A 71,889-nucleotide genomic window follows, 5' to 3' on the forward strand; every position below is an offset into this window, starting at 1 on the left:
TGGTTCTAAATTTAAATTAGAAGGATCTTCTATTTCCTCCCCGTCCCAGATCAAAACTTTTTAATAAGAATACATGTTGCAACTTTATGAACTTTAATTTGGGGGGAGGGGATGTTTGACTCTAAAATAATATTCTCATAATCATTGGCATCCTAATGCTCGTCATCATAGTGTACCAGGAATTACTGAAGGGTTTTTTAGACTGTCAATTAAATGATAAAAGATAATGCAGAATAGGTCCTAAAGGTCCTAAAACTGCAAGTATGAGATTTTAAGTGTCTTTAAGAATGAAACCCAGTGAACTGGCAAAATGTTGGGGGGCTCTGACTTCATGTATCACAACTAACAAGGCTCTAGTAGCAAGAGATGTGAGGTTTGCTGTAAAATACACATTTAGGTAACTACTTAAAATTGGAATAGCCAAATACAAGATGCCCAATTTAGCTAATCCTCTAATTCAGTGGTTCCCAACCCCCCCCCCTTTTTTTTTAACCAGGGACCACGTTGACCAGGGACCACTTTGACCAGGGACCATTTTGACCAGGGACTACTTCTCCAACATTAGTACCGAAATGATTACGAATCAGTTTTTGATCAACTTCAGATTTGGTTTGGTTATTTGGGGTGCTGATTCAGAAAATTGCATTGGCTAGACCACATCAGCTCTAGTTTCTGATACAGAACTTTTGCCATTCCAGTAGTCGCCATCTTCTCGCCCACAGAAAACCATATTTACTAAGCCTCGGCACTATAAGAGAGTTTTGCAAGACCAGTTGCTCTCGTTGCAATTGTGTAATAATGATGAGACCATGGATCATATTTTAGTTCTTGCGGAGCACTGGTGGTCCACGGACCAAAGGTTGGGAACCACTGCTCTAATTCCTGGACCTTTTCTGTATCACTTATTGAGCTTTTTAGACATTCAACCCTTTGGCTCCATAACGATTCCCCCTCTCTCTAATAACTAGAACTTGAATGTGCCTCGAATTCATTCATTCATTCAATTTATTCACCTTTCTCCCAGTGCAGAACCCTGACAATTTATAACATATTGAAACAAAGTAGAGCTTGAAAAGTCTATTAATTCAAAAGTTTTTATGAAGAGTTAAACAAAGCTACCCATTAAAACACATACGGTACTTAAAAGAACTGAACACACATTTGAACCATCATTTAGGAAAGCACATTCCAATAAAGCCCATTCTTACATATGAATAGTTTCTAACATCTACAGAGATACTCGCAGAAACACCTCAGCAAGCAAGAGTCCAAAAGTGGCAGGCTAAAACCCAAACTTTAAGCCATGGCTGATACCAGATGAGAGACTCCTTCCTGGGTACACAAAAGACTGGGCGACTTGAAAAGACTGGCACCACGAGATGCAGAGCCAACCTTAAGAAATGGGGCCACAAAGTGGAGTCGACAACATGCGAGTGTGGTGAGGAGCAAACCATAGACCACCTACTGCAATGCAACCTGAGCCCTGCCACATGCACAATGGACACCCTTCTTATAGCAACACCAGAGGCACTCCAAGTGGCCAGCTACATGTAGCATAGTGCCAAGTTTCTTTAACTTTGTTTGTGTTTTTAAACACATTACAACTGTACCCTCGGTTTGTTTCTGACACGATAAATAAATAAATAACTTCTGAATTAAGCATCGAAGTCCAGGCTATCTAAAAATGGTCTTTGACCACCATCAACACTGCTTTAAGAGTATAGATTTGGCCTTTGACAGCTCGGAGAAAGCAAACAGAGAGGGGACCAAGTGTGCAACCTATTGGAAGGATTTCCACTATTTGAGTGCAATAGCCAAGAAAGAATGTAACCGGATCTAGCAAGAGAAGAGAAGGAAGAGACCTTCTTAAGCATCACACACTGTTTTGGAATCCAACATACAAAGGACATAACTTTCTCCAAGGGCGAGGCTCCTTGTCTTGTAGCAGCTGAAGGTGGAGTTTCCGGAATATGGCCCAGAAAGCTGGAGCTGGAATGAGTTTCATCCTGAACCGACCGGTTACATAGGAGGGAAACCCACAGGTGAAGCAACAGGGTGTAACAGCTGCCATATAAATAATGCCTTGGGTACGGATTGGAGGGTGGAGGCCACCGGACCGGTGACTCCAACTCTATAGGGAGTGGTGCTCTCTGTATCTGACTTTCTCCACCCTCATCTTGTCTCGCTCTTTAAAAGATCAAGTGGACACTTTCTCTGATTCCAAAGGACTTGTTCAGGCACGGTTTTACGTGGGTGCAGTCCATGGTCCAGTCTCCAAGGGGAAAAAAATCAGCAGGATCTCAAAAAAAGTTATCAGTTGTGCAATGGGGGTGTGTGTATGTCCAAAATCCAAACCACTTGAAGCCACCTGGAAGTGTACAAAGAGCATGAGGCACTAGTCGGGAATTTAGGATGCCCAGAACTGAGCTACTTGGCATCAGAAACAGTGAGGCTGGACTTTCTGTTCTTCTTTGGGCCACAGTTTGGAAAAACTGCTTGTTTGAACTATGAATCCCACAGAATTCTTGCCACTCAGACGTACACAAATATGCTGGTTTACTGCTGAAAAGGGTGTTCAGGTGCTGCTAATATACTTCTAATTATTGTTATTATTAGATATTTTCAGTCGAACTATGGCTTTTATAGAGTTTTCTTGGTATGATTTATTCAAAGAAATGTATTGTCGAAGGCTTTCATGGCTGGAATCACTGGGTTGTTGTAGGTTTTTTGGGCTATATGGCCATGCTCTAGAAGCATTCTCTCCTGATGTTTCGCCTGCATCTATGGCAAGCATCCTCAGAGGTTGCTTGCCATAGTTTGTCACTACCTTCCTCTTAGGTGTCCAGGATCACCCAGGATCTACACTGCCATATAATCCAGTTTCTGAATCCATATTATCTGCTTTGGCCTGGATTATATGATTCTACACTGCCACATAATCCAGTTCAAAGCAGATAATCTGGATTCAGAAACTGGATTATATGGCAATGTAGATGGGACCTTAGTGGGTTTCAGTGACTCGGAGTACTATACTGTAGAATTAATGCAGTTTGGCACTATTGGAGCCATTGGAGTTGTGGTTTTACAAGGTCTGTAACCTTTTCTGCCAAAAAGTGCTTCCAAACTACAGATCTCAAGATTCCATAGCATTGAATCATGGCTGTTAAAGTGCTGTCAAACTATATTAATTCTATAGTGCAAATAATAATAATAATAATAATAATAATAATAATAATAATAATAATTTATTTATATTCCACCCTTCTAACCCCAAAGGGGACTCAGGGAGGATCACAGTACACATACATGGCAAACATTCAATGCCACCTTGTATAGACAATACACAGACAGACAGACAACAGAAGGAGGTGGTTTGTTTCAAAAGAGTGTCCAGCTGTTTTTGGTGCAATGGAAGGTCAGGCTTGAGTCCAGGGGGTACTGTTGCTCTATCCTCTATGATGAAGAGCCACCAGGACTTCCTCCTTCCTTTTGGTCGCCCAGAATTTTCTGATTTTTTTTCTTCATGGCGTCGTAAAACATCGCCCCCGCTTTTAGCGGTACCTAATTTCTCTAATCATAGCTAAAACTGTTTTCGAATGGCTTAGGTAAACAATGAGCTAGGCTGACAGTTGGCAGCTCACGCCAACCTGGGGCTTCAAATTTGCAACCTTTTGGTTGATAGATTTTATAATTGCTGATGATTTACCAGCTGAGCTAAACCCCCGTGGGAATTAAACTCTGGTTTACTTTCTTTTCCTTTGCTTTTATGTTATGCCTATTTTGGTTTAATCAAATTGTATTATTATTGCATTTTGAAGGGTTAAAACATTGGATATCAATTAAATAAAAGTGCATATACACATATTGGCAAGTTCATATACTCCTCTATATTAGAGAAGAACTGGTCTATATCACATCATTACAGTCTGGTACTTGCACTTCCCGTTTTCCACAGTATTTTTTATTTGAATATTGTAAAAATACATTAAAATATTATGGTCTTATAAAGGAGGAAAAATTAGATACAAATCGGGGAAAAGAAAAAAATACTAGAGACAATATACAAAAAATAAGTTTAGAGAATCATAGAATCATAGAATCAAAGAGTTAGAAGAGACCTCATGGGCCATCCAGTCCAACCCCCTGCCAAGAAGCAGGAATATTGCATTCAAATCACCCCTTTTTGTAATTGTACAAAATGCATAAGGTTGTGGGTGAACTACAACTCATATCAACAGAAAAAGCAGTCCAATACATGGCAATGTTATGTATTAATTACTGTATTTATGAATTTAGCACCAAAACATTGCAATGTATTGAAACAGCTGTGGATCTGGGCAGGAGGCAGATTGCGTTGGTTATTCAGAACGTTGGATGAGCAAAGGTTGGAAAAGCGAGATTCTTCTGTATTCCTCAAAGCCCACACATCATATAGTCATATTCTTCTTCTTCCTTTCCCTCCTTTTGTTCTCCAAGAGTTTCATATTCTTTAAAATATCACTCGTTACCATCTCTCATCCTAGTAATCATTTTAACAATTGAATTATTTGATCGTCTCTTCTATTAAGTAATAGAATTTATTACTTAAAGTAGTCCCTCTTTATATAAAAAAAAATCTAACAGCATTATTATTGCTCTTATTACTATTATTAATATCCCACTTTATCTCTCCCAGACGGATTCCTCTACCAATAATTATTCTACTTAAGCATCACGATAATTATCCCCCCCCCCCCGTATCTCCAAATTCACTTACCAAAATCTAACCAAATTTATTTTGTAAGCCATTATCAATTATACATCCATCATGAGAATATTCCCTTTTAAGACCATATCATTATCTACATCTCTGTTTCTTTGTCCACAGATTCCAATCTATGCATCTTTGTCCTGTATCCAGATGTCTTGATGCAGTTTAACCCACTCGTTTCACATCATTTTAATTTGGAATGTGACTTTTGGTTTTCCCGCATGCCTTCCATGATAGCTTCACATCACTTATCCAGACTATTCAGGAGGCAGAAATCACATTCTAATCACAACCTTCTTTTTCATCCCAGCAATATTTCCCATCAGTAACCAATACCATCTACTCTCCGCTTAAGAGAGTAGAAAGTCAGAAGTAAAAAAAAATCAATGTAAGGAGTATGAGCTCCTTCTTGTTATATGTTTTAATAGTGTTGGATTGGGTTGTTGTGAGTTTTCCGGGCTGTATGGCCATGTTCCAGAAGCATTATCTCCTGACGTTTCGCCTGCATCTGTGGCAGGCATCCTCAAAGGTTGTGAGGTCTGTTGGAAATTAGGAAAACTGGCTTTATATATTTGTGGGATGTCCAGGGTGGGAGAAAGAATTCTTGTCTATTTGAGGCAAGTGTGAATGTTTCAACTGGCCACCTTGATTAGCATTTAATAGCCCAACAATTTCAAGATCTGATTTCTTACTGCCTGGGGGAATCCATTGTTGGGAGGTGATTAGCTGGCCCTGATTGTTTCCTGTCTGGAATTCCTGTTTTTGAATGTTGTTCTCTATTTACTGTTATGATTTTAGAGTTTTTTTAAGTGTTGGAATGTATAAGCTATTTATATTCATTCATTCATTCATTCGTAAATAAATAAATAAGCTAGAATGGTTGTTTTAGATTTAGTTCTGTTAGTTGTTGTAGCCTAGTTATATATATATATATATATATATATAGATAGATAGATAGATAGATAGATAGATAGATATAGATATAGATATATATATATATATATAAAGAAAAATCTCTTTTTTGTTACTATAAGGCAGGGGTCCTCAAACTAAGGCCCAAGCGTCGGATACGGCCCTCCAAGGTCATTTACCCGGCCCTTGCTCAGGGTCAACCTAAGTCTGAAACAACTTGAAAGCACACCACCACCACAACAACAATATTATCTCATCAACCAAAAGCAAGTCCACACTTCCCATTGAAATACTAATAAGTTTATATTTGTTATTTTTTTCTTCATTTTAATTATTGTATTGTTTTTAATTGGGGTTTTGGGGTTTTTTTGGGGGTTTTTTGCATTACAAATAAGATATGTGCAGTGTTCATAGGAATTTGTTGGAGCCCCCGGTGGCACAGTGGGTTAAAACACTGTGCCGGCAAGACTGAAGACCGACAGGTCGCAGGTTCGAATCCGGGGAGAGGCGGATGAGCTCCCTCTATCAGCTCCAGCTCCTCATGCGGGGACACGAGAGAAGCCTCCCACAAGGATGATAAAACACATCAAATCATCCGGACGTCCCCTGGGCAACGTCCTTGCAGACGGCCAATTCTCTCACACCAGAAGCGACTTGCAGTTTCTCAGGTCGCTCCTGACACGACAAAAAAAAAATAGGAATTTGTTCATTTTTTTCAAATTATAATCCGGCCCTCCAACAGTTTGAAGGACTATGACCTGGCCCTCTGTTCAAAAAGTTTGAGGACCCCTGCTATAAGGGATATTGTTTTGCTTTATGTAACTTCTTTTTTGCATCTCTTGTTTCTGTTTGTTTATGTTTTACAGGATTTCTGTACAAATACAAAGACGCTGGTAGATTATTCAAGCACGCCCTCTAGCGACCATTTCCTAGTATTGCAACCAAATGTCCATTTTTGGCTATCTTCCGGCCAAATGGCAAAAAGAATCCAGTCCGGGTTTCAGCTCCAACCGGAATATCAGCTTTGCAAAGTTTTGCAGCCGTGAGTGGGTTCCTTGCACATGATTTGGGTCGCAAAGAAGGAATAGTAAGGCAACCTGTGCACTGAAAATGGGTGAGAAATGGGAAAGGGTTGGGAGTTGGGGGAATGAATCTTGCAAAGGGAAGGCTGGTTGGTAAACATATCCCATCACAATTTACACCCCATAGCCATTGGATTGCAATCCCACCATGATTAACCAAGCTAGCTGGGGCTGATGGGAGTTGTAATCCAGTCTGGATATGGAAAGCTGCATTTCGTCCACTCTTGCCTTACATGTTACAGAATGTAGAAAGGATATTGGGGATCATAAGACTATGACCTCTTCTACATTGCCATATAATCCAGATGATCAAAGCAGATCATCCACATTGTCTGTTTTGAACTGGATTATATGAGTCTACACTGCCCTGTAATCCAATTCAAAGCAAATAATCTGGTTTTTGTATGGCAGCGTAGAAGGGCCCATAGAATAGCCAAGAGAGATATAAAAGGAGACCTACATGTACATGGAAACCATCTGTTAGTTACATGTTTACAAACAGTGTTTACAAACATTGGCATCAAACTACAAGAAAGGAGATTCCATTTGAACATGAGGAAGCACTTCCTGACTGTGAGAGCCATTCAGCAGTGGAACTCTCTGCTGGAGTGTGGTGGAGGCTCCTTCTTTGGAAGCTTTTAAACAGAGGCTGGATGGCCATCTGTCGGGGGTGCTTTGAATTCCTGCTTCTTGGCAGGGGGTTGGACTGGATGGCCGATGAGATCTGTTCCAACACTATGATTCTATGATTCTATAATGGCAAATTCAAATAACCGAATAATCAAATGACATTTTGGATAAACAACTAGGTAAATATCAATATAATATAATTACCAATATAATAATGTGCAATGGTGCCCCTAGTGGCACAGTGGGTTAAACCGCTGAGCTGCTAAACTTGCTAACTAAAAAGTTGCAGGTTCAAATCCAGGGAGTGGCGTGAGCTCCTGCTGTTAGCCCCAGCTTCTGCCAACCTAGCAGTTTGAAAACATGCAAATGTGAGTAGATCAATAGGTACTGCTTCGGTGCTCCATACAGTCATGCCAATCACATGACCTTGGAGGTTTCAGTGGACAACTCTGGCTCAGCGACTTAGAAATAGAGATGAGCACCAACCCCCAGAGTCAGACACAACTGGACTTAATGTCAGGGGACAACCTTTACCTTTACTTTTAATGTGCAATGGAAGAGACTGAAAATGCAATGGCAAGATATTTGACAGAACTATATTTTTGCAATGTAAAAAAGTGGAGGAATTAAAATGATGTTTGTATTAGAGGAAGTTGGGTAATAGAACAAATACACTAGACCAGTGGTTCTCACCCTTTGGGTCCCCAGATGTTTTGGCCTTCATCTCCCAGAAATCCTAACAGCTGGTAAACTAGCTGGGATTTCAGGGAGTTGTAGGCCAAAGCACCTGCAGACCCACAGGGTGAGAACTAATGCAGTAGACTCTCAGTTAACCAGCTACCATATAGATACCAGATTATAGTTTCTGGTTGCTTGAGAGTTACTATAAAAGTAGTATTAATATTATACCCAATACTATACCATACTATCAACTCTGTATTGACTTGATATTAATATTGAAATGTAGTAATTAAAAGCAAATTAAGACAAAGGGCAAACGTAACTTAATGTAACATTTCCACTAAAATTTGATATGATTTTTTCTTTAAAGTATTACTCAATTTTGCCAGTTCTTTGTGGGTTCCAGTTAACTGAGAATCTTCAGTATTACCATCAGTTGTGGGGTTGGAAGACAAGCCTTGACTCCCCTCTCTTTACTTAGTGGGTGCAAATTAATGTAATTAATTTGTATTATTCCACACATGAGTTTTACATAGCATAACTTTGTTGTCTCTCTGTGTTCAGTTTTTTAAAATATTTTAATGATGTAAAAATCAGTGGAGTGCTGGTGCATGGAAACAGGACTTTCTTCTCTAAAATATGGAGGGTTGGAAGAGGTTACAACTGTGTGTGTTTTTTCCACTGTAGATAGAATGGATAACCTCCGCTCTCCTGTGCCCCCCTCCTCTTGCGACTGTTTTGTCTCTCTTCCTCCGGCTTCTGCTGCCAGGGAAGTGATCTTTGGTAAGAATTCAGATCGGCCAAAGGATGAAGTCCAGGAGGTTGTCTATTTCCCTGCTGAATGCCATGCCAAGGGGACAAAGGTCCAGGTGAGATGAAACTGGGGGGGGGGGGGGGGGGGGGGCAGAAGGAGAGTCCAATATTATCAGAAGGAATAAAGTCAGAAGGAATACAGAATCTCATTGATACGCATGTTGTTAAGTTTTATGCCAATTCTGTTGTAGGGTTTTTGAGGCATATACAGACATATAACCCAGAATATCAAGGCAAATAATCCAGGATATCTGTGTCCACATTGCCATATAATCCAGTTCAATGTGGATTTTATACGGCTGTGTGGAAGGGACGCTTGCTAAGATTCATTCAGAGGATGTTTTCCATTCCAATCTCTTAAAAAAGAGAATCCAGGTTGCCCAAGATTACTCAGTGGTTTCTATGTCTGAGCAGAGATTAGAAATCCCAGGATCCCCATCCAACACTAGCATTGTGGAGTGACAAGATCAGCATTAGAGGTGGATGTCACGATGCCAGGGCTCTGCTGTTATTTCCAGCAGAGGTGAATCAAACAAACACCCAGTTTGTATAAAACAGTTTAATTAAAACAGCACTTACTTTCTGGCTGTTTTAATAGTCCAAAATATAAAACAAAAGATAGCACTTGGTCACAGAATACAAAACAAAAACAGCAAACGCTGTTACAGCTTCAAGATAACTCCGTGGTCAAAGGGTCCAGTCCAGTGGTCAAACGCCAAGAGTTGAATAAACAAAGTCCAGGGATCAAGGGTCTATACCAGGGGTCCTCAAACTATGGCCCGAGGGCTGGATACGGCCCTCCAAGGTCATTTACCCGGCCCTCGCTCAGGGTCAACCTAAGTCTGAAACGACTTGAAAGCACACAACAACAACAACAACACTCATAGAATCATAGAATGAAAAAGTTGGAAGACACTTCATGGACCATCCAGTCCAACCCCCTGCCAAGAAGCAGGAATATTGCATTCAAATCACCCCTGACAGATGGCCATCCAGCCTCTGTTTAAAAGCTTCCAAAGAAGGAGCCTCCACCACACTCCGGGGCAGAGAGTTCCACTGCTGAACAGCTCTCACAGTCAGGAAGTGCTTCCTCATGTTCAGATGGAATCTCCTCTCTTGTAGTTTGAAGCCATTGTTCCGTGTCCTAGTCTCCAAGGAAGCAGAAAACAAGCTTGCTCCCTCCTCCCTGTGGCTTCCTCTCACATATTTATACATGGCTATCATATCTCCTCTCAGCCTTCTCTTCTTCAGGCTAAACATTACTGATTTCTTATTTCAGAGATTTCTCATTATGTCCGTTCAACACACTTCCATGCTGCAGCCAACACACACTAACATGTTGCAACACACAGTGTGGAATTCCTGTTTAAAGTTTGTGTGGATATGATCTTGGTTGCATACACTGCATGGTAAATTAATTCTGGGAGGACTAAAATTCCCAAACCCTCTTGCAAGCACTGCCACCGAACAAGCTGAGTGGAAGGTTCTGGGAGTTGTAGTAACAAAAAGTTCATCCCCCATTCTCACTCTGCTTTCAAAGGCCAACTTTCTTTCCAGTGTACATATATTGAAGTGGAGCAGGTTGAAAGGACGCATGCAGTTATTCTGAGCCGGCCTGCCTGGCTATGGGGAGCTGAGATGGGGGCCAATGAACATGGGGTCTGCATCGGCAATGAAGGGGTCTGGACCAGGGAACCAGTTGGGACTGAGGAAGCCTTGCTGGGCATGGATCTAGTCAGGTAAGAGGCAACATGATGTTTACCATAAGGTGATGTATCCACATATAGCTGTATCTATCTTAGGTATGGGCAAACTTCAGTCTTCCAGGTGTTTTGGACTTCAGCTCCCACAATTCCTAACAGCCATAGGCTGTTAGGAATTGTGGGAGTTGAATTCCAAAACACCTGGAGGGCCTAAGTAGTTTGCCCATGCCTGTTATAAAAAAACATTTAGAGGTAGCAACTGAGCAAGAAAAGACTTTTTTTCTTGTCGTGTCAGGAGCGACTTGAGAAACTGCAAGTCACTTCTGGTGTGAGAGAATTGGCCGTCTGCAAGGACATTGCCCAGGGGACGGCCGGATGATTTGATGTTTTTAGCATCCTTGTGGGAGGCTTCTCTCATGTCCCTGCATGAGGAGCTGGAGTTGATAGAGGGAGCTCATCCACCTCTCCCCGGATTTGAATTCTATACACTTGATAGAAATAGCACAAAAAGGGACCAAACAACAGGGACTGTAAATACAGTGATACAATAGCATCAATTGACTATGTACAAATTTCAGCCAAAATATCTGTAACAATAATATACAAAAGTAACATTCAACATTAATTAGATAATGTTGTTTCTTGCAGTAGTGAAATGTTAGTGATCCAATTTGCTATGTTACTTTGCAGATATGCTTTGCTTAGACTGTCAGTATAAACAAACAAACAAACAAAAACTTGTCACATGCAACCATGTTGTTTGTGCCTTCTCAGTTCCAGCCTCTTTCTGCCTCTAAATTTACTGTATTCCACAGCCGCTTTAGCAAAAAGCGATTACATAGTGGCTGTAAGTTTTATTGTCGTCAGTTGCTATTTGCAAGCTCTCAAATAGGTATACATTTAATAGAATTGTTTGGTTTTTGTTTTTTAAACTTTTGTGTTAGTATAACTTTAGCTTTGTTTTAATTTCTGGTAAGCCGTTTTAAGTCTACAGTGTTCCCTCAATTATCATGGGTGCTCCATTCCAGGTCCACCCGCGATAAGTGAAAATCCGTGAAGTAGGGACTACTTCGCAACGACCTCCTCCTTTCCACCTCCGCTGCTCCCCGCCTCGGAGGCCTTTTCCTCGCCAGGCTGGGCACCCAACCTGGTGAGGAAGGAGCGGGAAACAGCAGAGCCAGCGAGGAGGAGGAGGACACCGCCGCCAAGGCCCTCTTCGGTGGTGGCCTCCTCCTCCTCACCAGCTCCGCTGCTCCCTGACTCAGAGGTCCCTTCCCCACCAGGCTGGGTGCCGAAGCCTGGCGCCCAGCCTGGCGAGGAAGGAATGGGGAGCAGCTATATAGTGTTCCCTCACTTCTTCCTGTGAAACACCGAGTCCGCAATAAGTGAACTGCGAAGTAGTGAGGGAACACTGCATTGCTGGGGAAAGGGGGATATATTAAACAAAGGAAAAATTATTTATCTTACATCTAAGACAGATTGTCCCTTGCTTCTTTGGGGTTTTTTTCAGCTTTTGAAAAATTCACAGTGCGTTTAGGATATGAATTAAGTATTTGACAGTCAGGTTAATGATGTGTAACAAAAGTAATGCATTTCAGGCTGGGTTTAGAGTGAGGCAGCACTGCCCATGAAGCCCTCCAGGTCATAACAACACTTCTGGAGCACTATGGCCAAGGGGGGAGCTGCAAGGAGGAGCCGACCCCTTTCATTTACCATAATACCTTTCTCCTGGCCGATCGCAAGGAAGCCTGGGTCTTGGAAACAGCTGGGCGATTTTGGGCTGCTCAGAGGATTCGAGGTAAGCATGTTTACCACAAACTGTGGCAAAGGATGTGAAGCCCTTTCACATTCCATTGTTTTTAGCAGTGTGGTTCCTCTTTCATTTCTTTGTGTCAGTCATGTGGAATCCTGGGGCTAGTAGTCAGTTTCTGGCATAGACTCCTAAAAGTGTGTTTGTATGTGCCTTCAAGTCACTTATTGATTTATGGTGACCCCATGGATTTCATAGGGGTCACCATAAGCAAGGAATACTTCAAAGTCACGTTGTCAGTTCCTTCTTCTGAAATATAGCTTCCAGCAACTGGGATTCACTGGAGAACTCTGAAATACTCTTTTCTGACAGTTCCAGGTTTCCACATGATGCAATGGAAGTAAAAGTGGAATCGTAACACTGTAGTTTTGCAGTGTGAAAGTGCCATTGTTTAAATGAAATCTGTGACTTTCTCCTTTGCAGAAGGTGCTCTTAACATCTCCAACCAACTGAGCATTGGAACAGAGATTACCGCTGAACATACAGGTCTGCGGCAACATGCCCAAAAGCAGGGATGGTGGAGTGGCGAGGGAGAATTCAGCTTCAGAGAGGTATTTTCGCTCGTCCACCAACCTGTTCGCATGGAGGCAGCCAAAGCTCGATATTGTGCTGGCCAACAACTCCTGCACAAACATTCAGGTGTGTTTGCAAAATACATGGAGAAAAAGGCAGTGGAAACCAAACTGGGAGAAATGATGGTGTATCTGAAAGAATTAGTATCTTGGGGGATCTCTGCTTTTTTGTTTGTTTGTTTGTTTTCGTGTCAGGAGCGACTTGAGAAACTGCAAGTTGCTCCTGGTGTGCGAGAATTGACTGTCTGCAAGGATGTTGCCCAGGAGATACCTGGATGTTTTACCATCCTATGGGAGACTTCTCTCATGTCCCCACATGAGAAGCTGGAGCTGACAGACAGGAGCTCACCCTGCTCCCCAGATTCAAACCACCAACCTTTTGGTCAGCAGTCCTGCCAGAACAAGGGTTTAACCCATTGCACCACCCGGGGCTCCTTCCACTTGTTGTATATGCCTCTGTTGTGATTCTGTTGGTGTATGCCAATAAAAGCTGTTATGTTAAATAAAACTTGGTAAAGTGGAAGGCAATAGGAAAAAAAGAGAGACCTCACTGCAATAGATCCATTAATGCAAGGAAGCCACAGCAGTTTTGGACAAGGTAGCCAGTGACTGACTCTTGGAAGTTTGTAATTTGTAGGATCGTGAGAAGTTGGAGTTGATTCAACATAAAATAACACCAATTTAAAATTTCCAGGTGCTCTCTAGTCCTTCTCCAAATAACAAACTCCAGGATTCTGTGGGATGTTTCCATGGTAGCCAAAAAGGAATAGCACTGTATTATGTAGTGTGAATCAGTCCATTGCGGAACACCAGCTCACAGAAACCCTCTTATTGGCTATGCTAACTAGGGATGATGGGAGTTGTATTCTAATATCTGGTGGTCCATATGTTGCCCATCCTTGTATTAAAACCTCCTTATTAGGATATATTAGGATAATGGTGATCCATGCAGTCATGCTGGCCACATGACCTTGGAGGTGTCTATGGACAACGCCGGCTCTTCAGCTTAGAAATGGAGATTAGCACCACACCCCCAGAGTCGGACATGACTGGACTTAATGTCAGGGGAAAACCTTTATCTTTACCTATTGGATATGTGAATCACTTCACCTTTTTTTTGCAATAACGACCAGCTTGCTATCTCCTTTAGCCATCATGCAGCATGCCTTCTTTCGTGTTGTAGGGCAATGGTACATGTTTCTATATTGAATCCTGTGTTACATTTTCTAGTTTAAACATCTCAATAGCAAAGGCCGCACTACTCCACTTGGAGCTCAACATTTTCCATCAGTTGTATTGTGTCTCTTTCCTTCTACCATAATGAATTGTAAATCTGTAGTACAATTAAACTCTTATCTCACAGAATGTTTCACATGTTTGATCTGTTGTAGGGAAGATCACTGCAGAGACCATTATGGCCATCTTGAGTGATAAATCCAGTGGGATCTGTGTTGATTCTGAAGGTTTCTCCACCACCGGAAGTATGGTATCCATCCTCCCACAAGATCCTCATCTGCCTTGCATCCACTTAATCACAGCCACACCAGATCCTTCCAGGTGAACCAACAACAACTACTTAAGTACAAATGGCAAATGCACATAAGCCAATTGAAGCCATCCTCAATTTGTACTCTGGCCCATAATAATAATAATAATTATTATTATTATTATTATTATTATTATTTACACAAAAGCACAGTATGTCACAGCAAACAAGATCTATATGCTGGATTATTATTATTATTATTATTATTATTATTATTATTATTGGGTGCAGTGCCTAAAGACCTTGGCCTGCATTTAAACACAATCGGCGCTGACAAAATTACCATCTGCCAGCTGCAGAAGGCCACCTTACTGGGATCTGCATGCATTATTCACCAATACATCACACAGTCCTAGACACTTGGGAAGTGTCCAAGGTGTGATCCAATTCAACAGCCAGCAGAGTGTCTGCTGTGGACCCATCTTGTTGTGTTTCTAATAATAATAATAATAATAATAATAATAATAATAATAATAAATAGATGTTGCAATCCCAGGTGAGAGCAGAATTGAAGAAAAACAACTGGATAAGCTGACACGATATGAGGGTGCAAAGACTCTGGCACAAGCTAGTAAAGGTGGTCCCAGTGGTGATCAGCACACTGGGTGCGATGCCTAAAGACCTTGGCCTGCACTTAAACACATTTGGCGCTGACAAAATTACAAACTGCCAGCTGCAAAAGGCCACCTTACTGGAATCTGCACGCATTATTTGCCGATACATCACACAGTCCTAGACACTTGGGAAGTGTCCAACGTGTGATCCAATACAACAGCCAGCAGAGTGATCTTGTTTGCTGTGGAGTCATCTTGTTGTGTTTCTAATAATAATAATAAAAATAATAATTTTATATATCGTCCTATCTCCCCAAAGAGACTCAGATTGCTAATGGAGGGCATCTCCCTGAAAACTTAAACCGACTTAAGATTAGTTAGATCTTTGGTCCTTCAAGCCCAGTATTGTTGACACTGACTGCCAGCAACTTTCCCAGGTTTCAAGCAAAAATTTCTCCAAACCTCCCTGGAGATGGAGGAGATTGGATTGACAGAAGAATATATTACTTCGGTTACACATACTTTGGTTATAGTTGTAATAGCAAAAAATATCCTGCTAAGACTTGAACAAAAAGAATAGTGTTTTCTTTTCTGGAAGCCTGTTTTGCTTTTTGTGGTTTATCTATATTGATCATTTTGTCTTATAGTGCTTTTATGTCTTAAGTTTTGGGCACCATTCTGAGACCTGAAAAATCAGTGTTTTATACTTGTATTTCTAATTGGTTTTGCACCTATATTTATATATTTCCTCTGCCACCCGGTTTTTAGAGACTGAAAAAGAGATTGAAATACTTCAGCAATATTGTCTGGGTTTTGCATGTTGTAATTGATAGTTCCACACTTCTCTTTTGTTCGGCAGGTCTATCTTCAAACCCTTTATCTTTGTTCCCAACATCCCTTCTTTCCCCCAAGTGAAATCGCCAAGCTTTGGTGACAAAGACCCTATCAAGGAGAACCCCCGGTTTCAGAGCCGTGTTGACCGATGCCATGGTCTCTACAGACAGCACCAATTAGCTTTGGAAAACATGGGTCGTGATCAGGTGATTCCATTGCACTTTTGGCCAATGCACTTAACTTAAAACTGCCTCGTTTAACCATTGTAGTTACTACTATAGGTGGAAATTGCAGGGATGCACAGTTTGGATAATCATGAACAACTATTTGATAGTGGGAAAGGAAATCTTATTCTAACTTAGGTACTTTGTTTACAAAATCGGGGTGAACAATATCTGGAGGTCAGAGTTGCCCTCCCAAATCCTCAGTCCATGTTGGATGGGGGAATTTGGGAGCTGTGATCCCAGAAATATTTAAGTTCTAATTTAAATAACCATCTCCTCTGCTGGCTTTAGCCTATAAAGCCATAAACAGTTCTGGCCCAACTTACCTGTCCAAACGTATCTCCCCCCACGAACCATCTCAGAGGCTAAGATCATTTGGAGAGGCCCTACTCTTGGTCCCGCCTCCTTCACAGACACGGTTGGTGGGGACAAGAGACAGGGTCTTCCCTGTGGTAGCCCCTCAGTTGTGGAACTCCCTCCCCAGTGACATTAGATCAGCCCCCTCCCTCCTGGTCTTCCGAAGGAAAGCCTTCAGAAGGCTCTGGGATCAAACCTTCAGGGAATAATTGTAGTGCAATAATAGATATGGAATATGTGCAATGACTATTGGAGTGGCCCCGGATTATGATTATGGATGATGTGGTTTTAATATTGAATGTAATGTTTTTAAATGTTTCAATATGCATTAATTATTTTTTTAATTTAAATGTTTTTTAATTGTTTGTTGTTTTAAGACATTGAATAGTTGCCTATATGTAAAGCTGCCTTGAGTCCCCTTTGGGATTGAGAAAGGCAGGGTATAAATAGGGCAAATAAATAAATAAACCTATGTAATCAATTGTTGAATGGTGAGTCAATACATATATCAGTCCCACTGATTCAATAGCAGAACTGTATTCAGTGTTGAAAATAGGATATAAAGCAATAATGTTCTAGACTTTATACAGCATGCTGTCCTTTGTCCTCTCTCTTTCCTTTTTGACCGCAGCATGAAAGCCGAAAAATCCAGGAAGCTATGAAGAAATTTCAGCAGCAAATTCTGGAGAGAATGAAAAACTTGTTGGCTGGTTCCCTGACTCTGAAACCCCAGGAGCTGGCTGACCTCTTTCTTAACTCTGTGGAAACAGAACTCAAATTATATAAGTGATGGATAACGGCAGGTAGGTTTAGGTTTCATCCTGTGCTACTGAAAATTTCATGTGTCAGAAGCCTGAGGATACTGTGCTGTCTGAAAGCCTAAAATGCTGGAGTTTTAGCCTATGTTCAGCATATGGAATTTTTTTACTATTGATATAGTTCTGCTGTTTTAGTAGATATCAAACCCCCGTGGATATGAAGAACCCATTGATTTCCTCACTGCGTGTATGTTGGATGTATAAATGGCTGCTGCACAGATTTTGACTGCATTCTAGACAAGGTTCAATGGCCAAATATAAAGAAGTTGATTCATTGTACTTTTTTTAATGGAAATTCATAAAACATTCATGTTTATGTGACTTCAATTTAGAACATTTTAACGGGGTCCCCAAAGTGCATAATAAATCTAGGAGAAGCTTGCATTTTCTAAAACAATAACCAAATCCTGTGCCTATAATTCAAATGTGAACTTTTGCTTGAAAAAAAATCCAAATATTAGAAGACAGCCTATATTCCATCCAGCAAGATTAAAGGTATAATATCAGGTGCAGAAGAATGCTTGTGAAGAGTGTCTTTTTATTGATCTGTTCTAGCTCTGAGAACTTCAGAAGACTCCCTTGCTGCCGTCTAGCCCTATCACTATGATCCTGAATTTCAAGCTCCTCTCCTTCTCTTTGCTGCTGAGATGATTAGAGCAGAACTGTCTTTGAATCAGAGGCATATATGTTTCCTTCCCAAGCCTTCCAAGTGTTGGTATTCAGAATCTGAAAACCTCCTTGAATCGACTTGGAGTTCAACCTATAGCTGGCAACTCATAAGATTTATTAAATTCCAAAGACTACACTTGGCATGATCTTCTTCTTCTTTTATTTATTTTTATTAAAGGATTTACAATTATATAGACATATACATTTCCCCCTCTTTTATTTTCTTTCACCTTTGTGCTCCCCTTCTCCAGAGCCATCTCCTTCTAAGGGTATATGAAAGATACCAGTTTCATACTTACATAACTGTGATACTTCCCAATGAAGTCTTATGAATAAAGGACTCCTTTGTGTCTTTGTACTTGTCACAGAACATTTCCTGGGTCCCTTGTGAAGCAGCTGTTAACTTTAGCCAGTTTTCATGCTAGTATTAGCAATGCAGCACTTCAACAGAAACAAGGAGCCGCTCTACATTTTACTTGAAAGAAGCAAAACTCAGTGGGTTGAGGAAATCTGCACTGGAGTTCACAACCCTTACCCTTTACTTTGAAGTGCTGCTTCCAAGTTTCAGCAGAGGCTGGTTTTGTTGGAGTTTTTTGTTGTTGTTGTTGCTTCTGACTATGCCTTCTGTTATCTAACAGTTTCTTTGTATTTACCCCCCCTCCCCCTCCCCCTTGTTTCCTTGTGTGCTTTGGAAAAAACCAGATAGTAACTAGTCTGTCTTTAACGTACACTATTTCTTTGAAGGTGACAGAATAAAAAGTTTGTTTGAAAAGCATTATCTTTTTTTTAAAAAAATGCTGTTTTTTCTATCTTTTGCTTGCAGTTTTAGCTGAACTTATCACCTCTCCTTTAAGGTTTTTTGGCTGGGTTTGGTTTTTGCTCTCAATCTTCTCTTTTGGAGCACTGGTAGAAAAAGATGCATTTTCTGTTTTTAAGCGTGGGCTTGAAGCTGTATGGTGCTCAGTTTGGATTGGTAGTCTCGGTTTGGGACTGCTCAGTGCATTGGGATTATCTTGGCTTGTGTCAAAGATCAACTCTCTCAACTTCTGCTGCTGCTTTAGTTCTTCCAGGTGGGCCTCATGCTCCCTCACTGCCTCCTCTCTTCTCCGGGCTGAGCGACTGGTGAACTCCTCATGGAGGTCAACAAAGAAGTCTGTCCAAAGAAGACAACAATAAAAATATACAGTTGACATATTTCGGTGCTTATGACTCTTAGACAAGAGCAGAGATGCCCATTCCAGAGGTGGAGATTGTGAGGTTCTAATTATCTTGGATTGTAACTCTCATCATCCCTTGCCAACAGTCATTGGTGAAATAATTTGATTTAATGGAAACAGCATACACAATCCTGGCCAAACTATGTCCAGAAGATACTGGCTCCTCATGATGAACGTAAGAGTTCAGCAGAAAAATGTTAATATATGTATACAAAATTCTCCCTAGAACTCGGGGAGTTACTTTTCTGCATGACCACTCAGAATCTCTCAGTCACCCTGACAGCTACTGTAGGTTCTTCCAGAGCTCGAAAGAACCAGTGTTCCAAACTCTATTTTTTATATTCCTGTTGAAACCCTATACATCTGAGATTGTGACTTGAATCACGTAACACTGGAAATGTTACTCTGTTGACTCAAATGAAAGTCAGTTTCTTCAATGCGCATAGTATTCTATCTTCTCTAATGAGTTTGAGGCAGTATGTATAGATTCCCCCTCCCATTTTACCCTCATAAGAACACAAAGCTAAGAACACCATCTCAAAGCACTCAGGAAACTTCATGACTCAGTAGAAATATGAACCTGGGTCTGTGTAGTCCAAAAATGGAAAATTTAAGATATATCTGGAGTATTGGAGGACTCACAGGCCCACTTAATCCCACATAGTGGAGGGGGGTCCCTTTGAAAAAAAGGGGTCCCCATCTCTTTGGCCTACCTGGACCATTTTTGGCATAAGTGATGGCAAAATGTGTGGAGGAATATTCTGAATTACACAGTGCTTCTCAGGTTATCTGATGTAGAGAACTGGCAATTATAGTTTCTGAACATGCCAGGGACTGGCACAATATTTGCAGCCACTGGCTACAACTGTGTCCTTTTTCCCCTTTGAAACTTATCAGGGACTGGCATCCAATGGGACAGGGACTACTTTGAGGAGCACTGAAGTATCTTGGTCTTAAAAAATTGAACTTAAAAAGGCAATATTTGAAGGATGTACTAGGTTTCTGGTACATTTTCCCTACTCCTAAATTAGTCCATGGTTTTAGGCATGTAAAACTAACTCTAACATCCTGATAACAGAATCTGATGGTCCTTGGTTGCTATTTTTCTTTCTTTCTTTTTTTGCATCCAAATCTGGGCTTGCTGCTAGGGTACCTTTTTCTGCACTCAAAGGACGAGAGAGCTCAGGCCAGTCCTCATAGTCACTGTCTTCTGAACTGTCTTCTTCCTTGCTTTGAACAGGAGTATTCTGACTGGGAATGCTCTTGGTATCCAATTCTTTCAGAAGAGGCAGGGCCGCCAACACACGTTCCCTTAGAATGGCAAGAATGCATGAGTGGTCAGAGTGGGGTCAAACAAAGTGGTCAATTTCTAAAGCACAATGTAGTTCTAATAAGGAATGGGTAGTTTCCGGAGAAGCTGTGAGCCTCCTGCAGCCATTCTCCAAGAGTGGCCAATTGTTTGGTGATCAAGCACAGAGCAAAAGGAAGAGCAAAAACTCTTGAGGGGCAGATGCAAAGTCTTAATTTTTAGAAAAAGATATGGTAAAACCCATGTTGTCTGCTCTGGGAAGTTGTGCTTCCTCTTTCAATACTGTGTTGATTCAGAAAACCCTTCATTAAGCTCAGTTGTTTGACACTGTCATATCTTCCATTTCTTTGTGCTACCCAACCTGACAACAACAGGCAGGTCTCAGAACTGAGGGAGGTCTGTCAACCCATTGTAGGATGCTACAACTCCCAGAATCCCCCAGTGAGCACTGACTGAGGGATTCTGGGAGTTGTCATACAAAATTGACTTTTCTAGGGTATGGGGATGAATAGGTGGACAGAGGAACTGTTGTGATCAGACAAGACAGTTGGATGTATGCATGCATATGTCCATGTGCACACATGTGTAGGGAACACTATTTATGTTTACCTGTAGCCATTTTGAATTGTGCATTTATTTCCTGTCAGATCAAGGACCACAAGGCTCTGGGGCAGCTCATCTACACAAAATGCAAGATAAAAGAGTCAGGGAAGTTATGAAGCAATGATAGGTCGCTATAATTTTAGTAGTAGTAGTAGTAGTAATTTTATTGATTAGCCCTTAGGCCATATCACAATAAGAAACAGAACAACAAGGCCTGACAAGACCTGATCACACTCCACGCAGAAAGTTAAAATAAGACACATAATAATACAGTAAATACATTTTTTTATTTATTTGCCTTATTTATTTTTATTTATTTGCCCTATTTATATCCTGCCTTTTTCTACTATGATGGGACTCAATATGGCTTACAACAGAAGCAAGTATTCAATGACTTAAAATACATACAATTCCAAAAATATTAAAATTAAAAATTAAGTTAAAATTAATACGTATTAGATATTTTAAAACATTACATTTCATATTAAAGGACTGTAACTCCCAGAATCTATCAACCACACTCCCTGCAGCTATATTAATCTAAGACAGGGGTCAGGAACCTTCGGCTCTCCAGGTGTGGTGGACTTCAACTCCCACAATTCCTTGAGGCTCGGCATTCACCCCAAAGGCTTACCTTGGCCTCAAGGAATTGTGGGAGTTGAAGTCCACCACACCTGGAGAGCCGAAGGTTCCCCATGCCTGATCTAAGACATGACTTTGTTCTGCATAATACATGATATTTCCTTATGTTATAATGTGATGCTAGAACAGGATACTAACTGGAACCTGTAGAGTTGTATCCTGTAAGTCACATCATCCTGTCTCTCCTGCTTTCAAAGGCAAAGTCAGTGATTATCCAAAAACTTGCATCCAGAATGCTCAGATTCACACCTATAATAGGCAGGCAAGGTCTTCATACAGAGCAGTTTTTAATCAAGGAAGATGGGGCTTTTGATCCTACTAGTATTTTAAACTTCAGTTCCAACTCAGCACAGTCAATGTTAAGAGTCTGTGGGAAATTTAATCCAAAATATTTGAGGGACTAAAAAATCTCTTATGTCTAATATAATCAACAGTACCACTATTGTGCCATAGAAGTTCAGAAAGAAATATTTCATATGAATTCTGAAAAAACTAGTTTTAGTTCCCTTTTTAGGTATTTAAATTTGCATTTTAAAAATATATGAGCAGGGTCTGGGGAAAAAAATTAGAAGCCAGTGGTAGAACAGTACAATATTTCCTGGACAATTGGGACCAGTTTTGTACAGAAAGGGAATGAGTATTCAGTTGAATAGAGCAAATAAAAAGAATTAATTATAATCCTGGTTACAGCATTCCTGGTGTAGGGTTTCATAAGACATTTTATTACTGTTTCTGTTAGTCAAAGCGCTTGGATTAAAAATTGGCAGATATAGTATAATCTTATCAGAAGGCTAGGTAATTTTTTCAACTGAGCAGTCCCAGGTATTGCCTTGTGAGGCCCCCACTATTTTTTTATTCTTAACATTCTGTGGCAGAGTATCAGTGGAAAAGTAAGAATACTCATACCTATGTCCAGAGTTTTAATGCAGTTGTGTGAAAGATCCAAGAATTGCAGCTTCAGGAGAGTGCGAAGGTTCTCCACTTTGCTGATTTGGTTGCCAGCTAATGACAGGAATCTATGAACACCACATAGGAAGGCAAACAAATTGAGAGATTTGTAAGACTTAGGCCCCTTCCACACAGCTGTATAAAATCCAGACTGAACTGGATTATATGGCAGTGTGGACTCAGATAACCCAGTTCAAAGCAGATATTGTGCATTATCTGCCTTGATATTCTGGGTTATATAAGGTCCCTAAGGAAGCCCTTGCCTTCCAAAAAAACTACAGAAATAATGGTGTGCTACAGTCAAGTTAGAAGATAATTTGATGGATGTCCTTGAAAAGTGTTTTATCTGTTTCTCAACATATTGTGAGAAAGGTATGATCCAATTTTGAAAAGCCAAATGTTGTCATGGCCTCTTTCATTTATGTCAAGCAACTGTGATTTTCCACTTCTCACTATTCAACTTTTTCTGTCCCTGAGAATAGCTAGTTCTTACTGGTAAAAAAGTTTCCTCCCAGTAGAAGACTTTGCAGGTTAAAGCAAAGGATTCTAACCTAGTGTTTTCTGTAGCACGCCAATTTTTTTCCTGAAATAATTTATTATTTATTTACGATATTTATAGCCCGCCTTTCTCAGCCATACGGCGACTCAAGGCGGGTTACAGGCTGGCACAATTCAATGCCATATATTCACAAAAGAGCAATTAGAGCAATTAAAAACAGGGTTGTTGTAGGTTTTTCGGGCTATATGGCCATGTTCTAGAAGCATTCTCTCCTGACGTTTTGCCTGCATCTATGGCAAGCATTCTCACAACCTCTGAGGATGCTTGCCATCAATCAGGGGCCCTCAAACTAAGGCCCAGGGCCTGGATGCGGCCCTCCAAGGTCATTTACCGGGCCCTCGCTCAGGGTCAACCTAAGTCTGAAATGACTTGAAAGCACACAACAACAACAACAATCCTATCTCATCAGCCAAAAGCAGGCCCACACTTCCCATTGAAATACTAATAAGTTTATATTTGTTAAAATGACAATTAAAATTTCATTTTAATTATTATATTGTTTTTAAGTGTTTTTTGCACAACAAATAAGATATGTGCAGTGTGCATAGGAATTCATTCATGGGTTTTTTTTTTCACATTATAACCCAGCCCTCCAACAGTTTGAGAGACTGTGACCTGGCCCTCTGTTAAAAAGTTTGAGGACCCCTGCCATAGATGCAGGTGAAATGTCAGGAGAGAATGCTTCTAAAACTTGGCCATATAGTTCGAAAAACCTACAACAACCTAGTGATTCCAGCCATGAAAGCCTTCGAAAATACAATTAAAAACAATCAACATAACAATATAAAAACATATATAAAAGCCAATAAAACACGTAATCTCCGGTGTCATCCTGTTAAAATAGATTTCCAGTAACATTGTCTAGCTAATCCGAGCTCATTTTCCATTTGTTTAGAGGAGCATTCAATAATATGACCCTCTATCTGCAAGTGGAGAGGTTAAAAACAGTGGCAGGTTTACTATTTTAGAGAGGAGGCTGCTTGCAGGATGAGGATCCTTTGGCCCTCTAGGTGTTATGGACTACAAGCCTCATCTATTCACTACTCTGATTGAGGGTTCTGGGAGCTATCTTGTAGGGCCAAAAGGTTCCCATCCTTGTAGTACATTGCTTCTTTTCTTTTTTTCCACTTTTTTTTCTTTTTGTGTTCTTCAAATGCTCAGTTTTAGCTGACCTCTTTCATTATCTCCCATTCTGATGTCTTTGGTCCCTTCTTCACTGTCATATAATCCAGATTATCAAAGCAGATAGTCCACATTATCTGGTTTGAATTGAATTATATGAGTCTACACTGCCATATAATCCAGTTCAAAGCAGATAATCTGATTTTATATGGCAGTATAGAAGGAGCCAAAGTCTTCAGCCATGCTGCTTACTGTGTTTTAAAGGGATTTCCCTGTTCTGTTAATCAAAGCATTTTTTTTTTTATCTTTCAGTCAAAGTTCACTTCAGCGGAAGCTTTATGAAGTCCTTACCATCCCCTCCTTAGTATCCTTACCCTTCCTTTACTACTCAGGCTATTACACTCTTCCACCCTATTGGATCAGACCAAAGTCCATCTAACCCAGGCGCAATTCATTAATGACAAACCAGATGTTGGACTGCAATTTCCATCAACTTCAACCCGCATAACTATGAGTAAGGAATACTCCAATAACATTTATACAGCCACATGTTTCCCAATCTTTTATTTTCCAACAAAGCTAATCCAGTGCTTCTAAGAAGCTTGTAATTGGATCTTTTGTTCACTTAATGTAATATTGTTAGCTTTGAGATCAAGACACTTCATTTCTGTACTCCATATATAGTGCTTTACATTCATTTGTCCATACTATCCTAAATTCCCAGTAATTTGGAGACAGAATTTTTCCCAAATACATTTGAGTGACTTCTTGCAAGCATCTTTTAAAAAAGAAAACATTTGATTCATGTTGTAAAAACAATAAATATCACTTACTTCAAGTTAGGAAAACAGCTCAGGTTTTCAATTTTCTGTATTTGGTTCTAAAAATGAAATTAATGTGAGTCAGCTTTGGATTTTATGGATCTCAAAGGGCTTTCTTTGCAAAATTTGCTCAGAAGTGATTTATCATTGCCTTTCTCTGAGGCTAAGAGATTTCAACTTACCCAAGATCATTCAGTGGGTTTAATGGTCGAATCCTGGTCTCTAGAGTCCAACACTCAAACCACCCTCAGGGTGAGAAGGCATTGAGGCTCAGGTAACATGCTACATATTTAATAAAGTATGTAATTTAGCCTATAGTTACTGCTAGATGCTGCAGCTATCAATTTAGGTTTATGATTCTGGGACACAGAGGCAATAGCTGATTGCACATTCCATCTTGAATGAAAAATTTACAGCCTTAGCACCACCTGCTTAATTCTCCTCCTCATCCTCACTTCCTATCCAGCCTCATGCAGAAGTCTGAAAAACTTAAGGCTTACTGACTGGTGTGTCCTAATTAACCTATTATCCTACTGTGCAGTGAAGACATCTGCCCTTGCGCTATGCTACTCTGCTGCTGAGTATGCATGCCCAGTGTGGAACACATCTCACCACACTAAAACAGTAGATGTGGCTCTTAATGAGACATGCCGCATTATCACAGGGTGTCTGCGCCCTACACCACTGAAGAAATTACACTGCTTAGCCAGTATTGCACCACCTGACATCCGCTGGGAAGTAGCAGCCAATAGTGAAAGGACCAAGCCAGGGATATCTCCAGCTCATCCCCTGTTTGGGTATCAGCCAGCACGTCAATGACTTAAATCTAGAAATAGACACTCGCTGGAACACCTCAGCAAGCGAGAGTCCAAAAGTGGCAGGCTCAAACACAGAACCTCAACCAATGGCTGATACCAAATGAGAGACTCCCCCCTGGGTACACAGAAGACTGGGCGACTTGGAAGGCGCTGAACAGACTCTGCTCTGGCACCACATGATGCAGAGCCAACCTCAATAAATGGGGCCACAAAGTGGAATCCACAACATGCGAGTGTGGAGAAGAGCAAACCACTGACCACCTGCTGCAATGCAACCTGAGCCCTGCCACATGCACCATGGAGGACCTCCTTACAGTAACACCAGAAGCACTCCAAGTGGCCAGCTACTGGTCAAAGGACATTTAATCAACTACCAAACTCGCAATTGTTGTATTTTGTCTGTTAAGTTTGTTTTGTTCTGTTAGAAATGTAATACAATTGACTGGTTGCCCTGAAACGACAAATAAATACTATGCATTTTCATTTCTAGCAAGTGGATTAGACCTCTGATGTCAGAAATTTAGAAACATAACACTGAAGAACAAAATGGAACATGTTACCTGTTGCAAATAAATGCTGTGGATCTGTTCTAAACCTTCCAAATCTGTGATATGGCTAATTCTCTCCCTGTCAAGTCGGAGGATCTCAAGAGAACTCAAGGCTTGCGATCTGGAACAGGAGACACATTTTACAGCTGTCAGTACCCTTAACAAAAGCCTAACCTCAATTCAAACCCTGACAGGATACTCACATATTCTCCAGTGTCTCTTTGTCCATTGGCACAGCCAGATTCCGCCGGGCAATGAGGGATTTTGTCAGCTTCACTCCTTCCATGGGGCATTTCTGTGAGTTCTCTGCAAACAAATACAGACAGTCCCCAAGTTACAAACAAGATACATTCTGTAGGTTTGTTCTTATTGAATTTGTAAGTCGGAATAGGTACATTTGTGCCTGTTCCGACTTAGGGCCCTTCCACACAGCCCTATATCACAGAATATCAAAGCAGAAAACCCCTGCTTTAAACTGGGTTATCTGAGTCCACACTCAGACAATGTGGGATTTCACAGCTGAATAAAATCCCTCATTATGTGCCTTGAACTGGAATATATGGCAGTGCAGACTCCGATAGCCCAGTTCAAAGCAGAAATTGTGGGATTTTCTGCTTTGATATTCTGGGTTATATGGCTGTGTGGAAGGGCCCTGACTTACTTACATTGAGCCATACGAGTCAAAGTGATATTAAAGCCATTCCCCAAACTTATTTCTTTATTTATTTACATTATTTCTATCCCGCCCATATTAGCCCGAAGGCGACTCAGGGCAGCATACAAAGTCGGCACAATTCAATGCCTTATATCAGGGGTCCTCAAACTTTTTAAACAGAGGGCCAGGTCACAGTCCCTCAAACTGTTGGAGGGCCGGATTATAATTTGAAAAAAACAAACAAAACATGAATGAATTCCTGTACAAACTGCACACATCTTTTTTGTAGTGCAAAAAACACTTCAAAACAATCCAATAATTAAAATGAAGAACAATTTTAACAATTATAAACTTATTAGTATTTCAATGGGAAGTGTGGACCTGCTTTTGGCTGAGATAGGATTGTTGTTGTTGTTGTTGTTGTTGTTGTTGTTGTGTGCTTTCAAGTCATTTCAGACTTAGGTTGACCCTGAGCGAGGGCCGGGTAAATGACCTTGAAGGGCTGTATCCGGCCCCCGGGCCTTAGTTTGAGGACCCCTGCCTTATATAAATACATACATTGATAAAAAGCAAAAAAGAAAAATTACAATACATTGAAAAGCATAAAACAATAAATAATTCAATTTTAAAAACTATGTCCTCTTGTTCAAATCCAAACTTGGAAAGTCCAGGTGTTTTGGACTTTATCTCCCAGAAACCCCAATCATTGGCCAAAGCAGTGAAGGCTTCTGGGAACTGAAGTCCAATAATGGAAAGAGGCCCCTTTCAACTCTTAAAAGTGCAAAAGTTCCCTTTGGACCCTCTGTTAAACCGCTGAGCTGCTGAAGTTGCTGACCAAAAGGTCAGCAGTTCGAATCAGGCGAGCGGGGTGAGCTCCCGCTGTTAGTCCCAGCTTCTGCCAACCTAGCAGTTCTAAAACATGCAAATGTGAGTAGATCAATAAATACTGCTTCGGCGGGAAGGTAACGGCGCTCCATGCAGTCATGCTGGCCACATTTTATTTATTTGTCGTGTCAGGGCAACCAGTCAATTATATTACATTTCTAACAGAACAAAGCAAACAAACAGACAAAATACAAAATGTGTGAGTTTGGTAGTTGATTAAATGTCCTTTGACCAGTAGCTGGCCACTTGGAGTGCTGCTGGTGTTGCTGCAAGAAGGTCCTCCATTGTGCATGTGGCAGGGCTCAGGTTGCATTGCAGCAGGTGGTCAGTGGTTTGCTCCTTTCCACACTCGCATGTTGTGGACTCCACTTTGTAGCCCCATTTCTTGAGGTTGGCTCTGCATCTCGTGGTGCCAGAGCGCAGTCTGTTCAGCGCCTTCCAAGTTGCCCAGTTTTCTGTGTGCCCAGCGGGGAGTCTCTCCTTTGGTATCAGCCATTGGTTGAGGTTCTGGGTTTGAGCCTGCCACTTTTGGACTCTCGCTTGCTGAGGCCACATGACCTTGGAGGTGTCTATGGACAACACCGGCTCTTTGGCTTAGAAATGGAGATGAGCACCAACCCCCAGAGTCGGACACGACTAGACTTAACATCAAGGGGAAATCTATACCTTTACCTACGTATTTTTAAATGCTATACACAAACATTTCCATTGAAAGCCCCTTCAGATAATATTACTCACCTCTTAGCATGACTGTTGGAAAGGTCACCAGGGTGGAGGCAGCTCCCAGAAACAACAAAGCAAACCTCAGAGAGAGAGAGACAGAAAGATTGAAACTGGGGTTGTTGGACTTTTTGTCCTAACTATAATTCTAGAATTGCTGCAGCAAAGGTTTCAAACCCTAAACTAGATCTGTCTGCTTTTTAAAAGATAACTTAGCTAGTGAATATGGGCTGCGGATTGAAACAAATGGGAGGTTTTTTTGCAGGGTTTTGCCAGAGGCCTGTGTTTGGTCCCTTTCAAAGCTTGGCCTGTGTTGTGTTGCCTAGCAACAGCTTGAGAAGAGCTTGGTTGCCTAGCAACAGCTTGGATTCTAAGCATCTTATGCAGGCATGGGCAAACTTGGGCCCTCCAGGTGTTTTGGACTTCAACTCCCACAATTCCTAACAGCCTACCGGCTGTTAGGAATTGTGGGAGTTGAAGTCCAAAACACCTGGAGGGCCCAAGTTTGCCTATACCTGTTCTAAAGGCCATGAGAAATAAAAATATCTGGGGAAATGGCTCAAAAATTTTGAGAAGGTGCATCTACACTGCAGTTTGACACCACTTTTCACCGCCATTGCTCATGGCTATGAAACCCTGGGAGTTGTAGTTTTATTAAGATCTCCGGCTTTGTCTGGCAAAGAGTGCTGGTGCCTCATCAAATTACAACTCCTAGCATTTCATAGCAGTTAAAGCGATGTCAAACTGCACCCTTTCTACCGTGTGGATGCAACTTTAGAAAATATGGTCACTGCCCCTTTAAATCTCCCCCACTAAAATAGAGGCGGCCTCTTCCCCCCCCCCCCCACTATCCCATAATACTCCTCTCCCAGCGCTCCTCCCCATTGAAGATGGCGGCTTTCAGTAACTCTTGGAAAGGCGTTTGCAAACTTGGTAAGAATAGATTGATATTAGGTTTAATTTTTCTCTCTCTCTTAATGTGCAGCAACAGTTGCACTCTGTATATGTTTTGTTTTTTTCCCAGGCTCTTGTTCAGCAACAATTGCACTCTGTTTATGTTTTGTTTTTTCCCCAGTCTCTTGTTCAGCAACAATTGCACTCTGTTTATGTTTTGTTTTTTCCCCAGTCTCTTGTTCAGCAACAATTGCACTCTGTTTATGTTTTGTTTGAGATTGAACGCATAAGAGACCTGTATCTGCTGCTTGAATTGAAAGAAATTGTCCTTTTAAGGTCTAAATGCCTTAAAGGCACCAGATCCTGACTGATTTTGGACACTAAGCATAGCTAGCCCAGGTTAGTACCTGGATGGGAATTGTAGTTCACCTACAACCAGAAAGCACTGTGGACTCAAACAATGATGGATCTGCACCAAACTTGACACAGATACTCAATATGCCCAAATGCAAACACTGGTGGAGTTTGGGGAAAACAGACCTTGATACTTGTGAGTTGTAGTTGCTTGGATTTATAGTTCACCTACAATCAAAGAGCTTTCTGAACCCTACCATCGATAGAACTGGCCAAACCTCCCACACAGAACCCCCATGTGGGCAAAACCACCTCTGAGTATTCCTTTTCTAGGACAACCGTATGGAATTCCTGGATTTGCTATCAGTCAACTAGAACCATGAAGTCACCCAGATTTAATTCATTTCCTCCAGATATTCTTTAAAGAGCATCTCCTGCTCTTTAAACTGCAATATCGGCATTAAGTTCGGCCCAGATTTTCATTGCTGCCAAGGCATTTAGGGTTGCAATTCTGTTGAAGATATCATTAATAGTGTTATATGCTTCTTACAATTGCTAAGCCGCAAAACTTGCTGACCGGAAGGTCGGCGGTTTGATTCCAAGGTCCAACAAGGGTGAGCTTCCCTTGTTAGCCCCAGTTTCTCCCAACCTAGCAATTTGAAAACATGCAAATATGAGTGGATCAATAGCTACAGTGGGAAGATAACAGCGCTCTATACAATCACACCATCCACTGATCTATTGTAGTCTGCTGCATCAAGAACAAAGGTAAGTCATGCTGGACCTTAAGAACTTCTGTCTTTACTATGGGTTTTTATGGATTATTACCCACTTGCTTAGAGGAAGTAATATAATTGAATTGAGTCTGTTGAGAAATACACTGTATTTTTGAGAAACTTAGATTCTCCTTCTAACTCAGTTTTTCTCTTTTTTAAAAAAATATTTTTTATTGTACGTTTAATTTTACAATAAAAAGTGGGTGAACAATTAAATAGATAGGATAGTAAGAAATGAGAGAGGGAATGGGGGGGAGGAGAAAAGAAAAAAAGCATTATATATATATATATATATACACACACACACATACATACAGAAAAAAGGGGGGAGGTTTGACTTCCATTCTTGTTCGTGGCAGTGCATCTATTTTGTGTGTCCATATATTGATCTTTATATGATGTGATATATATATAAATACTCTTCTTTTTTCTTCCCTTTTCTTTCCCTTTCTTTCTAACTCAGTTTTTCTCAACCTTCCTAATGCTGTGACTCCTTAATACAGTTCCTCACGTTGTGGTGACCCCCAAACATAAAATTATTTTTTGTTGCTACTTCATAACTGTAATTTTGCTACTGTTATGAATTGTAATGTAAATATCTGATATGCAGGATGTATTTTCATTCACTGGACCAAATTTGGCACAAATACCCAATACGCCCAAATTTGAATACTGATGGGGTTGGGGGGGATTGATTTTGTCATTTGGGAGTTGTATTTGCTGGGATTTATAGTTCACCTACAATTCCACCAACAATGGAATTGAACCGGTCTTGGCACACAGAACTCCCATGACCAACAGAAAATACTGGAAGGGTTTGACGGGGAATGATCTTGAATTTTGGAGTTGTAGTTCGCCTACATCCGGAGAGCACTGTTGATTCAAACAATGATGGACCAAACTTGGCACGAATACTCAATATGTCCAAATATGAAACCTGATGGAGTTTGGAGAAAATAGACCTTAACATTTGAGAGTTGTAGTTCTTGGGATTTATAGATCACCTAAAACCAAAGAGCATTCTGAACCCCACCAATGACAGACTTGGGCCAAACTTCCCAAAGAGAACCTCTATGACCAACAGAAAATACTGTGTTTTCTGATGGGTTTTGATGACCCCTCTGACACCGCCTTGAGACCCCTCCAGGGGTCCCGACCTCCAGGTTGAGAAACACTCTTCTAACTCAATTGGTGAAACATTTCTTCTTAATTATTTTAGATACCCTTTGCTTATCCTTTCCATGAGTAGTATATTCCCCCCCTCCCCAGATATGTATATTGTATATGAAACATGGACTTCCCATGGATTTGTGATGGGATTATGATGCTTGTGATTATATGAATGGCATTTATATCCCTATTATTTACATATATTCTATGTGTATGGGTCTGCTTTTGTCCTCTCTAGCATGAAGTGTGTCAGGCTGAGAAGAACTGATGGAAATTTCCCAGGTTATGACATTCTTGTCATAAACGATTCCCAAAATAGCTTATATTTGCTGTGTGTGCTCATATTGTTGTTGTTTTTACTGCTCCAGGTTGTCTACCTACTCTTCAGCATATCCGCCATGGCTCCAAAGCGGTCACCCGTCATTGGAGGGATATGAACTTTATGCGGCAGAAACTGATGGCAGTGACAGAATACATACCTCCAAAGCCTGCAATCCCTGAAGAATGCAAACCCCGTACAAGATTTATAGAGGAGGTAATATTAATGCCCACCCACTCTCCTTCACTGCTGAGTGGGTTGTGGTTATGTGAAGGCCTGCTGCAGTGAATTTGTCAATCAGAAATTACCTGTAATTGTTTGTGTGTGTGTGCCTTCAAGTCATCTGTTAGCAACCTCATTAAATGCCTAAGGTTTTCTTAGGCAAGAGAATTTCAGGAAAAAAAATCTGTTCCTGGTTTGAAAGTGTTCATTCCTGTTTCATTGTCCAGTAATTACTAGGCTTGGGTGATCCAAAAAAAAAAGTTCAAAACTCGAGGTGCTGGCGATTCGATTTTGAAATTATTTCCAAAATGTTCTTGAAAAAAAGATCGGAAATATCAGGAAATACAAATCGCTTCATTTGCTTCGTTAATGGAAGGTGCCCCTCCCTCCCTCCAGAACCATTAAAATCTCGCAGTTTCCCTTCCTTCCCTTTTGGCGAGCTGTGATGCAGACGGACGGACGGACGGGGGGGGGGGGGGGGCATGGCTAAGCACAGCTCTTCTTGAAGGCCATGCCCCCAGTGGCCTTCAGAAAGAGCTGTGCTTAGCCATGCCTGCCTCGTCCCTCTGCATCGCAGCTTGCCACCAGGGAAGGAAGGGAAACTGCGAGATTTTAAAACTAACCTTGCGGTTTCCCTTCCTTGGGTGGCAATGGATTGCAGAGGGATGAGGTGCGTGGGTAACAACAGCTCTTCCTGAAGACCACTGGTGGCCTGTTAAGTTTACAAGAACATTTTCCAGAAAAACATAGATTTAGTTTTAATGTTTCTCTGGATCTGTAGCAATGATTCCTTCCCTTGATGATTTAAATAATTGTTTTACATCAGGGGTCCTCAAACTAAGGCCCAGGGGCCGGATACGGCTCTCCAAGGTCATTTACCCGTCCCTCACACAACAACAACAACAATCCTATCTCATCAGCCAAACAGCCCCACACTTCCCACTGAATTACTAATAAGTTTATATTTGTTAAAATTGTTCTTCATTTTAATTATTGCATTGTTTTAAGTGTTTTTTGCACTACAAATGAGATATGTGCAGTGTGCATAGGAATTCATTTGTATTTTTCTCAAATTATTATCCGGCCCTCCAACAGTTTGAGGGACTGTAAATTGGTCCTCTGTTTAAAAAGTTTGAGGATCCCTGTTTTACATAATCAGGAGAAAAAGACAACAATGAGTCAGACTTTCTGATTTTCTAGTTTCCCAAGTAAATATGTAGACTTTTTGTTGCAATGATTAAAATATATCAAGTTGCAACTCTACTTTACCTAGGAGTATAATCTTACATATCTGTTTCTATATTACACATGCCTCTTACACTGCAAAATCCACTTGGATTCGTTTCAGACTTAATAGCTACAAACAGAAATTCTTTTGTTTCCTAGGAAAATGGCTACACGAGGCTGTTGCGTCGACAAGTGGAGGAAACATTCCGTGAGAATAAAATGATTGCTGTTTGCCAGTACAACTACATCCATGGAAATGACATGGTACTCATGAGGCATCAGCTAAGGAAGTACAACATCCATGTTAAATTCTTCCCCAATGAGGTATAGTTTTTATATCAATAGTTTTTCTGCGGGTCAATGTACAGGTGTCTGCATTCTTTGGAGTGGGGAAATCTGTATGGAGAAGATAATATAAGAAGAACTATCAGTCACACTTTCAGTGCTGTCTTCAGATATGTATCTCAGAGGCAGAAGAGCACGATCTGATGTTGCTGTAGCATTCTCTTAGAAAGGGCCCTGTAACCATTAAGTGTGACTGCAGGTTAAATGTAGAACTTTGTAGCAATGAGTTACAGCTAATGCAGTCTCCCCTTTTTTCCTTTTCTTTTTCTTTTTGCTAGCAGGCACATCAAAGCAGTGTCAAAATAAGATACCTTAGCAATGGGATGTTTTCCTTGCCACGAGTAACATTTTCTGATTACTTTTGCAGTATTGGAATCTGAAGTCTGGATCTTGTTTGAGATGTTAGGTTAAGATAGTATTTCAAGTTGATGTTCACCTTAATCCACCTGTCATAAGCAAACATTGTATCCCCTCAGGGAGATAGAGCAGAATATAAATAAGGTATATTGTTATTATTACATGTCAAACAAGAAAAAGTGTCCAAGACTCTAATGCTCTCACTTTCCCCCTCTATGTGATTTTTAACATATTTGTCTGATGCAGGAGTGCTTTAAAAGCTAGCACAATGTATTTTGCTCCTTTTGGTTGGCCTAATGAAGTTATCCTTGTGTTTTGGAATTTGCTGTATTTTTCAAAACACTATAATGAATACGAATTTGAAGCCAATTACTCTGAAAATGAAAGTTCCAAACTATTCCTAGTTTTTTCTGGTCGTTTCACTCAGAAAAGAACTAAGAATTTCTAAGAAAAAAATATTCTGATAAAAGCGAGTTTTCCCTGGATAGTTTCTATTCTTCTTTAGGCAATATGTAGTCAGTTATCTATCAAATCATAATTCATGTTATGACTACCAGGGGAAGTAATTTCTTCTGACCCTTGCTAGCCGCTGTTCAGATATCTGTTCTTTTACTTAGATTTAGTCTTTTCTGTAACTGAAGACACTTTATAATGGGAATCATTATATTTCAACTGAAAGACCCTGTGCAGTCCTTTAAACCTTTTGGTACAATGAGACGTTGCAGTTTTTGGATTATCCCTCCTTTTCTTGGCTGCTTTGGATCAAAACTAGAATTCATCTTTGGGTGTATCTTCTCAGGGTTGTATTTTGGAGGATGGGAGGTAAATTTTGTTACTTTTCCTTCCCCCCCCCCCCTTCTCTAGTTGGCTTTATACAATTGACATAACTTTCGGGACATCATTAGATGCTCTTCAGAAGGTCTGATGGGATTGAAGGCATTTCTTCTTTCCCCATTATGCTCAGGGCAGTCTCTGCTGGATTAAAGAGCCTTCTGTCCTTGAAGGGGCACCATTTGATGGTCTAACTGGTGTTTTATTGCCACTTTTCAGATTGTGAGACCTTTTCTTTTGGATTCCAAGTTTAAGAACCTCCTGCCTCTTTTTGTTGACCGCAATCTTCTAATGGTGAGCCCGGAAATAAGGGCACAAGAAATGTTGAGAATCTTGAAGAGAATGCCACCAATTAACCTTTTAGGTAAGTGTTGAGACCACTGGCACTAGATTGACAAATGTGATGCAATTTATATCTGGATTGCTTAAAGAAATCTTTGTTTTTAAATTAGGAATGGGCAAAAAAAACCCCCAAACAAACCCAGATTTACAATGAATAGTTTAGATGGCATTGAGAGAAATAATCACCTTGATAACTGAGAAGAGGGTGCTTGAGTGTGAAATATGGGAAAATGCTCTGAAAGGATAATTTGAGCTCGCTATAATAAAACCATAGTTTCCAAGTCAGGGGAAGTAATAGTCCCACTGTATTCTGCATTAGTTAAACCTCATTTGGAGGATTGCATTCAGTTCTGGACATCTTGTTTTAGGAAGGATATAGATAAGTTGGAGTAGGTTAAGGGAAGGGCTGCTCGGTTAATTAGAAATATGAAGAACAATACAGGAAGAGAGGTTGAGTGAGCTGGGCATATTCAGTCTAATGGAAAGAATACTAAGATATGAAATGATTGTACTTTCTAAATACCTAAAAGGTTGTCAAAGGCCCCTTCCACACAGATTAATAAAACCTCACATCTACTTTGAATGGAAATATATGGCAGTGTGGACTCAGATAACCCAGTTCAAAGCAAATATTGTGGGATTTTCTGCTTTGATATACTGGGTTATATGGCTGTGTGGAAGGGCCCATAGAAAGAAGGGTGTGGATTTCTTCCCTGCTGCTCTATAGAATTACAGGCATTTAAATATTAATTTTAAAATGTCAACATGCGTCTGTGTGTGTATTTTGAATCTAAAACTGGCCAGTTCACTATCAGCAATGCTCTTGTGTGTTATTTTAAAAAAAAAAAACTGTGAATGTTACCCATGCATCTTTTTGCCTGACCCTTCCAGGAGTTTATGTTGACAATGCAATCCTAAGCCAACAAGGTTTCCTCAACTATGCCAAGCTGCCTTCCATGGTGACGGCCCAAGGAGAAGTGGTGGGCACTCTCTCTCTCCTGACATCCCAAACCAGCACAATTTTGCAGCGTGGCCCAGCTCACTTGGCATCTTTGTTGGACCAATATGTTAAACAGCAGAGCGCTGAGGCAGATACATCAAAGGAAACAGGGACTCCTAACAAGACAGAAGCTCTTTGATGAACACTCTTCACCTTGAACCTGTGTATTGCATGTTTGAGTTGGCAGTTCGTAGGACTGACTGTATTTGGCATCACTTGGATTGAGAGAATGAGCAACAGAAAATGAATGAGGGATATTGGAGTATAGATTCTTGTCTGAATATTATATCAACACAAGACACACGTCTTCACTGTTTTATATGTCAAGCCAGAAAGCATGGAAACAAGCCAGCAAATTGAGTAACCAATTTGAAGTATATTTAAAATCACAGTAGACTCGCAATGGTGAGCAGAGAAATACAATGTTAAACCTGACATAATCTTTTTATGCTAAATTCTTCTGAACTTCAGGACATAAAAGAATTATGCCATATGCCTGAAGCTGTAATATTAAATATTTTAATGAGCCTGTTGTGTATATTTTTGTGCTAGAGTACTGGGATTCTGGGAATAAGGTGAGTGCCTATCTCCAAATAATTCTGCAACCCAATTCTGCATAGAGTTTATTGATTTTTTAAAAAGGAACATTCAAATGAATTAATGTGGCTTTAGTTCTTAAAAAAGAAATTGTTGCCACCTGGCAAACCACTTCTCTGGTCCAGGAAGAGACACTGTCAAAATTTTGAAAAATTGAAATCTCCATAACCTTTTGGAGATTTTATGATCTTTGGAAAGGTATTGTTTAGAAGTCATAACCTTTTGAAAAATGATGCCAAAACCTTTTGGGAAAATGGCATTCATTCAAGGCAATTCGGGTTCTCAGCTGTTAAACTGATGTACCTAGGTATGTCCCTGAACTGTAAGGGACAAAGATATGCCATTGCACAAAACACATATATAGCAGAGATTCAGAAGTGTTTTTCCAGTTGTCGAAAAACATCTACTCTCCTTTAAAACATATTTGCCTTTAAATCATGCTATCAAGAGACAAAATTACTTATTTAAAAGTAACATAGTTTACTCACAAACTTCATATATTCAGCATACAGGTACTTTGCTTATCAATCCAATTACAAATAGCTTTGAAGTAGTTTCTCTGTGTAAGTAACATAGGGCATCATTCTTAGAATCAGCATTCCAAAGTACAAAGCATCTCTCTGTTCTGAGAGTCTAATAGAGTCTCTGTCTAGTCTGAAAGTAAAATTAGCTCCTAAACTCTACTGTTCCTACTGAAGTCTCTAAGCATACTGTTCCTGCTGAAGTCTGAAACAAACTTTTCCTACTGAAGTCTAAAACATACATCTGTTCCTGCTGTCTTCTTAAAAGCATACAATTGCTATGAAGTCTAAAGCCAAACTGTTTCTAAAATGGAGTCTGAGTCCTGAACAAGCCCAGTTCTGATCATATGGATTGCAACCCCCCCCCCCCCCCCACACACACACACAAAAGAGTTAAGGAAAACCGCACACCAATACACATATTCAATACAGCAAGCAATCTCAATTATATGCATTGCAAATAATTCGTGGAGGCTTGATAAGGTTGCTATTTCTAACACAAAAAGATCCAGAAACATGAGCTACACCTTGAATAGAAGAAAGACTCAAAAGTGGTAATGTTGAGATGGAGACGGGCAAAATTTGGTGAAATTATTTGGACTACAGTTTCCTGGGATTAAATTGGGCCATTGGCTCTATGCTTGTAGTAGAAATGTCCTCCATGTCTCCTAGAGGTCATTTCGGAGCTTTGATGGTCACAAAAACAACTACACTATTGTATTTGGAGTCCCCCAGCTGATCACTGAATACAATGGCATAGCAAAATTTGTAGCTTTGTTGTGTATGAAGCAAGATATTTTTCTCTAACAATCTGTCTTGTGTAGTATAGTGAAAAGCAAGATTTTATTACAGTATGCTCTGAACTGTCTGTGTAATCTAAAATGTATTTGAACTGGTTGTGGTTATTCAGTGGAGAAACAAAGGGACTTTGTATATGGTAGGCAAAAATACCCTCATTCGTGCCCATATTTCAAAACAGCACAAATTTTTGCTACTCAGAAGAACACTACAAACATGCTATAGAGACAGGATGTGATTACTTCTGGGATAGAAACTCTTAGACTAATCAAAACAACTATGACAATGGATCAAAAAAGACAGCACATGCAAGTAAGGTAAAAAGGCATCTCTTCTCAGCGCAGTTTGTAGCCAAATACATCAAGGCTATGGAACACTTTGTGTTCTCTGTATTTCCATATAGGTTGCATTCCATTATACTTGATTATTAGCCATGCTGGGTGGCAATTGATGTGAGTTGTAACAAAAAACATCTGGAGTGCCAAATGCTTCCCCATCCCTCATATGGATAAAAGCAGTTCTTGTTCTTGGCCCTCTTGCATTTTAGCAAGACGATTAAAGAAGGTTATGTTAGTTGCTTAGTGGCTGCAATTTAAAAAAACACACACACAATTGTTTATGAAGATGTGGATTAGAAGTAGTACTGTGTGCTCCTTCCTTCAACTGCTGTTTATGAACAATTCATCTCAAAAAATGTAGTAGTAGTTGGATAGAGTTAAGTATTTTGGCTTGGCTTCCAATTTGAACTGGGTGGGCAGCTCTTTCTTATTTATGTATTTATTTGCTCTATTTGTATCCTTTCTCTACCCTGAAAGGGACTCAAAGTGGCTTTACAAATGGCAACTATTCAATGCCTTTGGACAACAAATAGTTAGAATACACTTAAGTTAAAAAATTCAAATTAAATGCACATCAAAACATATAAAACATTGCATTCACTATTAAAATCATGCCATCCTCAATCATAAACCGGGGCTGTTCCAAAGATCAATTACACATATTTTGAGACTATTACTGCACTGTAGATTAATCTCCAAAGGTTTGCCCTAGAATCCAGAGCTTTGATTCATTCTCTATCACCCCACCTTTTTCACCTGTTTTTAAAACATCCCAATTTCTCCTCTTCTTCCTTTCTGGCTGCAAACTGAGGGCCCTTCCACACAGGCATATAACCCAGGATATCAAGGCAGAAAATCCCACAATATCTGCTTTGAACTGGGTTATCCGCACTGCCATATATTCCAGTTCAAAACAGATAATACGGGGTTTTTTTCAGCTGTGTAGAAGGGGCCTAGGTTCAAAATGCAGCAATAATTTCAGTTTAAATGACTGAGCAGAGGGAGAGGAGAAAGCGGAATCTTGCACTTCCTATTATACTCAGGCAAAAGTCAACTACTACAAGCTCTCCTACCTTGTGTGTCCTTCCACACTAACAACACAATGTAACAAAATTTGGAAAAAAAATGTTTCTGGTTAGAAAGTTATTTCCTGTTTCATTGTTCTTACTTTGAAAGATACTTCTTTGAAATTAGCTGTTATACTCCAGAAACTTCATTTTTGTAGCTGGCAGAAACTCTGTTGAATTGTTGGAGACTCTATAAGATAATCATTGAAAAACCGTAGGCAAATGTGCTGCAGGATGTTCTGCAAAAACAAAGTTTTGCAGTTTAATACATATTTTTCATGTTTTTATGATAGAACCAATTAGGAAATGACATTTCTAACCCAGAAACAAAAATCAATTTATAGTATAATATCCACTACACTCTAACTTTACTTGGCTACACAAATCCTCGTTTCCATCAGGTAAATGTTGGTAGATATGTTTTGTCATATGACATCATGAACAAAAACGCTGTTACAAGGTGACTATATATACTGCAATATTTTTTTGTAGACTCCACTGGTTTTAGTTCCAGGAGTCCTCTATATCAATATCCGTGAGTGCTAAAGTCCCATTATGGACAAATGGCATAGTATAATGGTATCCCTTATATAATATAAATCAAAGTTTCTTTTTGGTGGGGGTTTTTTGGGGGGGTGGGGGAGGTGGGACAGTTTCAAAACCTGGATGGTGGGATCCATGGGTATGGAATCTGGGAGTATAGCGATGACCAGCTGTATTTGGATAGAGAATATTTGGGAGTTATTGCCATCCTAAAATTATCAGATCCTGTCTGATCTTGGAAGTTAAACAAAGTCAGCCCAGGTTAGCACTTGGAGGGGAAACTACCAAGGAATAAAAGGTGCTATAAGGCTATATTTTCGAAGATGGAACTGTCAAAACGACCTCCAAAGAACACCCTTTGAAAATCATGGGGTCGCCATAAATTGAGAGTTGACTTGAAGGCACACACACAATAGTCATCAGCTTAGTTTTGGATTAATGAAATAGATATCAAGCAGAAGACCTGTGTATATGGGGCAGGTTATATGGGAGAAGGCGATTAAGGACAGGCATCTTGAAGGCACATATATACACACCGCCCCCCCTCCCAGAAATGTTACTGAGCTTGGAGAAAAGTTAGAATCATAGAATTATAGAGTTGGAAGAGACCACATGGGCCATCTAGTGCAGCCCCTGCCATGCAGGAAAAGCACAATCAAAGTACCTCTGACAAATGGCCATCCAGCCTCTGTTTAAAAGCCTCAAAGGAAGGAGCTTCCACCACACTCTGAGGCAAGAGTTCCAGTGCTACTCTAGAAGCTAAGATGGGCAGTAACAGGCATGTAGCCGAAATTGTCATGGTGGTCTGCGAAAAGGCCTTACTGGTACATTATTTAAACTGTTATGTTTATTCATATAATGATCTGATCACCATGCTCAATATATCTCATATGCATGGGGGTATTAGGGTAACGATACAAAAGGTTTGCTAGGATAGACCCTCTTTCACTCAGACTCAGCCCCCCCCCCCCCCCGCCTCGGAATCAAAATCCTGGAACACCTCAGCAAGCGAGAGTCCAAAAGTGGCAGGCTCAAACCCAGAAACTCAATCAATGGCTGATACCAAATGAGAGACTCTCCTGAGCACACAAAAAACTGGGCGACTTGGAAGGCACTGAACAGACTGCGCTCTGGCACCATGAGATGCAGTGCCAACCTTCAGAAATGGGGCTACAAAGTGGAATCCACGGCATGCGAGTGTGGAGAAGAGCAAACCACAGACCACCTACTGCAATGCAACCTGAGCCCTGCTTCATGCACAATGGAGGGCCTTCTTATAGCAACACTGGAGGCACTCCAAGTGGCCAGCTACTGGTCAAAGGACATTTAATAGAATACCAAGTCTGCAAACATTGTGTTTTGTTTGTTTGTTTGTTTTTAATGCAATACAACTGTTTTGGTTTGCTTGTGACACGTTAAAGAAATAAATATTATTATTTTAGCCCTCTGACAAAGCAACAAACTACAAATCTCAGGTTCCTAGAGCACTGAGCCATGGCAGTGAAAGTGGGGTCAAACTGGATTAATTCTACAGTGCAGATGCACCCTGTGATTCACAGCATTGATTGCTAACCCTGCAACTTTGGACATTTTTCTCCAAAGGGATCTCATTTAGTACAATGGGGCTGGCTCCCATGTTAGCATGCAGGAGATCACGGGTTTCACTGGCTAGGCATCACCTTGCAGTCTGTTACAAACAATGTGCCAACAATGTGATGTGGCGGCAAAAAAAGCCAATGGGATTTTGGCCTGCATCAATAGGAGCACAGAGTCTAGATCTAGGGAAGTAATGCTACCCCTCTATTCCGCTTTGGTTAGACCACATCTGGAATATTGTGTCCAGTTCTGGGCACCACAATTCAAGAGAGATATTGACAAGCTGGAATGTGTCCAGAGGAGGGCGACTAAAATGATCGAGGGTCTGGAGAACAAGCCCTATGAGGAGCGGCTTAAGGAGCTGGGCATGTTCAGCCTAAAGAAGAGAAGGCTGAGAGGAGATATGATAGCCATGTATAAATATGTGAGAGGAAACCACAGGGATGAGGGAGCAAGCTTGTTTTCTGTTGCCCTGGAGGCTTGGATGTAGAACAATGGCTTCAACCTACAGGAAAGGAGATTCCACCTGAACATGAGGAAGAACTTCCTAACTGTGAGAGCTGTTCAACAGTCGAATTTTCTGCCCCAGACTGTGGTGGAGGCTGCTTCTTTGGAGGCTTTTAAGCAGAGGTTGTATGGTCATCTGTTGGGGGTGCTTTGAATGCAATAATCCTGCTTCTTGGCAGGAGGTTAAACTAGATGGCCCACGAGGTTTCTTCCAACTCTAGGATTCTATGAAGGAGCTTCCACCACACTCTGAGGAGAGACTTCCACTGCTGAGCAGTTCTTCGTTAGGAGCGGCTTAAGGAGCTGGGCATGTTTAGCCTGAAGAAGAGAAGGATGAGAGGAGATATGATAGTCATGTATAAATATGTGAGAGGAAGCCACAGGGAGGAGGGAGCAAGCTTGTTTACTGCTTCCATGGAGATTAGGACAAGGAACAATGGCTTCAAACTACAAGAGAGGAGATTCCATCTGAACATGAGGAAGAACTTCCTGATTGTGAGAGCTGTTCAGCAGTGGAACTCTCTGCCCCGGAGTGTGGTGGAGGCTCCTTCTTTGGAAGCTTTTAAACAGGGGCTGGATGGCCATCTGTCAGGGGTGATTTGAATGCAATATTCCTGCTTCTTGGCAGGGGGTTGGACTGGATGGCCCATGAGGTCTCTTCCAACTCTTTGATTCTATGATTCTATAAAGTCTTGCAAGGTTTTTAGCCCTCTGACAAAGCAACAATCTACAAATCCTAGGTATCTAGAGCTCTGAGCCATGGCAGTGAAAATGAAGTCAAACTGGATTAATTCTATAGTGAAGATGCACCCTATGATTCATAGCATTGATTGCTAACTGTGCAACTCTAGACATTTTTCTCCAAAGGGACCCCATTTATTTATTTATTTATTTACTTCATTTGTATACCGCTCTTCTCAGCCCTTAGGCGACTCAGAGCGGTTAACAGCAATAGTTTCAGTATACAATCATTGGGCTTTTAAAAGCAATAACCTAACAAATTAGTTAAACAGTAAACAACAATACAACAATACATCAATATAACAAATTCATCAGGTCTCATCAATAGAATCAGAATCCAGTCTCGTTATCCAGTATTCCATGTTCCGTTAATCAATCAATTACACTGCTTAGTCAAATGCCTGTTCAAACAGCCAGGTCTTCACTTTTCTCTGGAATGTCAGTAAGGAGGGGGCCGATCTGATATCTGCAGGAAGGGCGTTCCACAGCCGAGGGGCCACCACTGAGAAGGCCCTGTCTCTCATCCCTGCCAGGCGTGCTTGTGAAGCTGGTGGGACCAAGAGCAGGGCCTCCCCAGATGATCTTAATGTCCTAACTGGTTCATAGGAGGAGATGCGTTTGGACAGGTAGATCGAGCCAGAACCGTTTAGGGCTTTAAAGGCCAAAGCCAGCACTTTGAATTGTGCCCGGTAGCAAATTGGCAGCAAGTGTAGCTGGTGCAACAGAGGAGTTGTATGCTCCCTGAGTGCTGCTCCTGTTAGCATCCTGGCTGCCGATTGTTGGACCATTTGAAGCTTCCGAGCAGTCTTCAGAGGCAACCCCACATAGAGAGCGTTGCAGTAGTCTATACGGGATGTGACTAGAGCATGGACTACTGTGGCCAAGTCAGACTTCCCAAGGTACGGGCGCAGCTGGCGCACAAGTTTTAACTGTGCAAATGCTCCCCTGGTCACCGCTGAGACCTGGGGTTCCAGGCTCAGCGATGAGTCCAGGGTCACTCCCAAGCTGCGAACCTGCGTCTTCAGGGGGAGTGTAACCCTTTCCAACACAGGCTGTAACCCTATGCCCTATTCGGCCTTGCGACTGACCAGGAGTGCCTCTGTCTTGTCTGGATTCAAATTCAATTTGTTTGCCCACATCCAGACCGTTACAGCGGCCAAGCACCGGTTCAGGACCTGAACAGCCTCCTTAGTAGCAGGTGGGAAGGAGTGACAGAGTTGGACATCATCCGCGTACAGATGACATCGTACCCCAAAATTCTGGATGATCTCTCCCAGCGGCTTCATGTAGATGTTAAACAACATGGGAGACAATACTGAGCCCCATTTAGTACATGTAGTGCAATGGGGCTGGCTCCCATGTTAGCATGCAGGAGATCACGGGTTTCAGGGGCTAGGCACCACCTTGCAGTCTGTTGCAAACAGATACCAGGGCGAGTGGAGGCGATGTGCCTCGGGCAGGTCTCCAAAGGCAACTTCTGGCATCCTGGGGATGCTCAGGAAGGACCCAAGAGCCGGTCCTCCAAGAGGCAGGGTGGCAATGGCGAGTCAAGCGCCGAGAAGAAGCAAATCGGATTAATTCCAGAAGACCAGCGAGAGGGAGAGACCCAAGCGGGCTTTTCTCTTTCTATTTTTTTTTCCTTTCCTCTCGGCTTAGTTTCGCAGCTGCTTCCTGGTTCCGGTTTGCAGCCTCAACAACAGCCGTTACTGCAGGGATTGCAAAAGGGAGAGAGACCCAAGCAGAGCGGGATCCGCAGCTCAGCACAGGTAGGCGCAAGGAAGGCGGGCAGACCCCCGACCCTTTTGCAGTGTGGGTTTGGGGAGGGCATCTCTGCCCCTTGCAATAGAAAAGGGACAAAAAGGATGGGTTGCTTGCAGGTCTCCCCCCACCGGCTTGGCAGAAAGGGGAAGGCAAAGAGGAGCTGTCATCTTCTATTTTTAATGGGGCCAATGTGCCAACCTGTCAAGAGATCTGGAGGAGTGGAAAGCAAGGAATGGGGAGGATAGGTATGGGGGGAGGGAAGGATTTCACTCCCAATGAACAGATCTATTATATGATCAAGATAAATGCATTTCTTCCTCTTCTCCCACTGCCTAAGGGGAGCCTAATAAAGGAATCGAATTATGTTATTTTGTTATTTTGATTATGTTATATTATGTTATTTTGATTATGTTATTTTGATTATGTTATTTTATTTATTTATGTATTTACGACATCCCAAAGGGGACTCAGAGTGGCTTACAATACACACACACACACACACACACACACACAATATATTATATTATTAGCATAGTACAATATCAGTATTAATTATTACTCTATTGTATTGTCGAAGGCTTTCATGGCCAGAATCACTGGGTTGTTATAGGTTTTTTGGGCTATATGGCCATGTTCTAGAGGCATTCTCTCCTGAAGTTTCGCCTGCATCTATGCCAAGCATCCTCAGAGGTAGTGAGGCCTGTTGGAACTAGGTAAATGGGTTTATATATCTGTGGAAAGACCAGGGTGGGACAAAGAACTCTTCTCTGCTGGAGCTAGGTGTGAATGTTTCAACTGACCACCTTGATTAGCATTTGATGGCCTGGCAGTGCCTGGAGCAATCTTTTGTTGAGAGGTGATTAGCTGTCCCTGATTGTTTTCCTTCTGCTGTTTTGCTGTTTTAATTTTAGAGTTTTTTAATACTGGTAGCCAGATTTTGTTCATTTTCATGGCCATATAGCCCGAAAAACCTATTACTATATTGTACTATACCATTATATTGTAATATTATTAGTAATATTACTTGTATTGTAAATATATAATTACAATATCATATTATTAGTATTATATTGCATTGCATTATAATATTATAAATATTATATGTATATACAATATAGTATGTTATATTATATTGTATTGTATTGTATTGTATTGTATTGTATTGTATTATATTATTAGCATTGCACAGGAGACAAGGTGGAACTGTCCCCTGGTCCACCCTCTCTACACTCCAGAGTGGCAGTTGGTGCTGGAGGGAGGGCTCCCCAACTGATGACATATGCAGGAGAGAAGAATGAACTGTCCCCTGTGATTTTATGTTATATTATTAACATAGCACAGGAGACAAGGTAGAACCGTCCCCTGCCCCCCCCCCCTTCATTCTGCCCCAGAGTGGCAGTGGGTGCCGGGGGGAGGGGTCCCCAGCTGATGACATATGCAGGATACAAGATGGAACTGCCCCCTATGATTTTATGTTATTTTGATTAGGTTATATTATGTCATTTTGATCCCACCCAAAATTGATGCATGGACATAAGGCCCACTGTCTGCAGCAGATCTGGGGATGATGAGATGCCTGGCTTATTTGGGAGGCGTCATGTCCATAGCAATTGGGGATATCATCTATCAGGGATTGTAGGCCCATGGGGAGAGTTTGCATCATTTTCAACATATATAGGGGAAACAAGATTGATTTTTGACTTCTGGGAAAGAGAAGAGAAATGACTAGGTCGTGGATGTTGACCGAATGTACACTGCATCAAAGAAGTATCCGAAGGGTTGGGAGATTTTGATGAGTGGCCAAGAGGGAGAGAGAGGGAAGGGTCACTGGAAGGATTTTGCCACACTGTGAAATGGGAGAGCTTGAAGTTTTGACGTAGAGGCGGCTTGGCACAGGGGGACGGTCGCCCTGTTGCACAGAAAGGGAATCTGGGTTATGGGTGAGTGTTGACTGAAGAGTAGGTTGTGTCCTGTTTCAGAGCATTCGCAGAAAAGTGGTTTGTCCTTTGCAGTGGGATTAAAAACACCCGAGGAGGGAGGGAGGGAGGGGTCAAGGTGGCTTCTTGCAGGAAAATTGAGAGCTTGGTATTTATTTATCGTGTCAGAAGCCAGTTGAGGGTACAGTTAAACTGCATTTAACAACATAAGTTAAAAAAAAAAAACTTGGCATTATGCTAAATGTCCTTTGACCTGAAGCTGGCCACTTGGAGTGCCTCTGGTTTTGCTATGGGAAAGTCCTCTCTTGTGCATGTGGTAGGTGGTCTGTGGTTTGCTCTTCTCCACATTTGCATGTCATGAACTCCACTTTGTAGCCCCATTATCTCTGCATCTTGTGGTGCCAGAGCACAGTCTGATCAGGTCGTCCACTCTTCTGTGTGTCCAGGAGGGAGTTTCTAATCTGGTTTCAGACACTGATTGAGGTGCTGGGTTTTAGCCTGCTACTTTTGGACTCTTGCTTGCTGAGGTGTTCCTGCGAGTATCTCTGTAGATCTTAGGAAGCTGTTTCTTGATTTAAGGCATTAGCATGCTGGCTGATATCCAAACAAAGGATGGGTGGGCTGATGATGATGATGAGAGTTCAGCAGTGGAACTCTCTGCCCCGGAGTGTGGTGGAGGCTCCTTCTTTGGAAGCTTTTAAGCAGAGGCTGGATGGCCATTTGTCAGGGGTGATTTGAATGCAATATTCCTGCTTCTTGGCAGGGGGTTGGACTGGATGGCCCATGAGGTCTCTTCCAACTCTTTGATTCTATGATTCTATGATTCTATGATTCTAATTATTATTATTATTATTATTATTATTATTATTTATAATCCACCATCATCTCCCCAAAGGGGACTCAGGGCGGCTAACATGAGGCCAATCCCAAAAATAATACAGCATAATTAGACGCAAAACAACAGAAAAATTACATCACAACAGAATACATGAAATAACAACATAAAATAAGATGTCAATGCCTTGGTCCTTGCATTGCTGGCTGCTACTTCCTGGCAGATGTCAGGTAATGCAATACCAGCTAAACAGTGCAATTTCTCCAGTGGTGTGGGCCGTAGACATCCTGTGATAATGTGGCATATTTCATTAAGAGCCACATCCCCTGTTTTAACGTGGTGAGATGTTTTCCATACTGGGCACGCGTATTCAGCAACAGAGTTACAAAGCGCAAGGGCAGATGTCTTCACTGTGTCTGATTGTGATCCCCAGGTTGTCCCAGTTAGCTTTCATACAATATTATATCTAACACCCACTTTTTACTTGATATTCAAGCAGTGCTTCTTATAAGTCAGAGCACAGTCCAAAGTGACTCCCAGATATTTTGGTATATACTCCCAGGTAGACTTGGGTTCAAATACATCCCAAGTTGGTTAAGATATAGAGAATGGAAAAACTCTGTATTTGCGCACTTTTATTTTATCAGGGACAGGAAGGGAACATTTTCCAGTCAGAAAAGAATGGCCAACAAACCAGTTTTTGAAATGAATTTGCACAGGGATTACTGAAGGAGTGGCTTGCAGATTCATGTTCAAGAGTGCCACGTGCAACAAAAATGACTTATATGTGTGAATGAGCTATTGGAGAGTGAATGCCACAGATAGAACTTTGATTCTGCTATCTCTGTGTTTTGAGTGGAATTCATTCGTATATGGAAAACACGTGGAGTCCATACATTTGTGAACTTACTTTGGATGACCTGAAACTATATCTATGGGAAGAGAATACATTTCAGTGGTCATTAGATGATATACACATTGTTACTCTGAGCTTCTATAAAGGCCCAATGCTCCAGTTGTCAAGTAATCGACATGCATGTGTGAATCTGCTCTTATTCCACTTTGTGGCCCTGAAACAACATTCTTTGCTGGCAATGTTTGAGGGAAACTTTGGAAAGAGATTCCTACCTTCCCTCCCTGTACTTGATAGGAATTCTTCTTATCAAGTAGCACATGCATTTGTTTTTCTTTCCCCTTAACAGCAACATTCTTGTTTAGGTTTCAAGCAAGGCATTCCACTATTATCCAAACCCACATCTGCTCCCTCTTCTTTACAACTCTTAGTCTACATTTTGTTGCTGTAAAGCATCCAAGATATTTTTCCACGTCAGGAGCAACTTGAGAAACTGCAAGTCGCTTCTGGTGTGAGAGAATTGGCCATCTGCAAGGACGTTGCCTAGGGGACACCCTGATGTTTTGCCATCCTGTGGGAGGCTTCTCTCACGTCCGTGCGTAAGAAGCTGGAGCTGACAGATGGGAGCTCACCCTGCTCCCAAGATTCGAACCGCCAACCTTTTAATCAGCAGTCCTGCCAGCACAAGGGTTTAACCCATTGCACCACTGGGGGCTCCTAAGCATCCAAGATGTCATTGGGATTTTTCTTTGGTCTCTTTCGCTGAATTTTGGAGGTACTTTCTGCAGAGGAAACCACTTTTGTGTATAGTACATCCCCCGTATCAGTGGTGGATACATACCAAAACCCCTCCTGTATATACCTGAAAGTGTGACTTATAGCAAAGCCTATATTTTGACAATACTTGGTGCAGAAGCCAACTATAAGATCACAATGAGGACATAGAGAAGCCCACAAACACTTTGAAGCGGGGTGGGAATGTTTCTTGAAGTGTGGTTAAGTGAAACAGTAGGTATTGGAACAGTGGATAAGGAGATCATACTGTCCTCCCCGTCTGTAAAAATAAACCAATAGAATTCACGGGACTGCTATTAGTAAGAAACCTAAAGGAATGATACATTATTTCATTATTACTTCTGCAGACTTTGAGAATGTGATCCTTTCAACCAGTATGATATCTTCACCTTATTTTCTAGTAAGTCTGTTTAGTTACAGCCTTGGAGGCACTCACTGTCTGACTGTGCTAGCTGGGATATGATGTGAGGTTAAGAGGACAAAAATCTGGGCAGGTTTTCAAGACCTTCAGGTCATTTCATGAGATGTTCCAAAAAGAAAATAGGAGGAAGGGAGGATAGAAGGAGTGTGGATCTTAAAATGTTTCTTTGCAGCTTAAATCCATTTCATCTAACTATTGTCTCATTCTGGAACCATTCTGTATTGGTTCCATTTATGTGTACAACATCATGCTCTCACTTCAATAAAAAAATTCTTTAAGCCAGTGTTTCTCAACCTGGGAGTCGGGACCTCTGGGGGCTTCAGAGGTGTCACCAAAGACCATCAGCAAACACATATTTCTGATAGTCTTAGGAACCCCTTTGGCAAAGAAGACTGAAGATCTCTCCACATGTCCTTCTCTTCCTTTTTGGTGTGAGTGAACTACAACTCCCAGAATTAATAAACAGACACCTCCCCCAATCCTACCAGTATCAATGTTGGCCATGTAGGTAGTGGGCCAAGTTTGGTGCAGATCTGGGTTGTTGTAGGTTTTTTTGGGCTGTATGGCCATGTTCTAGAGGCATTCTCTCCTGACGTTTCACCTGCATATATGGCAAGCATCCTCAGAGGTAGTGAGGTCTGTTGGAACTAGGAAAAAGGGTCTATATATCTGTGGAATGACCAGGGTGAGACAAAGGACTCTTGTCTGCTGAAGCTAGGTGTGAATGTTTCAACTGACCACCTTGATTAGCATTTGATGGCCTGGCAGTGCCTGGAGCAATCTTTTGTTGAGAGGTGATTAGATGTCTCTAATTGTTTTCCCTCTGTTGTTTTGCTGTTGTAATTTTAGAGTTTTTTTAATACTGGTAGCCAGATTTTGTTCATTTTCATGGTTTCCTCCTTTCTGTTGAAATTGTCCACATAGCTTCTCTGTGTAGTCTAACATGGTGGTTGTTGGTGTGGTCCAGCATTTCTGTGTTCTCAGATAATATGCCCTGTCCAGGTTGGTTCATCAGATGCTCTGCTATGGCTGACTTCTCTGGTTGAAGTAGTCTGCAGTGCCTTTCATGTTCCTTGATTCGTGTTTGGGTGCTATGTTTGGTGGTCCCTATGTAGACTTGTCCACAGCTGCATGGTATACGATGGACTCCTACAGAAGTGAGAGGATCCCTCTTGTCCTTTGCTGATCTGCACAATGGTGCAGATCCATTGTGGGCTGGGTTCAGAGTGCTCTTTGATTGTAGGTTAACTATACATCCCAGAAATGACAATTCCCAAATGTCAAGGTCTGTTTTTCCCAAACTCCACCAGTATTCACATTTGGGAATATTGAATATTCATGCCAACTTTGGTCCCAGTCCATCATTGTTTGAGTCCACAGTGCTCTCTGGATATAGGTGTACTACATCTCCCAAACTCAAAGTCAATGCCCACCAAACCCTTCCCATATTTTTTATTGGTCATGGGAGCTCTGTGTGCCATGTTTGGTTGAGTTCCATCATTGGTGGTGTTCAGAATGCTCTTTCATTGTAGGTTAAGTATAAATTCCAGAAACGACAACTCCGAAATGTCAAGATCTATTTCCCTCAAACTCCACCAGTGTTCACATTTGGGCATATTGAGTATTCATGCTAAGTATGATCCAGATCTATAATTGTCTGAGTCCACAGTGCTCTCTAGATGTAGGTGAACTACAACTCCAAAACTCAAGGTCAATGCCCCCTTCCAATATTTTTTTGTTGGTCACAGGAGCTCTGTGTGCCAAGTTTGGTTCAGTTCCATCATTGGTGGAGTTCAGAATGCCTTTGATTGTAGGTTAACTATAAATCCCAGAAACCACAACTTATTTATTTATTTATTTATTTATTTATGACATTTATATGCCACCTTTCTCACCCCAAAGGGGACTCAGGGCAGCTTACAAGATATATATACATACAATATATGATATCATTAGCATAGTACAATATCAGTATTATATATTACCATATTGTACTATACCATTATAGTGTAGTATTATAACTTCCAAATTACAAAATTAATCCCCCCCCCTCAACCCACCAGTATTCAAATTTGGGGGTATCGAGTGTTTGTGCCAAATTTGGTCCAGTGAATGAAATACATCCAGAATATCAGATATTTACATTATGATTCACAACCGTAGCAAAATTATAGTTATGAAGTATCAATGAAAACAATTTTATGGTTGGGGGTCACTACAACATGAGGAATTGTATTAAGGGGTTGCAGCATTGGGAAGGTTGAGAACCACTGCTTTAGGAGACAATTCCTACTCTCTCAACCTCAGAAACAGGCAATGGAAAACCTCTTATGAGCAAATCTTGCTAAGAAAAGCCTGTAATAGATTTGATTGAGAGTTGCCATCAGTTGGAAACAATTTGAAGACATACAACAACAAGGCTTAGCCTGTTTTTGCACAGTTTAACATTCAGACCCCTTTCTCTTGCTTGCAGCTCTCTTTTGAACCTTTTCCAACACTGTCAAATATCTTTCTTGAGCAGTAGTACTCAGAACTGAATGTGCTATTATTCTAAATGGAGTCTTGCCAGTTACCAAGTACAGCAATTCTATTAACTTCCAAAGGCTTGAAAAATGATGCTTTTGTTGATAGATCTGAAAATGCCACTGGTCATTTTTGTGGCATAGAGTCAAAGACCAGGAACTGGAAACCTCAGGATTGTTGGGTTCCTTTTACAGTTCCAGAGGCAATATGGGATATGCCTGGAATGAAATGCTATGTGTCTCCCTATGGACTTATCTGATGCCTTGAAAACTAACACTGTTCTGTTTGCACTTCTGCTACTAATTTATTTTAGAGCTCCAGAAGTGTCACTTATTTAGTTATGGCAAACGTTGATGGGCATTTTAATGAAGCAGTGTTGTGAATCTGTATTTTATAAATCCAGGAAGTTCCCAAAGAACCATAATTGTAGCCCTCTTCTGTGCAGATATTTATTTATTTGCGACATTTATATGCTGCTCTTCTCACCCCAAAGGGACTCAGAGTGACTTACAAGATACACACACACACACACAATATATATTATGTTATTACCATAGTACAATATTATTTATTTATTTATTTATTTATAACATTTATATGCTGCCCTTCTCACCCTGAAGGGGACTCAGAGCGGCTTACAAGATATACACACACACACACACACACACATATACACACACACACATATATACACATATACAATATATTATGTTATTAGGATAGTACAATATTATTTATTTATTTATGACATTTATATGCCGCACTTCTCACCCTGAAGGGGACTCAGAGCGGCTTACAAGAGATATATATATATATATATATATATATATATATATATATATATATATACACATACATACACACACACACACACACACACACATACACACACATACAATATATTATGTTATTAGGATAGTACAATATTATTTATTTATTTATGACATTTATATGCTGCCCTCCTCACCCTGAAGGGGACTCAGAGCGGCTTAAAAGATATATATATAGATATATATATATACACACACACACACACACATACATACACATACACACATACACACACACACACACATACAATATATTACGTTATTAGCATAGTACAATTTTATTTATTTATTTATTTATAACATTTATATGCCGCTCTTCTCACCCCGAAGGGGACTCAGAGCGGCTTACAAGTAAAAAGTAAATACGATATGCTATATTATTATCATAGCGCAATATTAATATTATATATTACATTGTACTATAACATTATACTGTAATATTATGAGTAATATTACATTTAATATAAAATATAGAATTATAATATCATTTTATTATTAGTAGTAATATATTGTATTACATTATAATATTATCAATATTATATGTATATACAATGTATTATATTATTATATTATAAATTAATTATATAGTGTTAAATTATATAGTATTAAATATTACTATATTGTACTATACCATTATATTGTAATATTATTAGTAATGTTACATTTAATATAAAATATATAATTATAATATCATTTAATTAGTAGTAGTAATATATTGTATTAAATTATATAATATTAAATTATATAGTATTAAATATTGCTATATTGTACTATACCATTATATTGTAATATTATTAGTAATATAAATATTATAATATCATATTATTATTATTAGTAGTAGTATATTTCATTACATTATAATATTATAAATATTGTATTATATACATTATATTATATTATATTATATTATATTATATTATATGGCATATTGACCTATTTTGTTGTTATTGTGTGCCTTACTAATTTTCCAACTATTTAAGTTACTCCCTTCATTTCATTTTGATGCCAACTGGATTTCTGAAGTTCTGGAATGTTGTTTTAATGGGTGATCTAAATACCAAAAAGGCTTCTCATGACTGTTACACAGTAAACTGGGATCTTTTATCAGAGATACATCTTCCAGCAGCTATTAGCTATACAATCTAAAATTGGAACCTACATAGTTGTTGGTTGAATATCACCGACTGCATAGGCAGAGGATACATAACAAGATATGACCTGTCATGCCATGTTTGTGTGCGATTTTAGAGCCTGTATCTCTTCCGTAGTTTGATGTCCACACAGTCGGTCAACATCAAAACTGGAAACGATTGTCGTTTTCATCCAACAAATCTGAAAGAGAATAATTCAGGGAAGAGTAGATTAAATGGGACCACCAATAGGGTGCTAGAACTGGGGTGTCAAAGCAATGTTATGGTTATTCAATTGAGCCTTGTAGTACCTTAGAGTCTAATTTCACCAGGGAGTGAATCCCACAGGCGGGGGCCACCACCGAGAAAGCCCTGTCCCTTGTCCCTGCTAAGCACGTTTGCGACGTTTTTTGGCCACCACATGACATTATTGGCTCATGTTTATCTTGTTGTCCACAAGGACTCCAAGTTAAACTCCTTAGAAGCTTTTAAACAGAATCAGAAGATCTTAAACTCCGAGGTGGGACATAGAAGGAGATATGTTTGGACAGGTATGGACAGGTACGCTGGGCCAGAACTGTATAGAAGCATTCTCTCCTGATGTTTCACCTGCAATCTATGGCCGGTATCCTCAGAGGTCACAACCTCTGAGGATGCCTGCAATAGATGCAGGCGAAACGTCAGGAGAGAATGCTTCTAGAACATGGCCATATAGCCCAAAAAACCTACAACAACCCATTATCTGCTAGTCCAACGTACTGTACCTCGCAGGGCTTTTGCATGAGTAATGTGAATGAAAATAAAGCTTGTGTACTGTCTATAGTTTCTTACAGGAAATATGGAATATAACTTAGAAGGCAACGGAAATAAGAAAGCCTTTGAGCTGATCTTTCATGTCAGTTCTTACGTTCTGTTTCAAAAACATGTCACTTTGTTGTATCTACGGCACAACTGTGTGCACGGGGTTCTTTTTTTCTTTTAATGAAAAGCTGCTGTTTAATAAGCCGAAATCTATTTTTAACACCCGAGGCAGGTGACTGGCTCTGAGTGCTTGGAACTGACAGATGGTAGGCAGCTTGGAAGCCTTTGAAAGAGGCTGTCCTTTGAACAGGGCTTTCCCATTGCAGGTGCTTCGTTCTCTTTCTGTACTATCTTGTCGTCAATGTGCAGAATCCAAAAATACCAAGTGTAAGCAGACACTCAGATTGAAAAACCTTCCAGTGAACGAAACAACCGTTTTCTCTTTTTCCAGCGTTTCAAAATGAATGCCAAAGTGTTACTAGGGTGTATATGACGAAGGCTTGGGGAAACCCCAAAGGTGGCAAAAGTAAACAAGAAATCTTGGCGTGGGGCAATCCTAATGTTAGGGGAATTCCCCTTCTCACAAAAAGCCCCAGTTTAATGCGGATTGAATGTGGTCTTTGGTAGCACAACATTGACCGATTGGTGGGAGACTTTGGCCGGGGAAGGAAAATGCAGTGGTTATCCTGAAAAGCAACTTCTCCAGGAAAACGTGTCACACTTTTAATCACTCTGATCAAAAAATGCCTTTGTGTATATGTAAGGAAGGTTAAGGCTACAATACAATTCAGTGGGAGGTTATCATCATGTGCCTGCCTCTCTATAATGAGTGGAGATTACAGAAAAGGAGATACTGCTGTGCACTCTTGCAGTCCTAATTTATTTCTCAACAGGGCTGAGGCAAGCAAGCGGGTGCGCCTCGTATCGTCCAACATTTTGCAGATAAAAACTGTGACATGTATATGGTCCAGCAACATAGCAGAAGTTATTGCCTTAACATAGTAAAGGTTTCCCCTGACATTAAGTCTAGTCATGTCCGACTCTGGAGGGTGGTGCTCATCTCCATTTCTAGGCCGAAGAGCCGGCGTTGTCCGTAAACACCTCCTAGGTCATGTGGCCAGCATGACTGCATGGAGCAGTGCTATTTTAAAGGCATTCAAAGTGAAAAAGTAGTTTGCACTCAATGAGCAGGAGAAAATGGAGAAGTTAGAATCTTCCTTGTAGACTCTGGCAAAAACAAACCACTGCCGCCTTTTCTAGCTTTTACATTCTTCATTAATATTTTTGCTATTTTGACCATACTTTACCACATGTGTCCCAATTTTCATCTGTAAAATGTTGGAGGATATGGATTCTGAGATATTCAAAGGCTAAGTCCTGTGGAGTCAGTTCAAAACTGACTTTACAAAGTAACTTTGAAGATAGTTTCCTTAGATCAGCCTATGTAATAACTGGAGTGCAACTCTGGAGATCAGGGGTTGAATCCCTGATTTTCTATTTAAATGCATTGGGTGTCCTTGGACAAGTAAGTAATGCTCTCCCAGCTTTAGAGGAAGGCAATGGCAACCCATCTCTGAACAAAGACAACCCTGGGCTTTACAGTTGCCATAAGTTGGAAAGGAAAGTACACAAAAACAAATATTTTAGAATACATCCAAATGTAGAGGCATGTATGAGCAACCGTAGATAAGATCTGTTAAGTCCCCTTTGGGGGAAATAAAGTGGAGTATAAATATAATAAAAAGGTCAAGGTCAAGGTTTCCCTTGATATTAAGTCTAGTCGTGTCCGACTCTAGGGGGTGGTGCTCATCTCCATTTCTAAGCTAAACAACCAGCATTGCCCGTAGACATCTCCTAGGTCATGTGGCCAGCATGACTGCATGGAGCATCGTTACCTTCTCGCATAAGCGGTTCCTATTGATCCACTCACATTTGCATATTTTCGAAATGCTAGGTTGGCAGATTTGAACCACCAACCTTTTGGTCAGCAAGTTCAGCAGCTCAGTGGTTTAACCTGCTGCGCCACCAGGGGTCCACATTTTGATATAATCATGGGTCAATGCCTTAATATGCAACTAGATAACCCCCACCTTAGAAAAGATTAATTATCAGAAGTACTTGTCATCTTTATTTTTAAAAAGCTCTTTTCATCCACTTTTGTTGCTGCAATTATATTGTTTGAGGTTTTAATTATATACTGTATCTAGGCATTTTATAGGTAAGATGTGAATTTTTTGTGTGTGAGACCAATGGCTTCTCTGACTGAGCATTTTAAAAGCCCTTTCCTAAACTACAAACCCCAGAATTATGCAGCCACTGGATATCAGATGGGCTGGATTCTTTTCACCTACTTTTTCAGCTCTAGTGTGATAGGGGAAACAGATCAGGGAGCAAAGCCAGGACAAACTCCAACCATTTCCCACCTCAATGCAACTACGACCAGATGTGCTCTCTTTATTATACCTAATGGTAGTGCTATCTAAATGGTTGATCTGAGCTAAAGTAGAGACAGGAAAATCAGTCAGAAAATTAATGTGCTTACTTAATCATCCTTAAGCTAAAAAATCCAATTCAATTACATTTGCGTTGGAAGGAAGAAAATTAATTATTGTGGTTTTTAACTGCAATTTATGTCTAATGCTTGCACTAAAAAACCTTGCTAGAACAAAGCTGGAAAATGCCATCCATGATTTCACTTTCAGTCCCCCATTTGTTTTGCTCTTCAGAGAAAAGGACACAGCTTTATAATATTTAAAAATTCATTTTTTGTCCACTCAACCCAAACTCCTTTGCTTTTCAATTCTTCTTCTCATATAATTACATTTCCTTGCTCTTCTTTAGCCTACTGTTCCCACATGGACCTTAATCCTGATGGAATTACTGGTGGTTAACTGCTTTGAACCTAGTGACCCGAAAATTGTAATTCCCATCCTCTCAGGGCTGACACAAGGCAAGAAATAGTTCTGGAGGAAAATGAAATAAATTTTGTAAAGAATCAGAAAATAAATTTTAATCTGTTGACTTTATCGTACTGTCTCTAATTTGTTGTCAAAGGCTTTAATGGCCGAATCACTGGGGTGCGGTGAGTTTTCCAGGCTGTATTGCCATGTTTCAGAAGCATTCTCTCCTGTGAGGTCTGTTAGACACTAGGCAAGTGAGGTCTATATATCTGTGGAATGTCCAGGGCAGGAGAAAGAACTCTTGTTCAATTGGCCACCATGAATAGCATTTAATGGCCTTGCAGCTTCAAAGCTTGGCTGGTTGCTGACTGGGGGATCCTTTGTTGGGAGGTGTTAGCTGGTCCTGATTGATTCTTGTCTGGAATTCATACGTTGTTTGAGTGTTCCTCTTTGTTTACTGTCCTGATTTTAGAGTTTTTTAAATACTGGTAGCCAGATTTTGTTCATTTACATCAGTGTTTCTCAACCTGAGGGTCAGGATCCCTGAGGGGGTCGTGAGGGGGTGTCAAAGGAGTCGCCAAAGACCATCAGAAAACATAGTATTTTCTGGTGGTCATTGGGATTCTGTGTGGGAAGTTTGACCCAATTCTATTGTTGGTCGAGTTCAGAATGCTCTGTGATTGTCGGTGAACTATAAATCCCAACAACTACAACTCCCAAATGTCAAGGTCTATTTTCCCCAGACTCTACCAGTGTTCACACTTGGGCATACTGAGTATTCGTGCCAAGTTTGGTCCAGATCCATCATTGCATGAATCCACAGTGCTCCTCTGGATATAGGTGAACTACAACTCCCAAACTCAAGGTCAATGCCCACAAAACCTTCCAGTGTTTTCTGTTGGTCGTGGGAGTTCTTTATGCCAAGTTCGGTTTAAATCCATCACTGGTGGAGTTCAGAATGCTTTTTGATTATAGGTGAACTATAAATCCCAGCAACTACAACTCCCAAATGACAAAATCACCCACCCCCACCCCACTAGCATTCACATTTGGGCATATTGGCTATTAGTCCAGTGAATGAAAATATATCCTGCATATCAGATATTTACATTACGATTTATAACAGTACTAAATTGACAGGTATCAAGTAGCAACGAAAACAATATTATGGTTGGGGGTCACCACAACATATGGAACTGCATTAAGGGGTCACGGCATTCACAAGGTTGAGAACCACTGATTTACATGGTTTCCTCCTTTCTGTTGAAATTGTCCACATGCTTGCGGATTTCAATGGCTTCTCTAATTTGATTAATAAATAGGAAGGGGTGTCTCTTCCAAGGTGGCATAAGCATCAGTGAGCTCTGTGTTTTGCCCATGACAGCTTCAGAACTGGGCTTGTGAAGATGAAAATGGTACTAAGTATTTTAGTAGTAATGGTTTCTAAATACTTTATTCCAAAGCAAGGCATGATCTGTTTTTGATGTTAAAATATGCTAAATAAATAAAACAAGAAGAAGACCATATTACAAAATAAACTTTGCTCCAAAAATAATAAATTATGTTGTTTTTTAAAACTTGCAAATTACATTGTAGTGAATGCCTAGGAATAGAGAAAATTTGTTCAACCTGGCATGGGAAATATAAGGAAGGTTGGGGCCAGGTGGGCTGCTTGGGAGTCGTATTCCACATTCCATATTTGGTAAGAGTGACTAGCAATGATTGGAAAGATACTTTGGGTCTACAACTTCCCAAATCCTGTGGCCAGTTATGCTACCCAAGAGATTATGGGAATTGTAGTTCAAAAATGGTTTGTTCAAATGCTTGAATCCAAATAGAATAATCAGGGTGGAACCTTCCACCCTGATTATTTATAATCCACCAAGGACACCTATGCCAAATTGGATGAAACCTCTTATAGTATAATAGAATGATAGAGTTGAAAGAGACCTTATGGGCCATCCAGTCCAACTCCCTGCCAAGAAGCAGGAAAATCTCATTCAAAGCACCCCCCACAGATGGCCATCCAGCCTCTGCTTAAAAGCCTCCAAAGAAGGAGCCTCCACCACACTCCAGCTCTCACAATTAGGAAGTTCTTTCTAATTTTCAGGTGGAATCTCCTTTCTTATAGTTTGAAGCCATTTTTCCGTGTCCTAGTCTCCAGGGCAGCAGAAAACAAGCCTTTCCCTCTCTTTCCATGAGGTCTCCATGACCTGCAGACAGACCTGCAGAAGCCTATTCCTCTTTTTAGATATTTTTATTCTTTTTACAGCCTGTAGATATGTGCTGATTCATACCAGCAGATGTACGAACCAAGTCTGCAGTGGCAGACCTCTTGCAAGGCAATAAAGACTAACCTTCCTTTGATAAAATGTATCTATTTCTCTCCTTTGTAGTATGTCTGCAACCTCCTGCCCGTATTATATTTTATTCCTTGCCCCATCCTTTCCTATATGTCTATACCTATGTGTCAAAATATATTAACAAGTTATGATTCTCGCCAGAGACAGTCCTCCTGCCCATATTATATTTTATTCCCTGCCCCATCTTTTCCTATATGTCTATACCGGTATGTGTCAAAATATGATTCACTCCAGAGACAGTCTTAGGCAGGGCCGTAGCCAGAAATTTTTTTGGGGGAGGGTTGAAAATTGGGGGGGGGGGGGTGAAAATTTCGGGGAGGAGGATTGAAACCTGCCTCTTAGCTCACGCTGAAGCAAAGAGCACAGCAGGGGCAGAGCAGCCTTCAATAGCCTGCAGCTCCGCCCCTGTCAACCACCTCCACCAAGTCTGGCCTCCTTAATGAGGGCTTTCAAATCTAACTCCCCCCCCCCCCCAACTTGGTTGCTTCGCTTCATCGGCTATTGCTGCAAGTAATGACAGTGTGAATAAATTGTCGATATTTGCTTGAGATAGTGCTTGCAGTTCTGGAAGAACTCTTAATTTTTTGCATCTCATAGACTTAGCATGGGGATTTGGTTAACCAGTGAAAATTCATGAGCAAACCAGGTTTATTTTTTTAGCCTGAAAAATTTGGGGGTGGGTGGGTTTGAACCCCTAACCCCCCCCCCCCCTCGCTACAGGCCTGGTCCTAGGGTTATCACCTCCCCCTTAACCCACAGAGGAATTTCCAAGACGTTTCAAGTAGGACTAATCCTTAGACAAAGATGACCACCAGGAACTCATCATTATAATATGCTGATCCATATCTGCACATGTGCACATGAGCTAGGCACCAGCCAGAAAAAGGAACAATTTTTCAACCCCATCTATGAAATATGACTAACTTGATTCACTTCGACTGCCTTATATCCCTTACCTTCCTTCCCTATCTCTTTTATGAAATATTTTGATGTAGTATAAAAGCTGCATTGACTTGTCCACCTCTGCCTGACCTGAGCCAGATGTGGCTGTCTCCAGGAATGTCAAACTGTGCCTCAGGCAAAGGGCACAGTTTGAGCAGGAAACGCCTGGCCATTGTGTACTTAGAGTATCGATTAATGAGTTTCCTGATCCCGATTTGGGACTGCCCCAGGTGTGAACCAACTATCAGATGAGCAGAACTCAAAACAAAGGGACACTGATTGCTTGGATGAATCAATAGACATTTTAGGGACTCTTCCTTTATTCCGCCGTGCCTGGGACCGGACCCAGAGATCATCACCTTTTGTCCTCTGAATCCTGGACTCATCTCCATAATCCCATTATTGTGACACATGGCTAACCATTGTCCTGGGATCCAAAACTTAAATATGGACTGGCCTTCCTGGGAAACTCCTTCTGCCCAGGGAGACACCTTCGAATTGGGCAGCCCCAGGCATCTCCTCCTGGCAAGGAAGGCATTCCTGGCCACATCACCAGAGGTTCTACCAATCAGGAGGCAAGCAAGTGTAGTCTCTCCTCCTGGCCAATCAAGAGTGGAGGGGTGTCGGGCTAGTCCCCACACTCAGCCAATCACAGGAAGGGATGGGAGAATTAAATTCCAGACAATGTTAGCTAATGAATTTTTACTGTATAAAAATGCCTGCACACAACAATATGTTTGTGCTTTTACATTTAGAGTATCCATGCTGTACATTGCATCATTTCTGCAGATCGTAATAAAGTGCCTCTGTCTCTTGTCTTCATGCTGGTGAGTCATACTTTGTCTAGGAATATAGGATAGGAGAATATAGGAGAATTTAATTTTAGACTTCCATGACCAATGGCCAATAAGTCTGGATATGATTAAAAATTTGGAACCAAACACATTTAGAGGCCACCAAGATGTGGAAGATGGTAGTAAATAAAGACGGTTTACAACGGAGAATGGGACTGTGGAATAAATCTATCCCCAGAGGAAAAACCCAACCTTTTCTTGTGTGTCTGGAAATGCCAGTGGCCAAATACCATAAAAATCCTGTTTGATTAAACAGGGTTAACCCTGGTAAGTACTTGGATGAGAGACCTCCAATGAATACCAGGTGCTGTAGGCTTTGTTTTGAAGGAAGGAATTGGTAAAACCATCTCTGAGTTTACCTTACCTAAGAAAACACTGTTAAAAATTCATGGGGTATTGGAAAAAACACAATAAAGATTATTTTTAAAAAAACATGGGGTTGCCCTAAATTGACATGCAATTTGAAGATAGAGAGACAGACAAACAAGCAGACAGGCACACATACACCAAGGAAATATTGCAGTTTCATTGAGGCAGAATTTATATGGAATTTTGTTTTTTGGAGGAAACTACAGTCTCAGTTTCACCCCTGGGTTTGTTGCTATACTCCATGGAAATCTCAAATTCCATATACATTAGGACTTCCTCTTCTTTTCTTCTTATGCAAACCCAATTACGCAAATCATTCCAATGTGTTTGCAAACAAGCTTCGTTTGCATCAACTTTGCTTGGTTCGTGAGTTCATACCCAGATTGTTGCTGACTTTTGGGGTGTGGGTGTGCTAAATTTGGAGATTTGGGATGGCAGAAGGAGAATGAGAATGAGAGATGGATGAGTAATCACAGTGTGTATAACATTCAGCTGTAAGGGAAGGGAGCTCCAGTTGCCATGAAGGCAGACAAAAAATCCTTCTTCCAAGGACATTCAATCTGAATGCAAATCTGAATCTCGATGCCCAAATCTTTCATACAAATGACAATACAGTATGGCCAGAACCAGACAACACACTTAACATTATAGATTACCATATTTTATTTATTTATTTGATTTGACCAGTGGATGTCCAAAAGAAGTAGATCTTGGAAAAGTTCTTGTTTGGATGACAATTCTGAGAATCTGTTGGTTAGTGCAAACTGGGATTCCTAGGAATTGCCATCCAGGAAAAAAAAGTTTCCAAGGTCTGCAAAAAATTGCATATTGGCCACCAGAATTTGTGAATTTTTCTTTTAAAAATATATGTTCCCTTTATGGATTACAAGGGTTTGGAAAGTAGACATTACTGTCAATCATTGTCTCTGCATATACCTTCAGTTGCCTCTTGACTTGTGGCGACACCATGGATTTCATAAGGTTTTGCTAGGCAAGAAATACCCAGAAATAGTTTTCTATTGCCTTTCCTGAACATAGCTTGCAGTTTCTGTTATCCTTTGCAGGTCATCCCAAGTACTAACCAGACCCAACTCTCCTTCACTTCCAAGATCAGATGTGTTCTAGTTCATTCAGGGTATTTCTGCTGTTTATTTTTCATTATAATGATGAAAAAGTATTGTGTGATGTTGCTTGTACTTTTCTATTTCTTCTACTGTCGTTATGATTCATAAGAGGATGGCATAACACTTGAAAAACGTCCTGCCAAAATACCTCTGAGATGCTTATCACATTAATCAGTTGTTTGCTGTCATTCCAATGCCAGACTTGGAAGGGCAATGGATTAGCAATACACTCTTTCATACCATTCACTGCAATTGTGTTTAAATGGCATTAGTTCCTCTGTTTGGTTTCTCACACTTGACATATGGCAGTATCATTGATACCATCCTGTTTGCTCTGCCTCCTACTCCATAACTGGTAGGTTTTGTTTTTTGTTGTTGTCTTTTAAATCAGGAAGACAAAATCACACAAATATATAATCATTTGAATCCTTCTATTCTCAGCCCAGGGTGGGAAGATGAACACATACCATGCTACTTCTACAATTGTTTACACATGCTTTTTCCCTGAGAATGAACACTCATTTTTCTGCTTTTGTATATTACTCTTTAAACCAGCATTTCTCAACCCGGGGGTCGGAACCCCTGGGGGAATCACAAGGGGTCGCCAAAGGGGTGAGAGGGGTCGCCAAAGACAATCAGAAAGCATTATTTTCTATTGGTCATGGGGGATCTATGTGGGAAGTTTTGCACCATTCTGTCATTGGTGGAGTTCAGAATGCTCTTTGATAAATCCCAGCAACTACAACTCCCAAATGTCAAGGTCTATTTTCCCCAAATTCCACCAGTATTCACATTTGGGCATATTGAGGATTAGTGCCAAGTTTGGCCCTGATCCATCATTGTTTGAGTCCTCAGTGCTCTCTGGATGTTGGTGAACTACAACTCCAAAACTCAAGGTCAATGCCCACCAAACTCTTCCTGTATTTTCTGTTGGTCATGGGAGTTCTGTGGTCCAAGTTTTGTTTGATTCCATCTTTGATGGAGTTCAGAGTGCTCTTTGATTGTAGGTGAACTACAAATCCCAGCAACTACAACTCCCAAATGACAAAATCAATCCACCCCAACCTCACCATTTTGGGCATATCGGATATTTGTGCCAAATTTGGTCGCATGAATGAAAATACATCCTGCATATCAGATATTTACATTACGATTCATGACAGTAGCAAGATTACAAGTTATGCAGTAGCAATGAATAATTTTATGACCTCACCTCTGAGTATGCTTGCCATAGATGCAGGCGAAACGTCAGGAGAAATGCCTCTAGAACATGGCCATATAGCCCGAAAAAACCCACAAGAACTGAGTGATTCCAGCCATGAAAGCCTTCGACAATACAATAATTTTATGGTTAGGGATCACCACAACATGAGGAACTTTATTAAGGGGTCGCAGCATTAGGAAAGATGAGAACCACTTCTTTAAACATTGTCATCTTTAATTTTTAGTCTTTAATTTTTCCCTCCTGATCCCTGTGGTTCTTTTGGACATTAATCTTAATAGGATTTCATTGTAATGGCAGTACTGCTCTACTTCCCTTATTAAAAATGCATATAATTTAATATAATGTAGAAAGATATGCCAGAGAATGGAGAATAAACGTACAGCAACTCTCTTGGGAATCCCAGTGTATTTTCAGCCCAATCGCTGGCAGTATTCCGGGATTTCCAAAGGAGATGCTCGGGAATCCCAAAGAAAGGAGCAATGAAAATACTCCCACAATGTGTCCACAATGCTCCCAATGCTACAACTAAACAGAATGAAACAGTAACATCCAAAATGGCTATTAATTCTTATCATGATGCAGGATGATTAATGGAGTCTTTCCATTTGGGAAAGGAATCGATTTCCAAACAACCCAGTGCTGATAAGAACTGAGAGAACCAAAACATTGTGTGTTATGCTGCTAGGTGTCTTCAAATACTTTTGAAATTAACTAAAAGCTGTGACTTATTATACCAATAAAGTAATTTTTAACTGGCTTGTGACATTGTTTTTCAATCTGACTTGATGCATAAAGGTGCAACCTTTACTGGTAACAGCATTGCATTTACCTTCTTGCTTCCAAATGTTGATTTCTGATGCTTTTCTGGGTGACCTTAAGTAAGGCACACTGTCTCAGCTTCAGAGGGAAGCAAAGGCCAAATTCACTCTGAAAAAAATCTTGCCAATAAAACCTGTCATAGGTTCACCTTAGGGCCTCCATAAATCAGAAGTGACTTGAGGGCTGAGAAGGGCAATATACAAATATAGTAAATGAATAAATAAATAAATAAAATAAACAACGGTATTGCAGCCGTGTAGTTCCTTGGGTGTGACTTTGTAGAAAGACTCCTCAATCAGCCTTGTGCTCACATACTCCACCCAAGGCAATTGGAAGTTTTCATTTTTGTTTTATATAAGTCATATTCTAGCATTACATTGAAACTATAACCTATTTTTAAAAAGGCCAGCATCCTAAACCAGTCCGGTTTGGAGTGGGTTTCCAACCAATTGTGTGTAGCCTGTTGTCGACTTTTGCAACTCGAAAGACAGTTGCATCTGTGAAGTAGGAAAATTTAGCCTCCCCACACCTTAAAGTGTGGGGAAGCTAAATTAACTGATTTATGAGGCCATAAAGAAGACTCCAGCAAAGCATTCCAGCGGGGAAGCATGCGGGGAATGTGGAAGTGTTTCATCAGTGTCGCAGATGGACGATGAAAGCGACAGCTCCCCTGGCGGCCAGAAAAAGTTTAATAGCCTCTGTGTATGTCTGTATATGTTTGTATGTCAAAAATTGGCATTGAATGTTTGCCATATATGTGTACACTGTAATCCGCCCTGAGTCCCCTGCGGGGTGAGAAGGGCGGAATATAAAAGCTGTAAATAAATAAATAAAATAAACCATTGTTTTAAGTTGAATGGTTTCAGTTAAGCCACAGCAAATCATAAACCACAGTTTATTGGTTTAGCTGGCTGAGATATTATGGTAGATGTAGAGTGCATCTATATTTTAGAATTAATGCAAGTTGATGCCACTTTAACTTCCACAGCTTAATGATGTGGAATCATGGGAGTTGTAGTTTGATGAGGCACCAGTACTATTTAGCAGAGAAGGCTAGCAGACTTATAAAACTACAACTCTCGTGATTCTATAACATTGGTAATTGAAGTGATATTGTAAAAAATTACATTACTTCTATAGTGTAGATGTATACATACGAGTAGTCAAAAAATTCCATACCTGAAACCTTTTCAGACTCTCAACCTTTTTCTGAATGCAACTCATGTTTTGTTTATTAGCTTCCTTCTCTTTATTTCAGGCAGCCCAGATTGCATGAAAGAGAAATCAAAATTCATATATATATTGTTATCATCTTTTATCTATGCTTCTGCTTTGAATTTCACCTTGAAATATAGAGCAGAGCAAGAGACTCTGGGCTTTATTCCTGTGCACTTCATCTCCTGTCTAGGTAAGCTCAGGAGGAACATGCTGCAAATTGAGAACCTGTTTGCTAAGGGAGGATAGATGTAAATGGGTGTGGTTGAGCCCTTTATACAAACAACAGCTGTTGTGCCAGCCCAGGAAATAAAAGGTTGGCAGGCGAGCAGGTGAGCTTGATAAAAGGGCAAGATACAAAGGTGACTTAGTGGAGGCAAAGGTATTCATCTATTGATGGGGTGGGACAATCCGTCATAAAAATATGGCATTATGATCTCTTCCTCTTCTTTTCTTTCTAATCAGATTCTCTCCCCCACCTTTCTGTTGTCTATTTTGGGAAAAGCATGTGTCCTGATTTATGTGTTTAATACGCTAAGTTCTGTAACTGGGGAAAGGTGATCCAAATTGTGCAGCCAGATCTGTCATGGTAAATGAAGGGGAAATCTGCATTGTGTACTTGCTTGATGGTGTATTGTTGTGTTTTTACAATTAGGGCCATGCTTTGGGCTTAGATAGTGGAAGAAACAAGTTGAATCTGGAAATAAGATTGGTAGGGTGAAGACCTGACAAATATCTGGATTTGAGTATGAGAGCCAGTATTAGATATTTTGCCATCAGACAGAAGGGTGGAATATGCACCTTCAAAAACATTGAATTGTTAACAAAGTGCTGGGTAATCAAAGAAGGAAATGCCTGATTAAGTATGAACAGATGTTGCTGGACAGTAGTTTCCATAATGCCTCATGTATGGGAAGTTGTGGACCAGCAATATCTGAACAGTTACATGTCTGTGACAGCTGCTATAGAGTTTCCATATCTCCAGTGGTTCAGACTCTGGGTGGTTTTACACAGGCAGTATAATGCAGTTTGAATTTGGCTTGAGGTTGGGTGTTTACCAAATGTGCACTGCAGCAGGAATCCAGCAGAAACAGTGTATTACTCATTGGAAATTCCAGAATAAGCCAGAAAATCTTCTGTAGTTGATCAGTGTATATGCCATGCAGACTGAAAAATGCAAAGGACTTGGACAGGGCTAGCGCTGATGCATTTTGCAACTCTGAAAACACAGCTCACAAGAAGGTAAACAAACAAATCCTGACCCCAGAGAGGAAAACAACTTCATTCTTGTGGGAATGATTGCTTTCTGTCCCATTGTCTTTATTTCCTGTGCCCTGGCTGGTCTAACGTTTATTCCCAGTGGTCATGGCAGTGCATATCAATGAATCCCAGTGGACAGGGTTAGAAAGAAAATCATTCCTGGGTTCGGATTCATCTTCAATCAGTGGGTATTTGTGGCCACTGTCCCAGCCTGAAGCTTGTTCCTGGGGAGATTGTGTAGGCACTCTGTAATGGAACAGTTCCTTTAAATCCACATCCTAACTCGGTTTAAGTTGCAGTGTAGAACTACCCTCACTCTGTGAGACTTGGAACCTGAGACCTAAATCAGAACTTTTAGTCATAAATGCCCAAAGGGGTCCTGATTGATATCTGGCCAGACAGGGAAAAACCTGAGTGAAGCTTGATGGACATAGAAAAAAACCCAAACAAACAAAACTCTCCGAGCATCAGAAAATAGCTTTCTGCCTTTTCCCCCCTGATTATCTTTAGATATTGCTCCTTTTAAAATGATCCTGAAAAGATGGCAAATACCATATATGCTTACTTCAGAGTAAGTCTAAGTCTTCTTTCTAAATTGGGGTGGGCAACTGTGGAAGACAAGGAAGATCTGGGATTTTGGGGACATCTAGGGACTGGAAAAAGAGATTAGGAGCTACAGTTTATTCACCTGCAATGTAAATGTTATTACACTTCTCATGTCTAAAGCCTTTAAAATTTAAAACTTTTTATTCAATGAAGACTAGGAATTTGGTCTTTTTTGAAGGCAGGAAAAGAATGCTAATATTCCTGGGACTTGGGCAATACCTACCCAGGCAGGTCCTATCATTAAGCTGGCTGCTGAAAGATTTGGGATGCCATGAAAGGACAATAAATGATTATTTATTTAACATATTATCATTGTATAGTTATTTTCAGAAAAGTAGGGATGTGGATTCGATATATTCTGCCTTGATTGATGGAATAACTTGAACCTTACCTCTAGAAATGGGCTGCACCACTTTTTTCTGTGCCTCAGGCAGCGAAATAACTCAGCACAGCCCTGAATTGTAATACTATAAGAATATTCAGATATGGATGAAGCAATTTATTACTCTAAAAATAAGCAGTCATGATGCCCTTGTGAAAATAACAACGGAACAGAAATCCTGTTCTGGGAGAACATTCAAATTAAGCCTTTGTTTGCACACTGAAATAAAGCTCGGTTTGTTTTGAATATGTGAATTTTCCTTCCTTCAAACTAATTATGTGATTGTTACAAGACTTATCAGTATTCTCCTGTGGAAAGCTCTGATTTTCATTGTATTTTCTTTTGCTGAGAAATCCATCTGTTATGTCCTCTCCTCAGGCAACCCTCTGAATGTTGTGCTCTAGAGATGAGAAGAAAGTCTTGATCAAAAGGTGCATTTCTGACCATCCCTTGGCATCCAGGAGAAACAGCCACCCCAGGGATGGGTAGCCATGAGAAAGATCCATCTTCTCCTAAACGGGCACCACCACCCTCCCGCTCCAACAGCACCGTGTCTTCCAAACACAGCATTGCTCGGCAGGTGTGACTTCTTCCCATAGTGTAACCCCACAACCTACCCCCCCCCCCACGTCCTTGGACAGTTTTGGAGTGGTCTCTGGAAGCAGAAATGGTGCCATTTTTGTTTTGAAATTAACAATTGGCACTATCCTTTACTTGGTCCTTTAAGTCACAGCACAAAGTCCCCCTCAAAGTTTTCCTTTTCCATAATGTTTCTAATGTTTGTGTATGTGTGTGTATGTGTTTGGATTTTAGGGTTCAGAAAGCTGGGAGGTGGTGGATGAGCTGCAGATACAAGGTGGGGTGATCCAGGAGCCTGAAAGGCAGGAAGGTTACCTGCTCAAGAAACGAAAATGGCCTCTGAAAGGATGGCACAAGGTAAGAGGTTTGGCTGTGTGAAGATTCACTGTTGGGGTTCCTGCTTCCTTTCTGGGGCAATGGCTATGTTGCTCCATGCTCAACATGTGTCAGTTCCCTGTAATCTCAAACTATATAGTCAATTTCAGAGCTTTGATATGTTTATATGATGAGATTAGGAATAAGACTGATCTCTCACCACTTTTAGTGGTTTGAGGAGAATAAAAATATCATCAGATCAAATAGCTATGTGCCAAAATAACTCACCCTTTGAGTTGGAAATAAACTATATGGATGAAGTAGAATCATACAGATCTTGGCAAAAATGTGTACTTTGCCTTCTGTTCTTCTTTCTATAGTTCTCTGGTGTGGGGTGCAAATTATGTTATATATAGGGAAAGATGAAAAATGAACATGCTTGGATTTTTTTTTTTTTTGTTAAACTAAGTTTGCCTAATGTTACACTTTATGGATTAGATGCAGAATCAGATATAATTTACAACTGGGAATCCATATATTTCTGCATAATGCGATTGGAATGGCTTTTGGACTATAATTTTGGGACTATGTGCCATGTTTTTCACTGCTTCTTTAAATGAATTTATATGTTAGTGTTTTATTATTTTAATGCACAATGTATTTTGTTTTTTGTATATTTTTCTGTCTTAATGCGGCATTGAATTATTGCCTATTTGGAAGCCGCTCTGGGCCCCCTTTGGGGTTGAGGTACAGCGGGGTAAAACTACATAGAATAATAGAATTAAAGAGTTGGAAGAGACCTCATGGGCCATCCAGTCCAACCCCCTGCCAAGAAGCAGGAATATTGCATTCAAATCACCCCTGACAGATGGCCATCCAGCCTCTGTTTAAATAAATAAATTTGTGCTGTATTCCATGAAAAAAAGGATGTTCTACAAAACATTTGCAAAATTTGGACTACATATTTTTCTAAAGGAGAGTCAGTGTGATATAATGGTTGAGTGTTGGAATGGTACTCTAGAGGCCAGTTATGGAAACCTACTGAGTGACCCTTGACAAGCCATGCTCTCTCAGCCTTAGAAAGAAGCAGAGTCACTCCCCAACAAATTTTACCAAGAAAATCTTGTAATAAGTTCACCTTAGGAATGCATAAGTCGAGAATGGCTTGGATGCACACAACAACAATATGTTTCTAAAATGTGCATGGATACACTTTAGTCAGTGGAACCATGTGCACATTTAGAAAAGGATGGAAACATTTAGCCAGAGAATCTTTTCTAAACTTGGATAGAATATCCTCATATCCTATTAGCTTGATTTAATTCAGCCTTGGCAATTATGCTTGGTAATTTATGATTTTCTCTCTCTCCTCCATTTCTTTTCCTTCTCGAAGCGCTATTTTGTTTTGGAAGATGGAATCCTGAAATATGCCACAACGCGTCAAGATGTGAGTACAATTTGAAGGGAAGGCCAGATTTTGGTGTGCTAAGGGCTTTTGGGAACCCAAGAGCTAAAGTAACCAAAGGGAACCATTAAAGAGAAAGACTAAGGAAATAAGCTAAAGAGGAGAAGAACGGTTCGCATCACCAGCATGATTCTGTCTGTGGCTTCTCCCTCCAGGTCATGAAAGGGAAACTACACGGCTCCATTGATGTTCGCTTGTCAGTCATGTCAGTCAACAAGAAAGCTCAACGAGTAGATCT

The 71,889-nt window shown here is 40.6% G+C and overlaps 4 protein-coding genes across 6 annotated transcripts in view; 3 read left to right on the forward strand and 1 right to left on the reverse strand.

Moving 5' to 3' along the window:
- Positions 1-6,643: 6,643 nt before the first annotated feature.
- Positions 6,644-18,309, forward strand: SCRN2 (secernin 2). Its single transcript, XM_060780893.2, is given in 8 exon segments — positions 6,644-6,776; positions 8,743-8,924; positions 10,426-10,607; positions 12,170-12,369; positions 12,805-13,020; positions 14,345-14,510; positions 15,913-16,093; positions 17,100-18,309. Coding segments are annotated over 8 exon segments (1,290 nt in total). The 5' UTR covers positions 6,644-6,772; the 3' UTR covers positions 17,259-18,309.
- A 318-nt stretch (positions 18,310-18,627) lies between these two features.
- Positions 18,628-29,211, reverse strand: LRRC46 (leucine rich repeat containing 46). Of its 2 annotated transcripts, none has more exons than XM_060780899.2 (8): positions 28,821-29,211; positions 26,746-26,848; positions 26,555-26,663; positions 25,189-25,235; positions 22,633-22,742; positions 21,091-21,160; positions 20,326-20,483; positions 18,628-19,108 (listed from the first exon to the last, which is right to left on the reverse strand). In XM_060780899.2, exons 1-8 carry the CDS (start codon positions 28,828-28,830, stop codon positions 18,762-18,764), a joined length of 954 nt encoding a protein of 317 aa, XP_060636882.2. In that variant the 5' UTR covers positions 28,831-29,211; the 3' UTR covers positions 18,628-18,761. The 2 variants fall into 2 exon arrangements, with proteins under 2 accessions (XP_060636882.2, XP_060636883.2); XM_060780900.2 differs by having other exon boundaries at positions 20,326-20,507.
- Positions 29,212-29,643: 432 nt separating this feature from the next.
- On the forward strand, positions 29,644-37,160 carry MRPL10 (mitochondrial ribosomal protein L10). Its single transcript, XM_060780901.2, has 5 exons — positions 29,644-29,735; positions 32,365-32,531; positions 33,924-34,088; positions 35,517-35,661; positions 36,531-37,160. The coding sequence occupies exons 1-5, from the start codon at positions 29,693-29,695 to the stop codon at positions 36,776-36,778; spliced, it is 768 nt and encodes a 255-aa protein (XP_060636884.2). The 5' UTR covers positions 29,644-29,692; the 3' UTR covers positions 36,779-37,160.
- A 7,610-nt stretch (positions 37,161-44,770) lies between these two features.
- Positions 44,771-71,889, forward strand: part of OSBPL7 (oxysterol binding protein like 7) — a 57,433-nt gene continuing 30,314 nt past the window's right edge. For both annotated transcript variants that reach the window (XM_060780902.2, XM_060780903.2), the window contains exons 1-5: positions 44,771-45,113; positions 69,671-69,872; positions 70,106-70,228; positions 71,580-71,633; positions 71,807-71,889. The exon at positions 71,807-71,889 is cut by the window's right edge and continues 31 nt beyond it. In XM_060780902.2, the coding sequence (XP_060636885.2) occupies positions 69,774-69,872; positions 70,106-70,228; positions 71,580-71,633; positions 71,807-71,889 (359 nt within the window). In that variant the 5' untranslated portion in view covers positions 44,771-45,113; positions 69,671-69,773. The remainder of the gene's footprint in view (positions 45,114-69,670; positions 69,873-70,105; positions 70,229-71,579; positions 71,634-71,806) is intronic.

This window comes from Anolis sagrei, chromosome 6, assembly GCF_037176765.1.
Source record: "Anolis sagrei isolate rAnoSag1 chromosome 6, rAnoSag1.mat, whole genome shotgun sequence".
Taxonomy (NCBI): Eukaryota; Metazoa; Chordata; class Lepidosauria; order Squamata; family Dactyloidae; genus Anolis; species Anolis sagrei.

What these genes read in the sequence shown, in the direction of transcription:
- LRRC46 (XM_060780900.2), bottom strand. An exon ending in AAAGAGACACTGGAGAATAT is followed by an intron (nt 26,664 to 26,745) that starts GTGAGTATCCTG and finishes CTCCTGTTCCAG; the next exon opens with ATCGCAAGCCTTGAGTTCTC. An exon ending in ACAGCATTTATTTGCAACAG is followed by an intron (nt 25,236 to 26,554) that starts GTAACATGTTCC and finishes TTTCATTTTTAG; the next exon opens with AACCAAATACAGAAAATTGA.
- MRPL10 (XM_060780901.2), top strand. Translation starts at nt 29,693, where the DNA reads ATGGCGGCTTTCAGTAACTCTTGGAAAGGCGTTTGCAAACTTG. An exon ending in GAAAGGCGTTTGCAAACTTG is followed by an intron (nt 29,736 to 32,364) that starts GTAAGAATAGAT and finishes TTACTGCTCCAG; the next exon opens with GTTGTCTACCTACTCTTCAG. An exon ending in TTAAATTCTTCCCCAATGAG is followed by an intron (nt 34,089 to 35,516) that starts GTATAGTTTTTA and finishes GCCACTTTTCAG; the next exon opens with ATTGTGAGACCTTTTCTTTT.